Source organism: Macaca nemestrina, chromosome 5, assembly GCF_043159975.1.
Source record: "Macaca nemestrina isolate mMacNem1 chromosome 5, mMacNem.hap1, whole genome shotgun sequence".
NCBI classification, from domain to species: domain Eukaryota; kingdom Metazoa; phylum Chordata; class Mammalia; order Primates; family Cercopithecidae; genus Macaca; species Macaca nemestrina.
Genome location: NC_092129.1, coordinates 100,468,578 through 100,540,666, shown reverse-complemented (window position 1 = coordinate 100,540,666; position 72,089 = coordinate 100,468,578). Strand labels below are relative to the sequence as shown.

Here is a 72,089-nt window from a genome sequence, read left to right as displayed (position 1 = left end):
CCTTTTTGAAACAGAGTCTCACTCTGTTGCCTAGGCTGGAGTGTACTGAGTGGTGCCATCACACCCACTGCAACGTTGATCTCCTGGGCTCAAGTGATCCTACCACCTCAGCCTCTTGAGTATCTGGGACTACAGGCACATACCACCATGCTTAGCTAATTTTTGTATTTTCTGTAGAGACAAGATTTCGCCATGTTGCCCAGGCTGATCTTGAACGCCTGAGCTCAAGTCATCTGCCCGCCTCAGCCCTGCAAAGTACTGGGATTAGAGGCCTGAGCCACCACACCCAGCCTAGTGGAGAATGTTAGAACATGCATGTTGAAATATTTAGAGGTGATGTTGGCCAGGTGCCATGGCTCACGCCTGTAATCCCAGCACTATGGGAGGCCGAGGTGGGTGGATCACAAGATCAAGAGATCGGGACCATCCTGGCCTACATGGTGAAATCCCATCTCTGCTAAAAATACAAAAATTAACTGGGTGTGGTGGCGCGTGCCTGTAGTTCCAGCTACTTAGGAGGCTGAGGCAAGAGAATCACTTGAACCAGGGAGGTGGAGGTTGCAGTGAACCGGGATCGTGCCACTGCACTCCAGCCTGGCAACAGAGCAAGACTCCATCTTAAAAAAGAAAAAGAAATATTTAGAGGTGATGTCTAAACCTCACTTCATGATGTCTGTACCTCACTTTCAAATGGTTCAGACAAATATATATACATATCATATATTTGTTTTATTTCTGTGTATAATATATGGCAAATGGTTCAGCAATCTACATGTGTGTATCTGTGCAGGCACACTGGCATATATGTATGTATTTTACCATGTTCTCTCTTCCCTCCTACACACAAACACCCACACACACACACTTTTGTTGGTTCTGTTCTCTGAAGAGCCTTAATCAACACATATGATATATTTTATCGCTATTTACTATTCTTTCTTCAATTACTTGCCCTTACTGGGAAATTTAGCCTTTGTCTATTATTCTTAACTCTTTCAAAACTCTGGAAATCAAGTGTTGTATTCTTATTTAGTTCTTTTAAATTCTTTTGTCTAATGTCTGTGATGGTTAGGAATTTTAGTAAAAAATGTTGGCATACAAAGAGTATTGAATTGCTCCATTTCTTTCAGAATCAAATCTGCTTTAAGCCTCCCCCTGTAACACGGCACTCAACTCTGGGATCTCCTTACCCATTCTATTTGTTTATATAAGAAAGTCTTATCAGAACACTTGGGAAGAGATTAGGTTGTTAATCCAAGGTGATTGCTGGCATTACTGAAACTTCTGCTACCTGATGCAGCCTTTCTGAAGCTGGTCCTCTACCTTAAGTCATGTGTTCTTTGAGATGAGTCAGGTGCGTTTCACAATGACCATAAGTTTTCTTGAATAGAACTTTTCTGTTGCTGTCAACTTTATCCTAAAGGTTGACCCAAAGGTGGGTGGGGAAGATGGGCTGAATCAGCTTTTCCTGGACAGCTGGAAACTCTCAGTTCAAGAAGTAATTGGGGAAGGGGAAGTCCAGAAGTCAGTAGCGTTGGACAAATATCAAACTTCAGGTCTGATATGGTTTGGATCTGTGTCCCTATCCAAATTTCGTGTTCAGTTGTAATCCCCAGTGTTGGAGATGGGGCCTGGTGGGAGGTTATTGGATCACGGAGGCAGTTTCTCATGGTTTAACACTGTCTCCCTTGGGCCTGTCACCATGATAGTGAGTTCTTGGGAAATCTGGTTATTTAAAAGTGTGTAGCCCCTCCTTCTTTTCTCTCTTCCTGCTCCATCCGTGTAAGACATGACATTTCCCCTTCACCTTGCACCCTGAGGCCTCCCCAGGAGTAGAAGCTGCTTTGCTTCCTGTACAGACTGAAGAACTAATAACCAATTAAACTTATTTTTCAGGCTGGGCGTTGTGGCTCATGCTTGTAATGCCAGCACTTTGGGAGGCTGAGGTGGGTGGATCCCTTGAGGTCAGGAGTTTGAAAACAGCCTGCCAACATGGTGAAACCCCATCTCTACTAAAAAATACACACACACACACAAATTAGCCAGGCATAGTAGTGGATACTCGTAATCCCAGCTACTCGAGAGGCTGAGGCAGGAGAATCACTTGAACCTGTGAGGTAGAGGTTGGGGTGAGCCGAGATTGCACCACTGCACTCCAGCCTGGGCCACAGAGTGAGGCCCTGTCTGAGAAAAACAAAACCAAACAAAAAAAACTTATTTTAAAGAATAAATTACCCAGTCTCAGGTATTTTTTAATAGCAGTGTGAGAATGGACTAATGCAAGGTCCAAGGGACAAGTTCATTATAAACAGTGAATAATATAAGGAATCATCACTTTACTCTCTGGCTCATGGGTCACCTCTTTTTCTTGGTTCAGATGGTTTCTTAGCTTCCTTCTCTTTATCTATCTCTTCCTTAAATGTAGGCGTTTCCTATGGTCTGTTCTTGGTTCTCTTCTCTTCTTATACTACACTCTCTCTCAGTGATTTAATTCACTGAGTACCTTTTGTGTGTCAGGCACTGTTCTAGGAGCAGAGGTTACAACAGTGAATAGGTCAGACAAGTCCTTGCTCTCGTAACACTTTTGTTTTAGTGGAAGACAGAAAAAGTAAATAATTAAGGAAGGTAATTTCAGATAATGATAAGTAATGTGATAAATATAAAATAGGAAGATATAATAGATAATGGATTCGAGGGAGCACAGAAGCCCTCTGCATATAAGATGTGGGGTAAAATTGCTCTAAACAAAAGGCACAAAGTGAAGTCCCCAGACAGAGGGAAGATATAATGTAAAATAAAGTTAGCATACTCAAGAAACAGAAAGAAAGCTAATGTGACTGCAGTACCTTTAAAAAGGCAAAGAATGGCCAGGTATAGTCCCCATGCCTGTAATCCCAGCACTTTGGGAGGCTGGGGCAGGAGGATTGCTTGAGACCAGTGTCATGGAATCCTTGGGGTGTCACTTTGCCAACTGGAAACCTCTGTGGCTGGCAGTGCCTTCTGCCTGAGTATAGCTTGTGCCTGCTGGGCTCTTTTGGCCCACTTGGCCTGGCAGTGTGTGCTTGGCTTGTGCTATTGGCCCAGATCCCACACCTGCCAAGGGTGAGCCAGGCACGGAGCAGCCAGGGGTGTGTGGGCCAGTGAGCATGGGGTCCAACCACTGCACGCAGCCAGGCATGCTGGCTGCTGCTGTGGTGGGGCAGGCAGTTCCAGGCACTAACACGGTGCCGCCTCCATGTGAGGCTGCAGCTGGACCAGATGTACTGCATGCAGCTTCCACTGCAGGCACCATGTCTGGATGAGGGGAACATGGTGGTGCTCAGAAGCTTGGAGATGCCAGGAACTGCAGAGCCCCAAAGAGGATGTCACAGTCCCAGCTTGGGCAGCCCCTAGGTCTGCACTCCCTGAGGGGCTGCAGCTTTTCTCTCCTTCTTATCACCTGCAATGTGGCAAATGAGGGTACATGTTTCAACCCTGTTTGTGTTACAGCTCTTTCAGTCCCACCATTTGGCTGGTCCTGAGTTCTTGTCCCACTTTCAGGAAGAATGAGGTATGTGGGCAACTGGAGGGTGAGCAAGGTGGAGAGAAGCTTCACTGCGTGACATAACAGCTCTCAGGAGACCCAAGATGGGTAGCCTTTCCACAGGCAAGTTGTCCTGATGAGTGTCCAGCTCTGAGTGGAGAGGAGGCCCACAGTGGGTAGCTCTTTTGTACAGGCAAGTTGTGCTGACAAGTGTCCAGCTCTCAGCAGAGAGGAGACTCACAGTGGGTAGCTCCTTTTGGCAGGTAGGTTGTCCCGACGGGTTGAGGAGACCTGCACCTCCTTCCTGCTGCTGGTAGTCCCAATGTCTACTTAAATCTGGAAGAGTCTGGGGTTTTTATGGGCTCAGAAGGGAAGGGCGTGCTGATTGCTCCATGGGCAGTCATGGGCAGGCCCAGAAAAAGCACCACGAGTTCTCACTCTGGGCCACGGACTCCATCCAGAACTGGCAGCCTAGCCTCCAGGCATCAGGCTGTTCCTGGCTTGAAGGTGGGGTTTCACTGGGGATCTGCCCCTTTCTGCTTAGGAGCCTGTCTGCCTCCTGCTGCCATCAACATGCCATCCACTGTGCCCAGGCCGCTCATGCCAAGGGGCACTTGCAGGCCCACTGAGCTGCCCTCAGCCCCCACTCAGCCTCCCTCCTGTGCACATCAGCGCCCAAAGTCAAGAAGGGACCTAGGTGGCAGGGAGCTGGTGTGTCAGCACTGCCCTGAGTGTGTGCACACCCAGCCAGGTTGTGACAGCACCTGGGCTCAGTCACACTTTGCTCTGCTCTGGAGCAGGCGCAGGGAGTGGGGAAAGACCAGAGAGCAGGAGCAGGTACTAACGAGTCTGTGGGGGCAGGGAGGTTTCCTGAGCCCTTGAGTGCAGGGATGCTCAGGTCTGGAGCCATCACTGGGCAACCACAGCTGCACCCAGGAGCGAGGGGCCCCCATCCTGCCAACTTGTTAGGGGGCAGAGCTTTTGTCTTCCTGGCACCTGCCGGTTCTGTGAAGTGTGTAGCCCTGGTCATGCCTCCCCTGTTGCAGAGGCGTCTTCACAGCAGCCACTCCAGATGGGTTGCTGCCGCCACCACCAGTAGTTCAAGACCAGCCTGGGCAACACAGTGAGACCCTGTTTCTATTTAAAACAAAAAACAAACAACAGCAACAACAAAAAATGGAGAATGGAAGAATATGAGATTAGAAGGAAGGATTTTTTTTTTTTTTTGAGATGGAACCTTGCTCTGTTGCCCAGGCTGGAGTGCAGTGGTGTGATCTTGGCTCACTGCAACCTCCATCTCCCAGGTTCAAGCAATTCTCCTGCCTCGGCCTCCCGTGTAGCTGGGACTACAGGCTTGTATTTTTAGTAGAGACGGGAATTCTCCATGTTGGTCAGGCTGGTCTCGAACTCTTGACCTCAGACAATCTGCCTGCCTCAGCCTCCCAAAGTGCTGGGATTACAGGCGTGAGCCACTGCGCCCAGTTGGAAGGAAGAAATTTTGATTTTGTTCAGATTGTGATAGAAAGTTACTGGAAAGTTTCAGGCACAGGAACAGCCTAATGTGATTTACATTTAAACTTTATTTTTATTTTAAATATTTTTTATTGCCTAACATACTACAGACAATGTATACATTAATGAATTATTAAAAGTTGAGCATTCTTGTGACTCCTACCTAGGCCAAGATAAATAATTTAGCAGTCAGCTGAGGTGCTCTCTGTGTACCTCAGTGCAATCACAAACTCCTTCCTGCCTGCTCTGGTCTGACTGTTGGTGTCCCCCTGTATTAGTGTGTTTTCATGCTGCTGATAAAGACACACCCAAGACTAGGACAAAAAAGAGGTTTAATTGGACTTACAGTTCCACATGGCAGGGGAGCCTCAGAATCATGGTGGAAGGTGAAAGGCACTTCTTACATGGCAGCAGCAAGAGAAAATGAGGAAGAAGAAAAAGCAAAACCCCCTGATAAACCCATCAGATCTCATGAAGCTTATTCACTACCACGGGAATAGCACGGGAAAGACTGGCCCCCATGATTCAGTTACCTCCCCCTGGGTTCTTTGGTCCCTCCCAAAACGTGGGAATTCTGGGAGATACAATTCAAGTTGAGATTTGGGTGGGGACACAGCCAAACAATATCACTCCCCAAAATTCATGTGCTGAAACTTAATCCCTAATGTGATATGTTAAGAGATGGAGACTTGGGGGAAGTGACTAAGCCATGAAGGCTCTGCCTTCTTCATCTTTTTTTGTTTCCCCTCACATTTTATTTGTTGAAGAAATTGAGTCATTTGATTTATTGTTTCTTACAGTTTTGTTTACAGATTTTATGTTCATAATATTTATTTATTTATGTATGTATTTATTTTTGAGATGGAGTCTTGCTTTGTCACCCAGGCTGGAGTGTAGTGGCACAGTCTCGGCTCCCTGCAACCTTTGCCTCCCAGGTTCAAGCGATTCTTGTGCCTCAGCCTACCAAGTAGCTGGGATTACAGGTGTTTGCCACCATGCCCAGCTAGTTTTTGTAGTTTTAGTAGAGATGGAGTTTCACCATGTTGGCCAGGCTAGTCTCGACCTCCTGACCTCAAGTGATCCGCCTGCCTTGGCCTCCCAAATTGCTGGGATTACAGGCGTGCACCACCACACCCAGCTTATTTATTTTTTTGGAGACAGAATCGCTCTGTCAACCACACTGGAGTGCAGTGGTGCAATCTTGGTTTACTGCAACCTGTGCCTCCTGGGTTCAAGTTATTCTGGTGCCTCAGCCTCCCAAGTAACTGCAATTACAGGTTTGCACCACCACACCTGACTAATTTTTGTATTTTAGTAGGGACAGGGTTTTGCCATGTTAGCCAAGCTGGTCTCGAACTTCTGGACTCAAATGATCTGCCCACCTCTGCCTCCTGAAGTGCTTGGATTAGAGGTGTGAGCCACCATGCCCAGCCTCATAATATTTTAACACATTCTTTAGTCTTCTGTACTTTCAGTACATTGAATCTATAATCTTACTGTGATTCAGGAGACACATAATGTCTGGCTGTCTTTTGATGCTAGCTGACTTGAAACTCAATGCCTATGAATTTAATTCTGAGCCACCATACCCAGCCTTATAATACTGTAACACATTCTTCAATCTTCTATACTTTCAGTACATTGATTATATAATCTTATTATTGAATCTGTAATCTTTTTTTTTTTTGAGACGGAGTCTCACTCTGTCGCCGGGCTGGAGTACAGTGGCCGGATCTCAGCTCACTGCAAGCTCCACCTCCCGGGTTCCCGCCATTCTCCTGCCTCAGCCTCCCGAGTAGCTGGGACTACAGGCGCCGCCACCTCGCCCGGCTAGTTTTTTGTATTTTTTTAGTAGAGATGGGGTTTCACTGTGTTAGCCAGGATGGTCTCGATCTCCTGGCCTTGTGATCCGCCCGTCTCGGCCTCCCAAAGTGCTGGGATTACAGGCTTGAGCCACCGCGCCCGGCTGAATCTGTAATCTTATTATGATTCAGGAGATACATAATGTCTGGCTGTCTTTGTTTTTTATTTTACTTTAAGTTCTGGGTACATGTGCAGAATGTGCAGTTTTGTTACATAGGTATGCATGGGCCATGGTGGTTTGCTGCACCCATCAACCCATCATCTACATTACGTATTTCTCCTAATGCTATCCTTCCCCTAGCCCTCCACCCCGCAACTGGCCCCAGTGTGTGATGTTCCCCTCCCTGTGTCCATGTGTTCTCACTGTTTAACTCCCACTTGTGAGTAAGAACAGGTGGTGTTTGGTTTTCTGTTCTTGTGTTAGTTTGCTGAGAACGATGGTTTCCAGCTTCATCCATGTGCCTGCAAAGGACATGAACTCATCCTTTTTTAAGTTTGCATAGTATTCCATTGTGTATATGTGCCACGTTTTCTTAATCCAGTCTATCATTGATGGACATTTGGGTTGGTTCCAAGTCTTTGCTATTGTGAATAGTGCCACAATAAACATACATGTACATGTGTCTTTATAGTATAATGATTTATAATCCTTTGGGTATGTAACAAGTAATGGGATTGCTGGGTCAAATGGTATTTTTAGTTTTAGATTTTTGAGGAATCACCGCACTGTCTTCCACAATGGTTGAAGTAATTTACACTCCCACCAACAGTGTAAGAGTGTTCCTATTTCTCCACATCCTCTCCAGCATCTGTTATTTCCTGACTTTTTAATGATCTTCATTCTAACTGGCATGAGATTGTATCTCATTGTGGTTTTGATTTGCATTTCTCTAATGACCAGTGATGATGAGCTTTTATTCATATGTTTGTTGGCTGCATCAATGTCTTCTTTTGAGAAGTGTCTGTTCATAATCTTTGCCCACTTTTTGATGGGGTTGTTTTTTTCTTGTAAAATTGTTTATTTGTAGATTCTGGATATTAGTCCTTTGTCAGATGGATAGATTGCAAAAATATTCTCCCATTCTGGAGGTGGTCTGTTCACTCTGATGATAGTTTCTTTTGCTGTGAAGAAGCTCTTTAGTTTAATTAGATCCCATTTGTCAATTTTGGCTTTTGTTGCCATTGCTTTTGGTGTTTTAGACATGAAGTCTTTGCCCATGCCTATATCCTAAATGGCATTGTCTAGGTTTTTTTTTCTAGTTTTTTTATTTTTTATTTTATTTTTTTTTTATGGTTTTAGTCTTACATTTAGGTTTCTAATCCATCTTGAGTTAATTTTTGTATAAGGTGTGAGGAAGGGGTCCAGTTTCAGTTTTCTGCATATGGCTAGCCAGTTTTCCCAACACCATTTATTAAATAGGGAATCCTTTCCCCATTGCTTGTTTGTATCAGGTTTGTCAAAGATTAGATGGTTATAGATGTGTGGTGTTATTTCTGAGGCTTCTGTTCTGTTCCAATTGTCTGTCTGTTTTGGTACTGGTACCATGCTGTTTTGGTTACTGTAGACTTGTAATATAGTTTGAAGTCAGGTAGCATGATGCCTCTTGGCTATGTGGGCTCTTTTTTGGTTCCATATAACTTTTTAAGTGGTTTTTTCCAATCCTGTGAGGAAAGTCAACAGTAGTTGACTTTCAAATACTAGGTCTTATTTATTCTTTCTATTTTTTTGTACCCATTAACCATCCCCACCCCCCTGCAACCCCCCACTAACCTTCCCAGCCTCTGGTAACCAACCTTCTATTCTCCAAATCCATGAGTTCAATTGTTTTGATTTTTTAGATCCCACAAATAAGTGAGAACATGCAATGTTTGTCTTATTTAATGTAACATAATGATCTCTAGTTCCATCCATGTTGTTGTGACACAGGATTCTTTCGGTGCTGTTTCTCCAGCTGGAAATCTCTGTGGCTGGTGACACCTCTGCCAGAACTTTACTGGGGCCTGCTGGGCTCGCTGTTCCCACTCAGCCTGGCAGGCTGCGCTCAGCTTGCACTACCAGCCTGGATCTTGCACCTGCCACAGTTTGCACTGGTTTGTTATGCCATGACTGGCTTCCACCTTGCTTGTCAGTGTCCGGACGAGGGGGATATGGCATTACCCAAAAACTCAGAGATGCCAGCAACTGTGGAGCTCCAAGTGGTATCACAGGTTTTGCTCAGGGAGTCCCAAGGTCTAAGCCCCCAGAGAGCTTTATAGTTCAGACCCCCAGGAAGTGGTACAACTGTTGTTTGTTCCTACCACCCACAGCTTCCCATCACCCGCAGCTTCGGTGAACGGGGGCATGTCACAGCTTGTTTGGTTCCACCACTGGCAGCTTGGCAGGCATAGCATGTGATTTCCAGTGGTTTTTTTTCTCTGCCATTGCTCAGTGAGCAGGAGGGAGGGTTACAGTGTTATAGCTCTTTTTGCACCCACTGTTCAGTGGGTTCTGGGTTTTTGTCCTGCAACCAAAAGGAATGAGGTACACAGACACTGGAGAGTGAACAAGGAAAAGAAGAATTGTACTGAGTGACAGAAAAGCTCTTGTCAATGAGAGGGGACCTGAACTTGGTACCCATGTGTGTAAGAGGGGGCCTGAAAGCTGGTAGCCCTCTGTGAGGCTGAGTCTGGGGTTTTTATGGGCTCAGAATGGGGGAGTACATGCTGATTGATCCATGGGTGGGCCTGGAAAAAGGACCATTTAATTGACGAAAGGGCATTGAGGAAGTTCTTACTCTGGTCATGGACTCCACCTGTAACTAGCAGCTTGGTTTTCAGGCTTCAGGCTGTCTTTGGCTTGAAGATCAGGTTTCACCAGACCCATTCTTGTCTGCCTAAGACTCTGTCTCCTGTCACTATCAGTTGCAAATGACAGGATCTCATTCTTTTTTTATGGCTGAATAGTACTCCATTGTATATATGTACCACATTTCTTTATCTATTCATCTGTTGATGGACACTTAGGTTGCTTCCAAATCTTAGGTATTGTAAACAGTGCTGCAACAACATAGGAGTAGAGATATCTCTTTAATATATTGACTTCCTTTCTTTGGGGTATATACCCAGCAGTGGGATTGCTGAATTATATGGTAGCTCAATTTTTAGTCTTTTGGGGAACCACTGAACTGTTCTCCTTAGTTGTTGTACTAATTTACATTCTCACTAACAGTGTACAAGAGTACCCTTTTCTCCTCATCCTTGCCAGCATTTGCTATTGCCTGTCTTTTGGATATAAGCCATTTTAACTGGGGTAAGATGACATCTCATTGTAGTTTTGATTTGCATTTCTCTGATGATCAGGGATGTTGAGCACCTTTTCATATACCTGTTTTCTATTTGTGTGTCTTCTTTGGAGAAGTGTCTATTTAAATATTTTGCCCATTTTAATAATCTGATTATTTTTGCCTATCAAGTTGTTTGAGCTCCTTATATATTCTGGTTATTAATCCTTTGTCAGATGGGTAGTTTGCAAATATTTTCTCCCATTCTGTGTTTTTTTCCTTCACTTTATTGACTGTGTCCTTTGCTGGGCAGATGCTTTTTAACTTAATGTGATTCCATTTGTATATTTTCGTTTTGGTTGCCTGTGCTTGCGGAGTATTGCTGAAGAAATTTTTGCCCAGACCAATGTCCTGGAGATTTTCCCCAATGTTTTCTTGTAACAGTTTCATAGTTTGAAGTCTTAGATTTAAGTCTTTAATCAATTTGATTTTTGTGTATGGCAAGAGATAGGAATCTAGTTTCATTCTTTTGTATATGGACATTCAGTTTTCTCAACCCCAATTATTGAAGACTGCCCTTTCCCCAGTGTATGTTCTTTTTTTTTTTTTTTTTTGTGAGACAGTCTTGCTGTCTCCCACGCTGGAGTGCAGTGGTGCCATCTTGGCTCACTGCAAGCTCCGCCTCCCGGGTTCACGCCATTCTCCTGCCTCAGCCTCCCAAGTAGCTGAAACTACAGGCGCCCCCACCATGCCCAGCTAATTTATTTATTTATTTATTTATTTATTTGAGACAGCATCTCGCTGTGTCGCCCAGGCTGGAGTGCAGTGGCGCGATCTCGGCTCACTGCAAGCTCTGCCTCCCGGGTTCACGCCATTCTACCGCCTCAGCCTCCGAGGAGCTGGGACTACAGGCGCCCACCACCACGCCCGGCTAGTTTTTTTTGTATTTTTAGTAGAGACGGGGTTTCACCGTGTTAGCCAGGATGGTCTCGATCTCCTGACCTCGTGATCCACCAGCCTCGGCCTCCCAAAGTGCTGGGATTACAGGCTTGAGCCACCGCGCCCGGCCAATTTTTTTTTTTTTTTTAGTAGAGACGGGGTTTCACCGTGTTAGCCAGGATGGTCTCGATCTCCTGACCTCGTGATCCACCAGCCTCGGCCTCCCAAAGTGCTGGGATTACAGGCTTGAGCCACCGCGCCTGGCCAATTTTTTTTTTTTTTTTTTTAGTAGAGACAGGGTTTCACCGTGTTAGCCAGGATGGTCTCGATCTCCTGACCTCATGATCCACCCGCCTTGGCCTCCCAAAGTGCTGGAATTACAGGTGTGAGCCACCGGGCCCAGCCCCAGTGTATGTTCTTGACACGTTTATTGCAAATGAGTTCACTGTAGGTGTGTGGATATTATCCTGGGTTCTCTATTCTGTTCCATTGGTCCATATGTCTGTTTTTATGCCAGTACCATGCTGTTTTGCTTACAGTAGCTCTATAGTATAATTTTTAAGTCAGGGAATGTGCTTCCTTCAGTTTTGTTCTTTTTGTTTAGGGTAGCTTTGGCTATTCTGGATCTTTTGTGGTTCCATATAAATTTTAGGATTCTTTTTCTATTTCTGTGAAGAATGTCATTGGTATTTTGATAGGGATTGCATTGAATCTATAGATGTTTTGGGTAGTATGAACATTTTAACAATATTCTTCCAATCTAGGAACATGTGGTCCCACAACACTTCAACTATAACATATTCAAAATTGTACTAGTTTTCTTTTCTTTAAATATATTATTCTCCTTGCATTCATTATCTTGGTCAGTGGCACCAATATAGTCACTTACTTTCCCAAGTCAGAAATCTGGGAGGGTTTATAAACTCTTCTCTCTTACATGCCACATTTAATGAGTCATGAAATTCTTTTGTTTCTTTCCTTAACATTCTTCTTGTTTTCTTTCTTGCCTCCCCCCGGCCTGCCTGTTTTTTTCAGAGACAGTGTCTCACCCTCGTCCAGGTTGGAGTGCGGTGTCAAGATCATAGCTCACTGCAGCCGTGAACTCCTGGGGTCAAGTGATCTTCCTGCTTTAGGCTCCCAAAATGTTGGGATTACAGTCAGAAGCCACTGTGCCCAGCGTTAACATTTTTCTTATCTATCACTTTTTCTGCTCCAGTGATTTTGATTTTGATTTTCATCGAGCCTGTCTTTCTCTCTTAACTAGGACTTTTCCTACTTAAAATTACATTTTATTAATGTATTTAGGAATAGGTAGTACACTCATGTAGTTCCAAATTAAAAAGCTCTAGTAAAATGTCTGTTCCAACTCCTGCCCCTCATCCACCTAGCTCACCTCCCTGTAGGCAATTAATGTTGTCAGTTTCTAGTATTTTCTTCCAGAGATGTATTATGCATATGTTGTTCTTTCGTGTACTGCATGATATTAAAAGCATTACATGCTTTTGTTTCTCCTTTTTACTTAAATGGTAACACATACTATGTTTTGTTCTGCAATTTATTTCTTTTTGAAAATTTCACAATAGCTTTTGGAGATCATTTTATATCAATACATAAAATGGTTCCTTAGAGCTTTAAAATATTCCATTTTATGGACCTATTGATGTACATTTGTGTGCTATGAATAACCTTTTATGTAACCTTTTATACATGTGCAAGTGTACCTGTAGGATCATTTTTTCCAAGTGAAATTGATGAGTCAAAGAGTATGTAGATTTTTAGTGCTGACAGATGTTGCCAAATTGTCCTTCAACATATCTTTTTTGGTAGTCTTTTGAATGATCTCTGTGCTTTGAATTCACCTCCATAATGCTGCCAGAGGCCATTTCTAAAATGAAACTCAAATCATGTTATGCTGTTTCTTAAAACTCATCTGTGACTCCCAATTACTTAACAGATAAAATCCAAACTCCTTGGTATGGAATGCATAACCTTCCTTTTTGAATGTTTGCTTGTCTGGCCAGACTCATTTCTCACTATTTCCCTTGGTACATTTTACACTCCAGTTAAATTAATTCCTGTTTCTCATGCAAACTTCATGCCTCTGTACCTTTACACATGCTATTTCCTCTGTTTGGAATACCTGCTCAGCCTTCAATCCTCAGTTTAGTTACTTATTACTCAAATGGAGCAAGATACATCTTGGTTTCTGCTACCACAGTGCCAGGTACATACCTATAAGATTGCCCAGTCTCACTGATTAGCAATTACTTATTCATATCTGCCAATTAAATAGCTATAGAATAGATGCTACACACAAAAATATAAAAAGAATGCAGAACCCAGTCAGGGAATGAGATTGGTTAAATCAAATCAACCAGTGAAGGAAATTAGCTGTAGCCCCAGGAGAGGTAAAGCATGCCATCTGTCTGAATGAGAAAGAAGTTATGATGAAAATTGGGTAAACCTAAAATGTGAAAGACACCTAGGGAAGCATAATGCCAGTATGTCTTTTTCCCCATCTCCTGACTCTCATTTTGTCTCCATCATTATCAGACTACAGTATTTAATTGATCCTCAGATCAACCACACTGATTGTACATATCATGCTCTCTGCTTGGAACCCCCTTCTCAGCTCTTGCCTCAGAACCCAGATCAGCAGATAATGGATTCCCTTGGAAACTGTACCCATGACAGAGAAATAATTTCCTCCATTATTGTACTTCTAAAACTTGAACTTGTTTTTTTCATTATTCTTTTGCCCCTGTATTGTAGTTTGTTTATTAGTATGGCTATTGGCCTCCTGGCAGGACCAAAAGCTCTTTAAAGGCAGGATTATGTTCTATTTATCTGTGTATCATCAGTATCTCCTTGGCAATGTTTGGCACAGGGTAGTTGCTCAATAAATGTTTATTTAGCTGAATTGATTATGCACTGTATTTGTCGTCTGCAGTATAATGTAGCAGCCAAGAGCATGGGCTCTGAAGTCAGATTGCTGGTTTTCAAAGCAGCATCTATCATGTACTAGTTGTGTAACCTTAGAAAAACTGCTGAACTTCTTTAGTGTCTCAATTCCTTCATCTCTACGATGGAGATATTAGTACATACATCATAGTATTGTGATGAGAATTAAATAAAATAACCTTGTGCTTAGCAGTGTGCTTGGCATATCCTGAATGCTCATTTAAGCATATAACTTGGTCAGTTTTGCTAAAAGCAGTGTCTAGGTTCCAAGTCACTCCTCAAGTCCTTAGTACTAATGCCAACTTCACATTTGTTGCTTCAGCCTCTTAGATGTTTTCTACCTTCCCAACCTGATGTTGATCTCTGGCAACTTTCTCGTTAGTCTTTTGGCATACCACCACGTAGAAAAGGAAACAGTATTGATCACAACGCAGCAGGATTCATTAAAAGCTAGTAATGGCAAATTCATATGAATCCCTCCCTGTTTTAGAAAGGATTATCAGACACACCTTAGACAATTCATGGATTCCAAAAAGGATTTAAGGTGGCTACATAAACACACACAGAAAAGGAAAATTAAAAAATAAAATATTAGTGGGAAGGGAAAATAAGGATAGAATACTCAAAGCAAGTCAGGGGAGACGTTAGTTAATACATAGTGTAATAGTTTGTTAGGGCTGCCATAATAAAGTATCATAGACTGTTTTAAACAATAGAAATGTATTTTCTCACAGTTTTGGAGGCTAGATACCTGATATCTAGGTGTCAGCAGGGTTGGTTTCTTCTGCGGCCTCTCTCCTTGGCTTGTAGATAGCTGCCTCCTCGGCTTGTAGATAGCTACCTTCTCACTGTGTCTTCTGTACTGTCCGCCTGCCTCCCTCCTCTTCTCTTCTCTTCTCTTCTTTCTCTTTCCTTCCTTCCTTCCTTCCTTCCTTCCTTCCTTCCTTCCTTCCTTCCTTCCTTCCTTCCTTCCTTCCTTTCTTTCTTTCTTTCTTTCTTTCTCTTTCTTTCTTTCTTTCTTTCTTTCTTTCTTTCTTTCTTTCTTTCTTTCTTTTTCTTTCTCTCTCTCTCTTTCTCTCTTTCTTTCTCTTTCTTTCTTTCTTTTCTTTCTTTCTTTCTCTTTCTTTCTTTCTTTCTTTCTTTCTTTCTTTCTTTCTTTCTTTCTTTCTTTCTTTCTTTCTTCTTTCTTTCTTTCTTTCTATCTTTCTCTTTCTCTCTCCCTCCCTTCCTTCCTTCCTCCCTCCCTCCCTCCTGTCTTTCATTCATTCCTTCCTTCCCTTCCCTCCCTCCCTCCCTCCCTCCCTCCCTCCCTCCCTCCCTCCCTTCCTTCCTTCCTCCCTCCCTCCCTCCCTCCCTCCCTCCTTTCCTTCCTTCTCTCTTCTCTTCTCTTCTCTTCTCTTCTCTTCTCTTCTCTTCTCTTCTCTTCTCTTCTCTTCTCTTCTTTTCTTTTTTCTTTCTTGATGGAGTCTCACCTTGTTGCCCAGGCTGGAGTGCAGTGGCACAATCTTGACTCACTGCAACCTCTGCCTCCCAGGTTCAAGCAATTCTCCTGCCTCTGTCTCCCAAATAGCTGGGATTATAGCCACCCGCCACTACACCTGGATAATTTTTGTATTTTTAGCAGAGATGGGGTTTCACCATGTTGGCCAGGCTGGCCTTGAACTCCTGACCTCAGGTGATCCACCATCCTCTGCCTCCCAAAGTGTTGGGATTACAGGCATGAACCACCGTGCCCGGCCTGTACTGTCCGTTTCCTAATCTCCTATTCTTTTAAGGATACCAGTCATTGGATTGGGGTCCACCCTAATGACCTCATTCGAACTTAATCACCTTTTGAGAGATTTTTATCTCCAAATATATTCACATATTGATATACTAGGGTAGGACTTCAACATATAAATTTTGAGGGGACACAGTTAGCTCACAACACACAGTAATCTGTAGCATAAGATTCTGTCTAGTGGCAAGAAGCAAGCCACATATTTGGTTCTATATTTCCTAAAAGCAAAAAGAAATCAAGAGTTGGGAGGATAAAATGACTTACAACATTCACAGTATCACCATTCATTTGAGCTAAAATCTAAATGTTGACACTCTACCAGCCACAGGAAGATATAGGGGCTGAGAATTCCTGGCAGAGGGTCCAAAGTCCCAAAAGCAGGAAATAACTTGGCATGTTTGCAACATAGAAAGGACCAGTGTGCTGTGGACCATCAGGGTGGTGAGGGAGGGGGGCGTGGGTTGCCACATGATTATCTCAATAGGTGCAGAAAAGGCCTTCAATAAAATTCAACAGCACTTCATGCTAAAAACTCAATAAACGAGGTATTGATGGGACGTATCTCAAAATAATAAGAGCTATTTATGACAAACCCACATCCAATAACATACTGAATGGGCAAAAACTGGAAGCATTCCCTTTGAAAACTGACTCAAGATAGGGATGGCCTCTCTCACCACTCCTATTCGACATAGTGTTGGAAGTTCTGGCCACGGCAATCAGGAAGGAGAAAGAAAGAAAGGGTATTCATTTAGGAAAAGCGGAAGTCAAATTGTCACTGTTTGCAGATGACATGATTGTATATTTAGAAAACCCCATCATCCCAAAATCTCCTCAAGCTGATAAGCAATGTCAGCAAAGTCTCAGGATACAAAATCAATGTGCAAAAATCACAAGCATTCTTATACACCAGTAACAGACAAACAGAGAGCCAAATCACGAGTGAACTCCCATTGACAGTTGCTTCAAAGAGAATAAAATACCTAGGAATCCAACTTACAAGGGATGTGAAGGACCTCTTCAAGGAAAACTACAAACCACTGCTCAATGAAATAAAAGAGGACACAAACAAATGGAAGAGCATACCATGCTCATGGATAGGAAGAATCAACATCGTGAAATGGCCATACTGCCCAAGGTAATTTGTAGATTCAATGCCATCCCCATGAAGCTACCAATGACTTTCTTCATAGAATTGGAAAAAACTACTTTAAAGTTCATATGGAACTAAAAAAGAGCCCACATTTCCAAGACATCCTAAGCCAGAAGAACAAAGCTGGAGGCATCATGCTACCTGATTTCAAACTATACCACAAGGCTACGGTAACCAAAACAGCATGGTACTGGTACCAAAACAGAGAGAGAGAGACCAATGGAACAGAACAGAGCCCTCAGAAGTAATACCACACATCTACAACCATCTGATCTTTGACAAACCTGACAAAAGCAAGAAATGGTGAAAGGATTTCCTATTTAATAAATGGTGCTGGGAAAACTGGCTAGCCAGATGTAGAAAGCTGAAACTGGATCCCCTCCTTACATCTTATACAAAAATTAATTCCAGATGGATTAAAGACTTAAATGTTAGACCTAAAACCATAAAAAACCCTAGAAGAAAACCTAGGCAGTACCCTTGAGGACATAGCCATGGGCAAGGACTTCATGACTCAAACACCAAAAGCAATGGCAACAAAAGCCAAAATTGACAAATGGGATCTAATTAAACTAAAGAGCTTCTGCACAGCAAAAGAAATTATCATCAGAGTGAACAGGCAACCTACAGAATGGGAGAAAACTTTTGCAATCTATCCATCTGACAAAAGACTAATATCCAGAATCTACAAAGAACTCAAACAAATTCACAAGAAAAAAAATCAAACAACCCCATCAAAAAGTGGGCGAAGGATTTGAACAGACATTTCTCAAAAAGAGACATTGATGCAGCCAACAGACGAAAAAAAGCTCATCATCACTGGTCATCAGAGAAATGCCAATCAAAACCACAATAAGATACCATCTCATAACAGTTAGAATGGCGATCATTAAAAAGTCAGGAAACAACAGGTGCTGGAGAGGATGTGGAGAAACAGGAACACTTTTACACTGTTGGTGGGACTGTAAACTAGTTCAACCATTGTGAAAGACAGTGTGGCGATTCCTCAAGGATCTAGAACTAGAAATACCATTTGACCCAGCCATCCCATTACTGGGGATATACCTAAAGGATTATAAAACATGCTGCTATAAGGACACATGCACACGTATGTTTACTGCAACACTATTCACAATCGCAAAGACTTGGATCCAACCCAAATGTCCATCAATGATAGACTGGATTAAGAAAATGTGGCACATATACACCATGGAATACTATGCAGCCATAAAAAAGGACGAGTTCGTGTCCTTTGCAGGGACATGGATGAAGCTGGAAACCATCATTCTGAGCAAACTATCTTGAAAACCAAACACCACATGTTCTCATTCATAGGTGGGAACTGAACAATGAGAACACTTGGACACAGCGTGGGGAACATCACACACTGGGGCCTGTCATGGTGTGGGGGAGAGGGGGATAACATTAGGAGATATTCCTAATATAAATGATGAGTTAATGGGTGCAGCACACCAACATGGCACATGTATACATATGTAACAAATTTGCACATTGTGCACATGTACCCAAGAACTTAAAGTATAATTAAAAAAAAAAAAAACTTGCCTATTTGGTACTATGCTGACTAGGTGCATTATACCCATGTAACAAACCTGCACATGTACCCTTGTGTCTAAAATAAAAGTTGAAATTAAAAAATAGAAATGATCAGTGCGGTTGGAGTGTAATGAAGGAGAGATGCATCTGGTTAGGTAAATTCATGTAGCTCTTGATAAGGGGCTAAGATTTTACCTTAGTTGTGATGGAAGACTTTAGAGGGTTTTCATCTGGGGCCAACATGATGTGACTAATTTTAAACATACTTTTTGGCTATCTTATAAAGAATGGGTATATGTATAAATCAGTGAGAATGGAAACAGTGAGACTGGTAATGGTGCTACTCAAAGTGCTATTCTGCAAAGAAATAAAGAGCTTTCTCAGAATACAAAACGATTCATTCCTTCTTTCATCAAGAAGGCTTGCTATGAAAAAAATATGTTAACTGGGCTAGGTGCAGTGGCTCATTCTTGTAATCCAAGCACTTTTGGAGACCAAAATGGGAAGAGATTGCTTGAGGCCAGGAGTTCATAACTAACCTGGGCAACATAGCAAGAGCCCATCTCTACAAAAAATTAGAAAAAGAGCCTGGTGTCATGGCACTTGCCTATAGTTCTAGTTACTTGGGAGGCTGAGGAGGATAATTGCTTGAATCTAGGAGTTCAAGGTTGCAGTGAGCTATGATCATGCCACTGCATTCCAGCCTGGGTGACAGAATGACATCCTGTTAAAAAAAAAGAAAGAAAAGGCTGGACACGGTGGCTCACTCTTGTAATCCTGGCACTTTGGGAGGCCGATGTGGGAGGATCACCTGAAGTCAGAAGCTCAAGACCAGCCTGGCCAACCTGGTGAAACCACGTCTCTACTAAAAATACAAAAATTAGCCCTGTGTGGTGGTGCGTGCCTGTAATCCCAACTACCCAGGAGGATGAGGCAGGAGAATTGCTGGAACCCAGGATGCAGAGGCTGTAATGAGCCAAGATCATGCCACTGCACTCTAGCCTGGGCTACAGAGTGAGACTCTGTCTTAAAAAGAAAAAAAAAAAAAAAAAAAAAAAAAAAAGAAAAAGAAGAAAAGGAAAATAAATTTTAGTTGACCTAAATATTGTGCTTAGCAAAGTAGTTGTTTTTCAAGTTTCTTATGTTATCATGGACTAGAAACAAACAGTTCTTGTCTGTGGGTCTCACTTTAAGTAACACTTCTTAGATTATTGCATTAGTTAAGAGATGACAGTGACTGGGACTGAAGCGATAATAGAGATGGTAAGAAGTGGACATGTTAGGGCTCTATCATGATGGTAGAAACAGGATTTGCTTAAAAATTCTTGGAGGTAGGAGAAAGAGGAATTAAGAATAATTCTCAGATTTTGAACTCAAGCAACAAAGTAGATGGTAGTGGTGTTTGCTGTGTTAGAGAAGACCAGGAGAGGAGCAGGTTTGAGGGGGAATCTCAAATGTTCTGTTTTGAACATGTCGTGTTTGGAAAGCCTATTAGAAATCTCAGTGGAGATGTTGGGCAGGTAGTCTTGAATTCCACAGAGAGGTTAGGGCTTTACATTTTTTAGAAAAAGGTAATTTGTTCACATGTTTCAAATATCAAAAAGTAAAATATAAAGTGCAAAGTGTTTTTCCATGTTTGTCTCTCGTCTGTCTAGTTCCTACTTTACTCCCTTCTTAGTTTCTTATGTATCCTCAAAAGTTTCTTTATTTAGATTTATATTTAATAAAGTTACTTTATTTAGATCTATGTTTTCACTACCTGTGAAAAGATTTTTAAGTTTGTTTATGCCTGTACAAGCATATACAAATACACATGCTTGTTTTCGCTCCATTTTACACAAAAGTAATATTTATATATATATTATAAGCTAAATGTTTGACTTCTCCCAAATCCATTTGTTGAAATCCTAACCTCCATATAATAGTATTAGTAGGTGAGGCCATTGGGAGGTATCTTGGTCAGTTTGGGTTGTTATAACAGAATACCGTAGACTGGGTGTTTTAAACAACAAACATTTATTTCTTACAGGTCCTCTGCTTGACTAGGTCCAACCTTGATCTTCCCTCTTGGTCCTTGTTGGATCCAGTTTGGACAAAGTCAGTTTAGGGAAAATCTCATCCTTGGTATCTTCTCATTGTATCTTCACATGGTGGGGAGAAAGATGAGAGAGAGGGAGGCGGGTGGAGAGAGGGAGAGAGAGAGAGAGAGAGAGAGAGACAGAGAGAGAGAGAGAGAGATAGAGTGCCATCTGCAAACAGATGAGTGCTCTCACTAGACACTGCATCTGCTGGAGCCTGCCTCTTGTATTTCTCCACCTGCAGAACTGTGAGAAATAAATGTTTATTGTTGAAGCCACCGAATCTCTGGTATTCTGTTATAGCAGCCCAAACTGACTAAGATAATATATATTTTTCTGCACTTTGTTGTTTTCTCTTCATAGCATATCTCTGAGTTTTTTTTTGTTTTTGTAATAGCGTATAGCTTCCTCATTTTTAAATTCAGTAGCTACATAGTATTTGGTTATAAGGATATACTATAATTTATTTAAAGTTTCCTATTGATATAATTAGGATAGTTGGCATAATTTCCAACTGGTTGATTTCCAAATTCTCTTTTAAATTCAAAGATTCATAATACCCTCCATCAAATGAATATTTTCAGAACTATCCCTTCCTTTCACTTCCCCCCAAAAGGAGTACTAAAAAATTATTTATGATACTTGTTAAAGATTGTTAAGGCGGGCTGGGTGCAGTGGCTCACACCTATAATCTCAACACTTTGGGAAGCTGAGACGGGTGGATCACTTGAGGTTAGAAGTTCAAGACTGGCCTGGCCAACATGGTGAAACCCTGTCTTTACTGAAAAATACAAAAATTAGCCAGGCATGGTGGCACACACGCCTGTAGTCCCAGATACTTGGTAGGGTGAGGCATGAGAATTGCTTGAACCTGAGAGGCGGAGGTTGCAATGAGCTGAGATCATGCCGCTGTACTCCAGCCTGGGTGACAGAGTGAGACTCTGTTAAAAAACAACAAACAAACAACAACAACAACGAAAAACAAAGATGGCAAGGTGGACTTTATTCAAGGGGGCCATGGAGATAAGTATAGGGAACATGCCAGTGGGGTCTTGCACTGAGAGGAAAAGATTTGACTCAACTCTGACTTCAACAAGAACAAGTGGAGTTTTATAACTAAGAAGCAGGGTTGGGGGGTCAGTGATTGGAAAATTACTCAGAGGAAACATCAAGGATAAGAGGTTTTTGGCTAAACTGACTTGATGGGATTATGGCTGGAGGCAGTCCTGTGTTATAAGATATTGAGGGTGGTCAGATACCAAAACTGACTTAATAGGATTCCTGCTCAAACTGAATTCAACAAGGACAGAGAGGGTAGCCCAAGATCAGGCGTGGTCAGAGGACTCAAAAGAGACTGACTAAAGTTTTGGTCAAAAGGGAGAGTTTTTGTCAAAATGCATAAATTGTGTTCTGGTAATTCTAATAATTTTCAAGAAGTTATTTCCATGATTAGCTTACAAAAGTCTTCAGCATTTATTTAACAAATATTTATTAAGTATCAACTAACAATATGTGTCTAACACTGTTCTAGGTGTTGGAAACACAGCAACGAACAGACAAAAATCTCTGTCATAGAATTTACATTTTAATGGGCAAAACTAAAGGATAAGGGGAAATATAACGTATGTTAGATACTGATGAGAACTAAGAAGAAAAGGAAGTTAGGAAAGAGAATAGGGAGTGTTTGTGTGTTTGTGTGAAAGTGTTTACATTTTAGATAGGATGACCAGGGAAGTCTTTGCTGTGAAGAACGCATTTAGTCAAGGTCTGAAGGAAGTGGGAGGGTAAGTCCTATGGATTTGTGGGGGTAAAAACATTCTGGGCAGATGGCAGATACCACTGTTTCAGACATTTTTCAGTGATTCCAATGCTTGGGTTATTGGAGAGCTCTTTGGCATCTGTTGCTTGAATCTGTTTTCTCTACCGTGGTCCCACTGACTTTCCATTTTCACCTAGCTCCCTGGCGTCCCCCTCTGGATGCTAGGATGACTGTGATGAAGAGGACTAGATATTGTTTTCCCTGCTTTTTAGGCCTTTGGTTCAATCTCTTTTTCTAGGCTGCTTCACATCTGTTTCCCTGGTTATGTTTCTCAGCTGGGCTGCCATCTTGGTCTCTAATTTCTGCTGTTCTGTGCCTTACTCCACTTCTGTAACAACTTTAATCCAAGACTGAGCCCATTAGATCAAAGCCTATTCAAAATGAAACTGGGCCTGGTAAAATGACCAAATTAATCCTTCTTAATTAAGTGAGAATAAAGGAATGCAGACATTTCAACTACAGAAATAAATGAAAGGAGAAGCAGGAAAATCAAAGCCAATCCAGACCAATTACTGGTATTTATAAACACCCTCAAGCTTTGCACTATTTTGTCAGGCCCAGAACTGCTCCCTAGGGTGAAGCACCTTTAAATTTAACAAGGTGGCTTCGGGCCACAGATATTCCATTGATCCAATTAACTCTACTCGTTCAACTCTAATCTTGTATTCTCACTTTTGGGAACTCCACTTTGTTCTTTATAACGGCTTGGCTCAATTCCCTGATGTGTGCTTGGTATCCTTTTAGAAAGATCCTCCTACATTTTTTTTCTCTCTCTCTGGTTTATATTGGTTTCTAGTGTCTGGATTACTGGAATAGTCAAACAAGACTATTGTTTTGCTTTAAGGTCTCTCTAAGCCATAGCCCTGGTCTTGAATTCTCACGCCTTAGAGGGTAATGCAGTGCTCCTCAAATTCTCTGCTCTCTTCTAATGACAGCCTATGCAATTCTGTCTTTCCAACTGGGTTAACTGTTGGGAGACTATTTTATGGCAGTATCAGAATATATAGAATATGCTAATGTAAAAATATCAGTGCTAGGAAGTTAACAAAGCCCAGGGGTTGGAAAAATTTAGAGAGTCAAAGGGTTATGATAAAGAAACTTACAAAAAATTGTTAAGAGCAACATTAAAGTTTTTTTAAATTTTATTTTTCCATAAGTTATTGGGGTACAGGTGGTATTTGGTTACATGAGTAAGTTCTTTAGTGGAGATTTGTGAGATCCTGGTGTACCCATCACCTGAGCAGTATACACTACACCACATCTGTTGTCTTTTATCCCTTTCCCTCACTCCCTCTCTTTCCCCCAAGTCCTCAAAGTCTACTATATCATTCTTATGCCTTTGCATCCTCATAGCTTAGCTCCCTCATTATCAGAGAGAACATATGATGTTTGGTTTTCCATTCCTGAGTTACTTCACTTAGAATAATAGTCTCTAATCTGATCCGGGTCATTGCAAATGCTGTTAGTTCATTCCTTTTTATGGCTGAGTAGTATTCCATTGTGTGTGTGTGTGTGTGTGTGTGTGTGTGTGTGTGTATTTCACATTTCTTCATCCACTTGTTGATTGATGGGCATTTAGGTTGGTTCCACGATTTTGCTATTGTGAATGGTGCTGCTATAAACATGCGTGTGCAAGTATGTTTTTCGAATAATGATTTCTTTTCCTCTGGGTAGATACCCAATAGTGGGATTAGTGGATCAAATGGTAGTTCTACTTTTAGTTATTTAAGGAATCTCCACACTGTTTTCCATACCAGCTGTACTAGTTTACATTTCCACTACCAGTGTAGAAATGTTCCCTGATCGCATCCATGCCGACAGCTACTGTTTTTTAATTCTTTGATTATGGCCATTCTTACAGGAGTAAGGAGTAAGGTGGTACTGCATTGTGGTCTTGATTTGCATTTGCTTGATCATTAGTGATGTTGAGCATTTTTTCATGTGTTTGTTGGCCATTTGTTTATCTTCTTTTGAGAATTGTCTTTTCATGTCCTTAGCTCACTTTTTGATGGGATTGATTGATTGTTTTTTTTTTTTTTTTTTTCTTACTGATTTGTTTGAGTTCATTTTAGATTCTGGATATTAGTCCGTTGCCAGATGTATAGATTGTGAAGTGTTTCTCCCACTCTGTGGGTTGTCTGTTTACTCTGCTGTTTTTTTCTGCCATGCAAAAGCTCTTTAGTTTAATTAGGTCCCAGCTATTTATCTTTGTTTTTATTGCGATTGGTTTTGGGTTTTTGGTCAGGAAATCCTTGCCTAAGCCAATGTCTAGAAGGGTTTTTCCAGTGTTTGCTTCTATAATCTTTATAGTTTCAGATCTTAGGTTTAAGTCCTTAATCCATCTTGAAGTGATTTTTGCATAAAGTAAGAGATGAGAATGCAGTTTAATTCTCCCACATGTGGCTAGCCAATTATCCCAGCACTGTTTGTTGAAATAGGTGTCTTTTACCACTTTGTTTTTGTTTGCTTTGTCAAAGATCAATTGGCTTTAAGTATTTGGGTTTACTTCTGGGTTCTCTATTCTGTTCCATTGGCCTATGTGCCTATTTTTATCCCAGTACCATGCCGTTTTGGTGATGATGGCCTTATAGTATAGTTTTAAATCAGGTAGTGTGATGTCTCTAGATTTGTTCTTTTTGCTTAGTCTTGCTTTGGCTATGCAAGCTCCTTTTTGGTTCCATATGAATTTTAGAATTGTTTTTTCTAACTGTGAAAAATGATGGTGGTATTTTGATGGGGATTGTGTTGAATTTATAGATTGTTGAATTTGTAGACCCAAGTCACTTCTTGGGTTCAAGTGATTCTCATGCCTCAGACTCTCAGGTAGCTTGGACTACAGTTGTGGAACACCATGCCCAGCTACTTTTTGTATTTTTAGTAGAGATGGCGTTTCACCATGTTGGCCAGGCTGGTCTTAAACTCCTGACCTCAAGTGATCTACTCACCTCAGCCTCCCGAAGTGCTGGGATTACAGGCATGAGCTATTGCACCCAGCTGCAACATTAAAGTTTTATATCAATCTTGTTGCCAGGGCAAAAGGCTCCTCAGAGGCCCAGATAAGGTTTGGATTTGTGTCCCTGCCCAAATCTCATGTTGAATTGGAGGAGCAGCCTGATAGGAGGTGATTGGATCATGGGGGAGGATTTCCCTCTTGCTGTTCTCTTAATAGTGAGTAAATTCTTATGAGATTTGATGGTTTAAAAGTGTTTGGCACTTCCCCTTCACTCTTCTGCTCTGCCATGGTAAGACATGCTTGCTTCCCCTTCACCTGCCATGATTGTACATTTCCCAAGGCCTTGCAGTCATGCTTCCTGTTAAACCTCTGGAAGTGTGAGTCAGTTAAACCTATTTTCTTCATAAATCACCCAGTTTCAGGCAGTTCTTTATAACAGTGTGAAAACTAACTAATATGGAAAATTGGTACCAGGAAAGTGGGACATTGCTATAGAGATACCTGAAAATATGAAAGCAACTTTGGGATTGAGTAACGAGCAGAGGTTGGAACAGTATGGACAACTCAGAAGAAAGCAGGAAGATGAGGAAAAGTTTGGAACTTCTTAGGGACTTGTTGCATGGTTTTGACCAAAATCCTGACAGTGATTCATACATTCCTGTATGTACAATCCTGACAGTGTCCATACAACAAAGTTCAGACTGAGGTAGTCTCAGATGGAGATGAGGAACTTACTCAGAACTGGAGTTTACTCTTGCTATGCTTTAGCAAAGAGGCTGGTGGCATTTTGCCCCTGCCCTAGAGACTGTGGAACTTTATACTTAAGACAGATGATTCAGGGTATCTGGCAGAAGAAATTTCTGAACATCACAGCTTTCAAGATGAGACCTGGCTGTTTCTAAAAGTGTATGCCCATATGCATAATCAAAGAGAATTTCTGAAACTGGAACTTATATTTAAAGGGAAGCAGAGCATAAAAATTTGGAAAATTTGCAGCCTGACCATGTGGTAGAAAAGAAAAATCCATTTTCTGGGGAGAAATTTAAGCTGGCTGCAGAAATTTGCATAAGTTAAAAGAAGCCAATGTTAATAATGAAGACAATGAGGGAAATGTCTCCAGGGCATGCTGGAGAACTTTAGTGGCAGCCTCTCCTATCATAAACCCTAAGGCTAGTAGGAAAAAATGGTTTTGTGGGCCAGGCCCATGGTCCAGTAGCTCTATGCAGCCTCAGGAAATGGCATCCTGCATGTCAGCTGCTTCTGCTCCAGCTGTGGTGAAAAGGGGTCAATGTACATCTCAGGCCATTGCTTCAGAAGGTGCTAGCCTCAAGCTTTGGTGGCTTCTACATGGTGTTGGGCCTGTGGTTGTGCAGAAGGCAACAGTTGAGGTTTGGAAGCCACCACCTAGATTTTAGAGGTTTTATGGAAACACCTGGATGTCGAGGCAGAAGTCTGCTGCAGGGGTGGGGCCCTCAGGGAGGACCTCTACTAGGGCAGTGTGGAGGGGAAATATGGGGTTAGAGCCTCCACACAGAGTCACCACTGGGGCACTGCCTAGTGGAGCTGTGAGAAGAGGGCACTGTCCTTCAGACCCCAGGATGTTAGATCCATTGACAGCTTGCACCATGTGCCTGGAAAAGCTGCAAGCACTCAACCCCAGCCTGTGAAAGCAGCTGGGAGTACTGTACCCTGTAGAGCCACAGGATCAGAGCTACCCAAGGCTGTGGGAGCCCACCCCTTGCATCAGCATGCCCTGGAGGTGAGACATGGAGTCAGAGGAGATCATTTTGGAACTTAAAGATTAAATGATTGGCCTGCAGGATTTTGGACTTTAATGGGGCCTGTAACTCCTTTGTTTTGGCCAATTTCTCCCATTTGGAACAGGAACATTTACCCAGTTCCTGTACCCCCAAGTAGTTAACTTGTTTTGATTTTACAGCTTTATAGGCAGAAGGGACTTACTTTGTCTCAGATGAGACTTTGGACTGTGAACTTGTGAGTTAATGCTGACATGAGTTAAGACTAGGGGCCTATTGAGAAAGGATAATTGTATTTTGCAATGTGAGAAAGACATGAGATTCAGGAAGGTCTGGGGTAAAATGATATGGTTTGAATTTGGGTCCCTGCCCAAATCTCATGTCAAATTGTAGGAGTGGCTTGGTGAAGGGTGATAGAATCATGGGGGTGGATTTCTCCCTTGTTGTTCTCATAACAGTGAGTGAATTCTCATGAGGTCTGCTGGTTTAAAAGTGTGTGGTGCTTCTCCTTTTGCTCTATTTCCTGCTCTACGATGATAAGATGTACTTGCCTCCCCTTCCCCTTCTGCCATGATTGCAAGTTTCCTGAGGACTCCCAGTCATGCTTCTTAAGCTTGTAGAACTGTGAGCCTTTTATCCTGAAGAAACTCCCTTTCATAAATACATGTATCCTATTAGTTCTGGACCTCTGGAGAACCCTAACTAATACATCATCCAAGAGTGAGCAGTGTTTCTCTCTCAGTATGGTGATTCTGTATTGAGTTTTTGTCTGTGTTTTACTATGTTTTCTCAGATTTTTCTTCTGAGAAGTGTTGATGTTCAGAAAACAAATGGATGCTCTAAAAATCTAGAGGCTCACTTTATAACAATGTGACAATTGACTAATACAGACCCATTCAAATATTCACTCCCATTAGGACCATTTGATAGGAACAGAGAATGATTATGAAATTATTAGGCTAGCTATATTAAAAAAGTCTGATTTGAGGGCACTAGACTTTTCACTGGGAGTCAATTGGATGTGGATAGTAGAGTTTTCTAGAACAAGTCTTCTTTTTTTAAAAAAACACACTAAATATAATTTGAGCATTTGTATGTATAGACACTGCCAAAAGACAAAATTATAACAAATTTAAAGATCTTAATTTGTTTTATTTGTGATTCTAGAATTGGAAAACACCTTATTTTATAAATTAGCATGAGTATTCTGATAGCCTAGCAGAAGAGATTGGTCTTATAGACAGAAAAGAATGGAGAAAAGCAGGAACAGAAAACAAAAAGTGGACTGGTCATTTCAAAGTTACTTCTCCTGTAAAGGTTAAAGCAAAGGAGACTTCCTTAATATGCTGGCTAAAATGGGCCTGTTTGGAGATTTGACTGTTATCTCTCACTCTTCTGATTTCTTCAAAGGTCAGATAAAGATCTAAGTGGCTTTGTGGCATGGAACTTAAGCATAAGTAACCCCATTTTGGTTTGGTCTACTGGGCATAGTGTAGGAGCTCAGTCCAATCCAATGGCCTCCTGTAACTTTTATTTAATAGTTCCCCCTTTTAGTCACTGAGGTGAGAGTGTGACAAAAACTTAAGGTAGTAGTGATACTCTTAGTCACAATCATTTTGGGTTTTCAGTCCTAGCACATCATTCATAGGTTATGGTGCCCTTATTATTGTGCATTTTTTTGGAGTTTTCATTATTCCAGCTGGAAAGAGACCATTTAGTATTAATAAACAGATGGTTGCATGTAGATGTGTAAGACTTTTAGAGAGGATATAATGTATCAGGGATAGTACTATATGACTAAAAGGAGGATAATACAAAGAGTTTAGAGTATGCCCCTTAGTCAGGGTCCACATGAATCAAGCTAACTGAAATCAAATAGATCAAAGAATGAACCAGATAGAAAATCTACCTATTTTAGCCAAGTAGCCTGTTTCTTCTATTTATTCATATGCAGCAAGAAACGTTAGCAATTGCACAGATTCCTCTCTGTTCAGCTAGTAGGTTGCAATTCTGTTACCTAATATTCCCTAAGTTCATTTGGCATGACAAATCCAACATTTTTGTCGAGTTACCCACAGAGGCTACTGATTGTAAAATTTCAACTATAGCATTATTCTGCCAAGAGAAAAAGCTAGGCCCAGCAAGGAAAACTTAATAGTTGTAGCCAAATATTAAAGGAAACTAGAAAAGTTTAGGATCCAGTTTAGTGTACAGGTAGATGATAAAAACTCAGAAACAATGAACAGGTCTACAGTCTAATAAAAGGTACAGTATTGTTTTTCTTTTTCCTTTTTTTTTTTTTTGAGACACAGTTTCGCTTTTGTTTCCCAGGCTGGAGTGAAATAGCACATCTTGGCTCACTGCATCCTCTGCCTTCTGGGTTCAAGCAATTCTCCTGCCTCAGCCTCCTGAGTAGCTGGGACTACAGGCATGCACCACCACACCTGGCTAATTTTTTATTTTTAGTAGAGACGAGGTTTCTCCAATTTGGTCAGGCTAGTTTTTTTTTCTGAAACATAAATTTTGTCTTAGCAGTTACCTCCATTTCTACCAAAGATAATCAAAGTAAAACAAATTTGTTTGAGCTTCATCAGACTTGGCCTGATAATTTACTTAAGTACAGCAGGAATAGTGATTGACCACATAGGCTTTTTTAAAGTTTGCTTTGCTGGAGCTTTGGATAAGAAATTTCAGATAGAACTTGCAAAAGCCTCTCAAGGATAGGAAGCCAAACCCATATTTCCAGTCGTATCCTGTTGTAAAGATAACGAGTTCTTTTTGAACTTATGCAAATAACTATATTGCCATAAAAATAAGAACATTCATGAGTAGTTTCCGAATTCTGGAGGGATCATGTCGAGAGAAAAAGTAAATATTTCAATTTTATTCACAAGAGTATACTTATACTTTACCATATAGCTGTGATCTATAGATAGCTTAAAAGGAAAAATGTTTCCTGGAAAACTAAAGAACCAGCAAAATTTCAAATAAAAACTCAGAAAAATTCATAATTATTCTTTTTATTTTATTTTTTATTATACTTTAAGTTTTAGGGTACATGCATACAACGTACAGGTTTGATATATAGGTATACATGTGCCATGTTGGTTTGCTGCACCCATCAACTTATCATTTACATTACATTAGGCATTTCTCCTAGTGCTATCCCTCCCCAAGTCCCCCCAGCACACAACAGGTCCTGGTGTGTGATGCTCCCCTTCCTGTGTCCAAGTTATCTCATTGTTCAGTTTCCACCTATGAGTGAGAACAAGCGGTGTTTGGTTTTCTGTCCTTGTGATAGTTTGCTGAGAATGATGGTTTCCAGCTTCATTCATGTCCCTGCAAAGGACATGAACTCATCCTTCTTTATGGCTGCACAGTATTCCATGGTGTGTATGTGCCACATTTTCTTAATCCAGTCTATCATTGATGGACATTTGGTTGGTTCCAAGTCTTTGCTATTGTGAATAGCTCACGGCAGCTTTGAACTTCTGGGCTCAAGTGATCCTTCTGCCTCAGACTTCTGAGTATCTAGAACTAGAGGTGCATCACTTTTTTTTTTTTTGACAATACTTCTCATATAACATATCAAACAAGACTGATTAACATTCTCTTTTAAAATTGTAAATGTTCAGTGTTTTCCAGGGGCTGAACTGGAAAGTCCTAAAGTTAATTTCAGGTGAAAAAAGACTTAATTTAGGATATAATTTTGGGAAGTTTGTCCAAAATGTTAAGAGTTTAAAAACACTTATTATAGTTGTGTATTTAATCAGAGTGACACTATCAGATTTTTATGGCAAATATAGAAGTTTATGTTACAGGTAGTTAGGCAGACATGTGTGGGGCAGAAGAGGGCTTTCCCACTCACTAGGAATTTTGGGTAATGGTTTGACAATTATCACGTTGTCTGTCTAAAAGTGATAAATTGGCAGCTGGCGCCAGGGAGAGGCCATTTTCTGATGGTTTACACCTGTGGCACTGAAGTGTTAATTGCATGCAGGTGCCACAGAGAAGCAACTTCCTGGGCATGCACATTAAAAGACAAATGGTGAATTATGACCTTTCAGGGGTAAGCCACCAGAAAAGGGAAGAAAGCCTAAGATGGGCATGCGTAAAACTTAATAAGCACACTGCATGTGCTCACTTTCCAAGGCTAAAGGGGGCACTGTGTATGAGGGCAGCCCACCCTAAGGGAAGAATCATGGGAAAGGAGACAGCCTGTAAAGTCCTAGGATCACAGTTAAACAGGGCACTTGTCCTTCAGGTTGCCCTCTTGGGTCTCTTCCAAGTGTACTTTCCTTTCTTTCCTGTTCTAAAGCTTTTTAAAATGAAACATCCACACCTTGCTCTCTCTTTTTGCCTTATGTCCTTCAGTCGAATTCTTTCTTCTAAGGAGGCAAGAATTGAGGTTGCTGCAGACTCATATGGATTTACCAGCAGTAACTCAGGTACCTTCTACCAGTAATAGTTACAGAGTTGTGAGCAAAACCTTCATTCTTTTAATATCGAGAAGACTCACTTTTTAAACAAATATCAAAGAACTGATAAAAGCACAAAGCACAACAAATTATCTTGATAAAACACAGTATCTTTTTTTCCTAGCCAGTTACCTAAAAGGTAAAGAAAAACCTTTCACTATTTTCTATTAAGACAAGATCAATATACCAAGAAAACCTTCTTTTAACATTCAGAACCAAATTCTAGTTTTGCATCAGTGTACTTTTGATATTAATTCTCATATTTTAGAAAAAACTTAGAACTTTTTTTCTAATCCTAGCCAGGTTGATCGCACATAAAACTTCTTTCACAAGATTCGTTTTTCACAGTTGTTTTACAACTTTCTCATCCATTCACATTTTCCCCATATTTTCTTATTTTTCATCTTGAAACAACTACTCTACTTTATGACAAAAATTACTCTCTTTTGCTGGGTGTGGTGGCTCACTCCTGTAATCCCAGCACTTTGGAAGGCTGAGGGGGGTGGATCACTTGAGGTCAAAAGTTTGAGACCAGCCTGGCCAACATGGTGAAACTCCATCTCTACTTAAAAAAAAAAAAAAACAAAAAAAACCAAAAATCAGGCAGGCATGGTGGCACACTCCCATAGTCTCAGCTACTCAGGAGGCTGAGGCAGGAGAATCACTTGAACCCAGGAGGTGGAGGCTTCAGTGAGCCGAGATCATGCCACTGCACTCCAGCTGGGTGATAGAGTGAAACTCCATCTCAAAAAACAAAAAAAAAGAAAAGAAAAAAATTAAATCTGCCAACTTTTTCTCCTGGTTACTCTCCCACCATGAAGTCAAAAAGAAAACTGGATAAAGTATTTATAAAGGATAAATCAAGTGAATTTGCTTCTTTTTCAGAGTTATCCATGCTAACTCCAGGCATAGGGAATGCATCCTTGGCCCTGGAGTCAGTTATCTAGTTAAGAAACAAAGCTAAGTTTAAAGACCACCTATCAAACTAAACCAGTCTCCAAAATACACCTTTATGGGAATTTAGCTAGCTACTTGGAAATTCTTTGTAAGAAACTTTCAACTATAAAAGAAATCTGCCTTTGTAGGAGTGTGTCCCTCTGTGCACCAGGAAGAGAAAGAATGTCTCTAGACACTCTTACAATGGAAAAGGCATTGGCTTAAATTTATATAACAAGCCTCACCTTTGACAATTTTGTCTTGACAAGGTTTCCTACTTAGATCTTTGTGCCAGCATATAATGGTGTTTAAGTTCCATGCCTTTAAGATGTAAATTTCCTACCTTGTTTCACCTAAGAGTCATCCCTTTGGAAGTAAAAATTTTGGGTTGTTGGGCTAGCAATTGCTTAGGGCAATGGAACAGATAATTAAAAGACTTATAGTCTGCAAGGGGAAGATAAACCATTTGGAAACTGGGAAAATGAAAATTTTAATGAAGGCTATATGATCTGCTTCTGCCTGTATTTTTATGTATGTCTGTATGTGTATGTATGTTGTATTTGTGTGATATTTTTCTACCTCAGATTATATTGCCAAAATTTACAGAGTTCTGTTTGGCTTAAAGTGAAAAAAGTGCTAATATAAAATATTCCCTCACAAAAATAAAAGTTAATTCAAATGGCTTTTAGTTCTTGTGATCTGAGATAACCTTCAGTAAGTAAAGCTACTTTTTAAAAATGTTGATAAAATAATAACATAAATGTCTTCAAAATTGTCAACATTTATATTATAAGCATGCATTTGAAAACCTAGATTTAATATCAAATGAGCTTGTTATCTCCTAGATATATGAGATCATAAAGCTATAAATCCTGTCCTTGGCTAGTTTTAAGGAGCAAATCAAGCATCGTTATTATGAATGAGTCATTAGCTTTGCACTGTAACTAGTGAGGTTTATCTGAGGTGCAGTTAATTGCTAATTAAAAACTTTTGGTCACCATTCCAAGATGGCCAAATAGGAATAGCTGTGGTCTACAGCTCACAGCAAGATCGACGAAGAAGATGGGTGATTTCAGCATTTCCAACTGAGGTACCTGGTTATCTCATTGGGACTGGTTGGATAGTGGATATAACCCACGGAGGGTGAGCCAAAGCAGGGTGGGGCATCGCCTACCTGGGAAGTGCAAGGGGTTGGGGGATTTCCATTTCCTAGCCAAGGGAAGCCATGACAGACTGTACCTGGAAAAATGGGACACTCCTGCACAAATACTGCACTTTTCCCATGGTCTTAGCAACTAGTAGACCAGGAGATTCTTTCCTGTGCCTGGTTCAGTGGGTCCCATGCCCATGGAGCCTTGCTCACTGCTAGTGCAACAGTCTGAGATCAACCTGCGAGGCTGCAGCCTGACAGAGGGAGGTGTGTCTGCCATTGCTGAGGCTTGAGTAGGTAAACAAAGCGGCCGGGAAGCTTGAACTAGATGGAGCCCACCGCAGCTCAGCAAGGCCTACTGCCTCTATAGACTCCACCTCTGTGGGCAGGGCATAACTGAACAAAAGGTAGCAGACACTTCTGCAGACTTAAACGTACCTGTCTGACAGCTCTGAAGAGAGCAGTGGTTCTCCCAGCATGGTGTTTGAGCTTTGAGAACAGACAGACTGCCTCCTCAAGTGAGTCCCTGACCCCAGTGTAGCCTAACTGGTAAACAATTCCCAGTAAGGGCCGACAGACACCTCATACAGGTGGTGACCCTCTGAGACGAAGCTTCCAGAGGAAGGATCAGGCAGCAATATTTGCTGTTCTTCAATATTTGCTGTTCAGCAGCCTCTGCTGGTGATACCCAGACAACAGGGTCTGGAGTGGACCTCCAGCAAACTCCAACAGACTTGCAGCTGAGGCACCTGACTGTTAGAAGAAAAACTAACAAACAGAAAGGAATAGCATCAACATCAACAAAAAGGACATCTACACCAAAACCCCATCTGTAGGTCACCAACATCAAAGACCAAAGGTAGATAAAACCACAAAGATGGGGAGAAACCAGAGCAGAAAAGCTGAACATTCTAAAAACCAGAATGCCTCTTCTCCTCCAAAGGATCACAGCTCTCGCCAACAATGGAACAAAGCTGGATGGAGAATGACTTTGATGAGTTGACCGAGGCTTCAGAAGGTTGGTAATAACAAACTTCTCCAAGCTAAAGGAGCATGTTCTAACCATCGCAAGGAAACTAGAAACCTTGAAAGAAGGTTAGACGAATGGCTAACTAGAATAAACAGTGTAGTGACGACCTTAAATTACCTGATGGTGCTGAAAACCATGGCACGAGAACTTTGTGACGTATGCACAAGCTTCAATAGCCAGTTCAATCAAGTGGAAAAAAGGTTATCTGTGATTGAAGGTCAAATTAATGAATAAAAGAAGACAAGTTTAGAGAAAAAAGAGTAAAAAGAAATGAACAAAGCCTCCAAGAAATATGGGACTATGTGAAAAAACCAAATCTATGTTTCACTGGTGTATCTAAAAGTGATGGGGAGGATGGAACCAAGTTGGAAAACACTCTTCAGGATATTATCCAGAACTTCCCCAACCTAGCAAGGCAGGCCAACATTCAAAATCAGGAAATACGCAGAAGACCACAAAGATACCCCTCGAAAAGAGCAACTACAAGACACATAATTGTCAGATTCACCAAGGTTGAAACAAAGGAAAAAATGTTAAGGGCAGCCAGAGAGAAAGGGCGAGTTACCCACAAACAGAAGCCCATCAGACTAACAACAGATCTCTCGGCAGAAACCCTACAAGCCAGAAGAGAGTGGGGGCCAGTATTCAACATTTTTAAAGAAAAGAATTTTCAACCCAGAATTTCATATGCAGTCAAACTAAGCTTCATAAGGGAAGGAGAAATAAAATTATTTACAGACAAGCAAATGCTGAGAGATTTTTGTCACCAACAGGCCGGCCTTACATGAGCTCCTGAAGGAAGCACTAAACATACAAAGGAACAACTGGTACCAGCCACTGCAAAAACATGCCAAATGGTAAAGACCATAGATGCTATGAAGAAACCGCATCAATTAATAGGCAAAATAAACAGCTAACATCATAATGACATGCTCAAATTCACATATAACAATATTAACCTTAAATGTAAATGGGGTAAATGCCCCAATTAAAAGGCACAGACTGGCAAATTGGATAAAGAGTCAAGACCCATCAGTGTGCTGTATTCAGGAGACCCATCTTATGTGCAGAGACAAACATGGGTTCAAAATAAAGGGATGAGGAAAATCTACCAAGCAAATGGAAAGCACAAAAAAGCAAGGGTTGCCATCCTAGTCTCTGATGAAACAGACTTTACACCAACAAAATCAAAAGAGATAAAGAGGGCATTACATAATGATAAAGGGAACAATTCAACAAGAAGAGCTAACTATCCAAAAAAAATATGTGCACCCAATACAGGAGAACCCAGATTCATAAAGCAAGTCGTTAGAGACATACAAAGAGACTTAGACTCCCACACAGTAATAATGGGAGATTTTAACACCCCGATGTCAAGATTAGACAGATCAACGAGACAGAAGGTTAGCAAGGATATCCAGGACTTGAACTTAGCTCTGTGCCAAGCAGACCTAATAGACATCTACAGAACTCTCCACCCCAAATCAACAGAATACACATTCTTCTCAGCACCACACTGCACTTATTCTAAAATTGACCACATAAGTGGAAGTAAAGGACTCCTCAGCAAATGTAAAAGAACAGAATTCAGAACTGTCTCTCATACCACAATGCAATCAAATTGAGCTCAGAATTAAGAAACTCACTCAAAATCGCACAGCTACATGCAAACTGAACAACCTGCTTCTGAATGACTGCTGGGTAAATAAGAAAATTAAGGCAGAAATAAAGATATTCTTTGAAACCAATGAGAACAAAGGCACAACCTACTGGACTCTCTGGGACACATTTAAAGCAATGTGTAGAGGGAAATTTATAGCACTAAATGTCCACAAGAGAAAGCAGGAAAGATCTAAAATTGACACCCTAATATCACAATTAAAAGAACTAGAGAAGCAAGAGCAAACAAATTCAAAAGATAGCAGAAGGAAAGAAATAACTAAGGTCAGAGTAGAACTGAAGGAGATACAGACACAAAAAACCCTTCAAAAAATCAATGAATCCAGGAGCTGGTTTTTTGAAAAGATCAACAGAATTGATAGACCACTAGCAAGACTAATAAAGAAGAGAAGAGAAGAATCAAATAGTTGCAATAAAAAATGATAAAGGGGATATCACTATTGATCCCACAGAAATACAAACTACCATCAGAGAATACTATAAACACCTCTATTCAAATAAACTAGAAAATCTAGAAGAAATGGATACATTCCTGGACACATAAACACCCTTTCAAGACTAAACGAGGACGAAGTTGAATCTCTGAATAGACAAATAACATGCTCTGAAATTGAGGCAGTAATTAATAGCCTACCAACCAAAAAAAGTCCAGGGCCAGATTCACAGCCGAATTCTACCAGAGGTACAAAGAGGAGATGGTACCATTCCTTGTGAAACTAACCCATCAATAGAAAAAGGGGGAATCCTCCGTAACTCATTTTGTGAGACCACCATCATACCAAGGCCTGGCAGAGACACAGCAAAAAAAGGACAAATATCCCTGATGAACATTGATGTGAAAATCCTCAATAAAATACCAACAAGCCCTATCCAGCAGCACATCAGAAAGCTTATCCACTGCAATCAATTCGGCTTCATCCCTGGGATGCAAGGCTGGTTCAACATATACAAATCAATAAACGTAATCCATCAGGTAAACAGAACCAACGAGAAAAACCACATGATTATCTCAATAGATGCAGAAAAGGCCTTTGACAAAATTCAACAGCCCTTCATGCTAAAAACTGTCAATAAACTAGGTATTGATGGAACGTAACTCAAAATAATAAGGGCTATTTATGACAAACCCACAGCCAATATCATATTGAATGGGCAAAAATTGGAAGCATTGCCTTTGAAAACTGGCACAAGATAGGGATGGCCTCTCTCACCACTACTATTCGACATAGTGTTGGAACTTCTGGCCAGGGCAATCAAGCAAGAAAGAAATAAAGGATATTCAATCAGGAAAAGAGGAAGTCAAATTGTCCCTGTTTGCAGATGACATGATTGTATGTTTAGAAAACCCCATCATCTCATCCCAAAATCTCCTTAAGCTGATAAGCAACGTCAGCAAAGTCTCAGGATACAAAATCAGTGTGCAAAAATCACAAGCATTCCTATACACCAATAACAGACAAACAGAGAGCCAAATCATGAGTGAACTCCCATTCACAATTGCTACAAATAGAAGAAAATATCTAGGAATCTAACTTACAAGGGATGTGAAGGACCTCTTCAAGGAGAACTACAAACCACTGCTCAACTAAATAAAAGAGAACACAAACAAATGGAAGAACATTCCATGCTCATGGACAGGAAGAATCAATATCGTGAAAATGGCCGTACTGCCCAAGGTAATTTATAGATTCAATGCTATCCCCATGAAGCTACTCATGACTTTCTTCACAGAATTGGAAAAAACTACTTTAAAGTTCATATGGAACCAAAAAAGAGCCCACATTGCCAAGACAATCCTAAGTCAAAAGAACAAAGCTGGAGTCATCATGCTACCTGACTTCAAACTATACTACAAGACTACAGTAACCAAAACACCATGGTACTGGTACCAAAACAGATACATAGACCAATGGAACAGAACAGAAGCCTCAGAAATAACACCACACATCTACAACCATCTGGTCTTTGACAAACCTGACAAAAACAAGAAATGGGGAAAGGATTCCCTATTTAATAAGTAGTGCTGGGAAAACTGGCTAACAAGATGTAGAAAGCTGAAACTGGATCCCTTCCTTACACCTTATACAAAAATTAATTCCAGATGGATTAAAGACTTAAATGTTAGACCTAAAACCATAAAAACCCTAGAAGAAAACCTAGGCAATACCATTGAGGACGTAGGCATGGGCAATCACTTCATGACTAAAACACCAAAAGCAATGGCCACAAAAGCCAAAATTGACAAATGGGATCTAATTAAACTAAAGAGCTTCTGCACAGCAAAAGAAATTATCATGAGAGTGAGCAGGCAACCTACAGAATAGGAGAAAACTTTTCCAATCTATCCATCTGACAAAGGGCTAATATCCAGAATCTACAAAGAACTCAAATAAATTTACAAGAAAAAACAAACAACCCCCTCAAAAAGTGGGCAAAGAATATGAACAGACACTTCTAAAAAGAAGACATTTATGCAGCCAGCAGACACATAAAAAAATGCTCATCATCACTCATCATTAGAAAAATGCAAATCAAAACCACAATGAAATACCATCTCATGCCAGTTAGAATGATGATCATTAAAAAGTCAGGAAACAACAGGTGCTGGAGAGGATGTGAAGAAATAGAAACACTTTTACACTGTTGGTGGGAGTGTAAATTAGTTCAACCATTGTGGAAGACAGTGTGGCAATTCCTCAAGGATCTAGAACTAGAAATACCATTTGACCCAGTGTTCCCATTGCTGGGTATATACCCAAAGGATTGTAAATCATGCTACTATAAAGACACATGCACACATATGTTTATTGCAGCACTATTCACAATTGCAAAGACTTGGATCCAACCCAAATGTCCATCAATGATAGACTGGATCAGAAAATGTGGCACCTATACACTATGAAATAGTATGCAGCCATATAAAAGGATGAGTTCATGTCCTTTGCAGGGACATGGATGAAGCTGGAAACCATCATTCTGAGCAGACTATCACAAGGACAGAAAACCAAACACTGCATGTTCTCACTCATAGGTTGGAATTGAACAATGAGAACACTTGGACACAGGATAGGGAACATCACACACTGGGGCCTGTCAGGGAGTGGTGGGCTGGGGGAGGGATGGCATTGGAGAAATACCTAATGTAAGTGATGAGTTGAGGGGTGCAGTAAACCAGCATGACACATGTATACCTATGTAACAAACCACCTTGTGCCCATGTACTCTAGAACTTAAAGTGTAATAAAAAAATAAAAAATAAAAAATAAAAACTTTCCCCAATACCCCTCCATGAAGACTTGCAATATAAGTGGCATTGGTAAGTTTTGACAGTCTCTACAGAGAGTTTAAAGAAGAAAAAAATGAATAAATTAGGTGGATGTAAATGGGATAAAAGTGCGGTGGCACACTCTCGGCTCACTGTGACCTCCGCCTCCCAGGTTTAAGTGATTCTCCTTCCTCAGCCTCCCGAGTAGTTGGGATTGCAGGCATGTGCCACCATACCTGGCTAATTATTTTTGTATTTTTGGTAGAGATGGGCTTCCACCATGTTTGCCAGGCTGGTCTCGAACATCTGACCTCAAGTATCCACCCGCCTTGGCCTTTCAAAACGCTGGGATTACAGGCGGTTGAGCCAATGCTCTCAGCCTATTTTTTTTTTTTTTTTTCTTCTGAGACAGGGTCTCACTCTGTCTCCCAGGCTGGAGTGGAGTGTGGTGACTTATCTTGGCTCACTGCAGCCTCCTCCTGGGCTCAAGCAATCCTCCCACCAGTCTCCTGAGTAGTTGGGACTACAGGCGCACACCACCATGCCTGGCTATATTTTGTATTTTTGTTGTTGTTTTTGTTAGAGATGGGGTTTTGCCATGTTGCCCAGGCTGGTCTAAAACTCCTGGACTCAAGTAATCCACCCATCTCAACCTCTCAATATTCTGGGATTACAGGCATGAGCCACTATGACTGGCCTCAGTTTTTCTTACCAATTAGTCACTTAAACTTTTCATTTGTGTTTTGTAGAATTTTGAAAGAGACAATAAGAACATTTTTGAAATATTTTAGAAGCTTCTGCACATTAATGGGCATCTCTGGGTGGGCCTAATCCAGGAGCCCTCATTTTATTTTATTTTCTTGTATTTTTTTGAGATAGGGTCTTATTCTGTCACCCAGGCTGGAGGGCAGTGGCATCACAGCTCACTGTAACCTTGAACTCCTGGGCTCAACTGAACTTCTGCCTCAGCCTCCCAAGTAGAGATAATTTTTTGTAGAGAAGGGGTCTTGCTATGTTGCCCAGTCTGGTCTTAAACTCCTGGCCTCAAGTGATCCTCTTGCTTTGGCCTCCAAAATCATTGAAATTAGAGGTGTGAACTACCATGCCCAGTCAGGAGCCTCCATTTTTAAATGTACATCTTACTGTGTAGTGTTGTTTAATGGCCATAATAATTCTAAATTATATCTAGTAAGATTTCGCCATTTTTGTAAGTATATGTGGCTTATGGGAGCTAATATTTGTGCATGTAAAAGGCAGGCATAGACAGAGTACTTAGTTTAGAAATTAATGATTCATTTTTTTGCATTGAATCTTTGATCTTTCAGAGCTGAAATAAAAGCCTAAGAGGGACATGCCATAGGGTTGGGTTGTATAATGCTTTCACAGTGTACCTTGTTACACAACATTTTCTTGAGATTAAGGGGTTAATATCAACTAGCCCATTCTGTGAACAGCTTATCCTTTCACAGAAACATTATTATTATTATTTTTTTCAGTGGCAACACTCTGGAAGCTCTTTACTGCCTTACCAGTGCCCACTAGACAAGCCTTGGCTTTGGCTCTAACATCCCCTTGACCAACTTAGCCAATGGCTTTACAGTTTCTGTCTGACTCGGTCAGACATCTGAGGCCTTTCTTACCTAAATGCCCAAGAAGTAGAAATGAAGAGGATAGAACCCAAATACCTGTGATTCTGAAAGCTCACAGTTCATCCCCTGCAGTAATAACCACATACTGCCACTGCTATCATTTTAAAAACTGTAGCTCTTGACTGGGTGAGGTGGCTCAAGCCTGTAATCACAGCACTTTCAGAGGCTGAGGCAGGCAGATGACTTGAGCCCAGGAGTTTGAGACCAATTTAGGCAACATAACGAAACCCTGTTTCTACAAAAAATACAAAAATTGGCCGAGTGTGGTTTCTCACCCTTGTAGTACCAGCTACTCGGGAGGCTGAGGCTGGAGAATCCCTTGAGTCTGGGAAGCAGAGGTTGCAATGAGCCCAGAGTGCACCTCTGCACTCCAACCTGAGTGACAGAGTAAGACCCTTTCTCAAACAACAACAACAACAACAACAACAACAACAGCAGCAGCAGCAACAACAACAGCAACAACAAACCAAAAAACACTGTAGCTATTGCCAGTATCTCATTGGCCACCCCAAGCCCAAAAGTCAAGTTCCCTCTTAGAGCACAAACTAATACTTGTTACCCCAAGGTCAAATGCTCTCTTACAGGACAAACTAACCCTGGATTCAAAAGCCAATAATATCAGGGAGCTGAATCCAAAACGAGCAGAGTCCAACCTGACAGGAACTTACAGCCTTAAGGACTCCGTGAGGAAGACAGGGGACCTCAAAAGGGGTCAACAGTGTCTTTCCTGCATCTCTCAAGGGGTCTTGTGAGTTGCCAACTATCTTCTTAAGGTCCCTTTTTATGGCTACCAGGACTATCAAAAGACAAAACTGCAACAAACTCAAATATCTTTATTGGTTTTTATCTGTAATTCTACAATTGGGCAATATTTTATTCTGTAAAATAGGATGAGAGTTCCGACGAGCTGAGGAGAAGAGGCTGGTTTTATAGGTAGAAATAAACTGAAGAAAGCAGAAACAGAAAACAAAAAGTGATTGGTCATTTCAAAATTACTTTTCTTGTAAAGGTTAAAGCAAAGGGGAGTTCCTTATCATGCTGGCTAAAACAGCTCTGCTTGGGTATTTGGCTATTATCTCTCTCTTGATGTCTTGGAATGTCATGTAAAACTCTTAGTAGCTTGGTGGCATGATACTTCAGCATAAGTAACTCCATTTTGGTTTGGTTTGTTGGGTGTTGTGTAGGAACTTAGTCCAAACCAATGGCCTCCTATAAAATTTATTTAACAACACTTTATTTGTATTATATCATCTTGTTCATTCAACAGCCACTGAGGAGATAGAATAATTTATACAAGGTCATATAGTGATGGAGAAGACTTGCAACCAAGATTTTTCTGATTACAGAGCCTGTGCTTTTCATCACTGCAACATTTTTTTCCAACTTTGTTTGCTCATAAAGTACATGTTATGCAGATTTCTAGGCCTCTTTCTTAGACATTCTGGGTTAGTGGGTCTGGCACAAAATCCTGAAATCTTAATTTTTATCAAGATCCATAGTTTACTGGATAAATGAATATAGGAGATCTTGCTCTATACTATACTCTCTAATATTAGGTAATGAAAATAAGCTTTTCTCCATTCTTAAATTTATATTTCTTACCTAAAGAAGTGAAACCAAATCAGAACATGCCATCTTACATGTAATGAGAGGCAAAAGCTTTTATCTAACAGATAGTTACAACTCTCCATTCCTTCTACATATAAACATTATCAAATGTTCATCATCCTTATAAAATGGCTATCACCTTCCCTTTCTCCTGCCTTTCCCAACCAAGATTCTTGAAACAGACACCTGCCTTCATGGTCTGCAATTCCTTACTATTTTGAATTTCTCAACCCACTGTATTTTGGCTTCTGCTTTATGTCATCATAGAACTGCTCTTCACCAATAACTTCCTGTTTGTATTAATATCCACTCTTACCTAACCTGACTTTCCTAGAATAAGTCTTAATTTCATTAAACTTTATCTGAATATTGCTTAATTATTTTATCAGGAATTGTCATGTCTTCCCAGAAACAAGTTGTCAATTACATCAAGTAAAAAGTTCTGTCTCAGGCCAGGTTTGGAGCAATTCTTTTCAGTGGCAGCTGATTTTGAAAAGCAAGGAATAACATGTGCAGTATAAAATAAGTGATGAGATGAAAGCTAAAATGAACATCTGGAAGAAAAGGAAGAGCATAGCCAGATGGGGTAAAGTCCAGAAAGAAGAGTGAACAGAGCTGGAGGTACAATGGTAAACTATGTCTCACTAAAATCTTCCAGCTCCATGAAAAGGGCTGTGGCTTGATTTTTATAAATGTGTGGAAGGAAAGAGAAGACTGTAATAATCTACCTGTTGACACAATATACATTGGGAAGTTACAACTAAACAATTGATTTTAATATCACTTCATTTTACCCAGGTATTTCAGGAAAATTTTTAAAAAGATTAACACTTTTACAATGTAACCCAAAAAGTATCTGAGAAAGGTCTCAATCAATTCAGACATTTATTTTGCCAAGGATAAGGACAATGACTGGGAGAAAAAACATGAAATGAGAGAAACAGTCTGTGGCCTATGCCTTTCTCCAAAGATGATTTTGAGGGCTTTGGTATTTAAAGGGGTAAAGCAGGTTTTTGGGTAAAAATGGAAGGTATGATCACATTACTGAATCTACCTGTTGCAAGAGAAAAGGAACAGGTAGGGGAATAGTCAAGTTTTCATCTCATGTTCAGGCACTTTACCTAAGATAAAGTGAACATAGAATAGCTACCTGTGGAAAATTTTTAAACCTTTTGTCTGTAGATATCTGCTTAAGAATGAAAGGAAAGGCAACTTCTTCAATGACTCAGCTTTCAGATCATTTTTTTTTCCTTTTGGCATAGAAAATTGGAATTCCAAATTTTTATTTTCCTTTTACATTTTTTCTTCCTCTTCTTTTTAGAAATCTTTCAGAGGCAGTATTTTAGAAGAAAATGAGTCTCTGGTCTTGGGTTTTGTCTGATCTCTTGTGGCTAGGACAGTTTATTCCCAGACAAATAGGTCCCACATTGTTAGGAAAGCTCATTTTTAGCAGGTTAGGAAGCCTCATGTCTTATGAAGAAAAAATAGGGACAGGAATAGAGAAAGACAACTATAAACAAACAACAAAAAAAGGAAGAACAATCTTGGAAAACTGATACAGACCATATTATTCAGAAGTTCATACATCAATAGGCAGGCATAAAAGTGGTTTATGTATAAAAATAGGTTGCTGTTATTTTCTTCTGAAGTTTAAATTGTCCAGCTTCAGTTCACAAGGCTTTAAGAAAAGCGTAGCTTAATTTTTAGTAATTTGAGATCAGGGAAAACATAGGAAAAAAATAAAAGAAAATAGAAAAAAAATAAAAAACATTATTTTGGAGCCTCAGAGCCAGGAAAAACTTTAGAATTTGGTCTGAATTCTAGATAATAATAAAAATCAAAAAAATTACTCAAGGCTAGAATCTAATAAGTCATACTATAGTTTGAATCATGATTTTTCTCTCTCCAATCCCTATTTTGAGACAAAATTACAGTAGAACCGATTTGTTGCAGTATAAGTTTTAGTCTTATTATACTTGGCCTGATTATTTGCATAAAGCGTAGCAAGAACAATTATTTGTCACATAGGCTCTTTTTAAATTGGCTTTGATGGAACTTTACAGAAATCTCAAATTAGATTTTTTAAAGCTTTGAGCCGAGCCACAGATTTATTTGTGCCCGAAAATACCTGTATGAGTTGGGTAAATTCCTCTTCTCTCAAGGTCCCAAGATATCTTGGGGTGCTTGGGCCTGTCAGATAGTGACATTCTTTACTTACTACAGGCCAGGAACCCTATATAGGGACTGTGTAGACAAAGTATGAGGCCAGTTTTCCCAAGGGTCTTTTATTGCCTCTATAAATCAACTTTGATTCCTTAAAGCCATCTGTTTATATTTGAAAACATGCCATTGCAGTCAAAACCTTGGTAAAATAATTAGTCTCCAATTGTGATCTGTTGCGGAAAACACAGATTCTTATTGCACTTATGCAAGTAACTATATTGCCATAAGTTAAGAATAATCACAAATGGCTTCTGAATTCTAAAGAAATCAGGTAGAGAGAAAGAAATATGATCCATATTCTTCTCACAAGAGTATACTTTACCCAATTGCTAAAAGCTATAAATATCTCAAAAGTAAAAAGTTTTCTTGACTTTAGAAAACAAAAAAGAAAGGATCAGCAACATTTTAAGAAAAAAATTATAAAAATAGTCTCTTGGTCTTTTGTTAATTTAGTCCATGCTGTTCTTGTTTTCCCCAATATTGGGCCAGCACTTGTTATGAATATATTAACTTTCTATGAGAGTCCTGGAAATTGTTTTTGTTTTTTCCTTTTCTATTTTAGTGACACAATTTTCAAAGTACCAGAGATCTGCATTTAAGAGTACCCATCAGAATCCCATGGCTGATTATAAACTGCTTTTTGAAATGGATTGAAATAAGACAACAATTGTCTGTGAATGACGAAAGTTTTAGGACAGCCACAGTTAAAGACACAATTGACAAGGAAATCTGGTCATCTCTGTGGCATACAACAATTTAACATAACAATTATAATTATTACTGATAATATATACTGAGACATATCAGAATTATACAAATTTTATATAATTTTGTAACACATACTAATAAAGTATTTAAATGAATATAACTCAAAGAAAGCTAAACGTTATTTTATATTTGGCAATGCTTCTTACATGATTTTAATATATTGCACAGTCAAATATGTCTCTTTTGGACGTTGGAGGACCTAATATATAAAAGGGTTAATCAGGTAAAAAAAAAAACCTTATTTTGAATTTGATTTTGCAAAGTTTGTCAAATGTCAAAGGTTTAAAACTCTTAATATTAAAAAATAGAATCCACATCACTATAACGATATTTCAAGTTATCATTTAGTTAGCCAAAATGAAACCTCAAAGATTTAACAATGGCAAAAACCTTTATTCTTCAGAGAGGAGACTTAATTTCCCCAATAATAAGCCCTAATTAAGACAGCATGAGGCCAATTAAATCTGCCTCTCAAATCTGATAAACAAATCTATAAAATTGTGAGCATCTTGATCATAGGATTTAATTTTTTTTTTTTGAGATGAAGTCTCGCTCTTGTCCCCCAGGCTGTAGTGCAGTGGTGTAATCTCGGCTCACTGCAACCTCCGCCTCCCGGGTTCAAGCAATTCTTCTCCCTCAGCCTCCCGAGTAGTTGGGATTACAGGTGCCTGCCACCACGCCCAGCTAATTTTTTTATTTTTAGTAGAGACGGGGTTTCACCATGTTGGCCAGGCTGGTCTCGAACTCCTGACCTCAGGTGATGCACCTGCCTCGGCCTCCCAAAGTGCTGGGATTACAGGGGTGAGCCACTGTGCCCGGCCCCAGAATTTAATTTTAATAAACCTTTCATTTTTTAATTTTTAATTTTAGGTTTTTTTTTTTTTTTTAAATTTTATTTTGAGATAGAGTCTCTGTTGCCCAGGTTGGAGTACAGTGGCATGATCATGGCTCACTGTAGCCTTGTCCTCCCAGGCTAAAGTGATCCTCCTGCCTCAGCCTCCTGAGTAGCTGGGACTACAGGCATGTGCCACCACACCCAGATAAATTTTTTGGTATTCTTTTTGTACAGATGGGGTTTTGTCATATTGCCCAGGCTGGTCTTGAACTCCTGGGCTCAAGTGATCCTCCCACCTTGGCTGCCTTCCCAAAGTGCTGGGATTACAGATGTGAGCCACTGTGCCCAGCTATAAACCTTTTTATAACCTTTTATAATTTTAAAAATGGGTTAATATTCCAAGAAACCCTTTTTAACCTGACACAGGAGCCCACATACTGGTCTTGCATCAGTGTGCCTTTGAAATTAATACTTAATTTATAGATAGACTCTGAACTAATTTATCTCTCAAATTTGGCCCTTACAATCTCCTGTGTCCATCTCTTCCCTGATAGTCCCTGGGCCTAGAGGGGCTGAACAGTTTTAATTTCTGTCCCCGTGTCTCATGAACACAGTTTATTTTGACTGTCAACTTCTCCTTGGTCAGAAGATGAGGCTTTAACTACTGTCAATGTTTAAGATTCAGCAGAACTTGTCTTTCTTAGATCCAAGAATCAAAGCCCTGTAACTTATCACCGCAAGGACTTTAAAAGTTACATATATGTAATTAACCTTACTTTAAAAATTTTTAATTTCAATTTTCATAAACAAAGCAAAACATAATCACAATTACACAGGAATTATTTTGATAAAACATAAAATCTGTTTGTTAGGTCGGTTACCAAAAGGCAAAAAAGTCCTTCTGAAATACGATTGATTTTCCCTATGAGGAGTCCATTTAGATAACTTGGAAGTCAAAACTAATGAAAATAGTACTTGAATTAGTTAGACATAGGAAGAATGTATTCTGGGTCATAAGTGAAATTTTTTAGCTTTATAGAAAAGTTGAAAACTAAAGCACAGAATGTTATATTGGAAGAAAACATTTTCTTTAGACTTTTAATATAAAACATTTTTAGCATCAGGCAACAACAGCAGTTAGAACCTGAGGAAAAAAGTTACAACAGCTGATGAAGTTGAAAGAAAGAGGTATTACTTCAGGCCTTCTCAAAGGGGACAGAAAGCTGAAAACAGTGAGACACAATAAAAGTTGAACTTTTGGGTTAAAAACAAAATTAAGGCCAGGCACAGTTCTTATTACTCATGCCTGTAATCCCAGCACTTTGGGAGGCTAAGTTGGCTGGATCACTTGAGTCCAGGAGTTCAAGACTAGCCTGGGCAACATGGCAAATGCCCTCTCTACTAAAAATACAAAAAATTAGCTGAGTGTGGTGGCACATACCTGTAGTCCCAGCTACTCAGGAGGCTGAGGTGAGAGAATCACATAAGCCCGGGGGGTCAAGGCTGTTGTGAGCTGAGATCGTGCCACTGAACTACAGCCTGGGTGACTGAGTGAAACCCTGCCTCAAAAAAGAAAAACAAGTACAAAATTAAAATCTCTTCTAATTTTATTAAGAGTAAATTAATACCTTAAGAAAATTTTATTGTTCTAACCAATTCTTAGTGTATTTTAAATATCCAAGTTCAATCTCTAGTACTATTGCAAATAATTCATATAAATTTATTTATATAAATTTATATAAACATTATAAATAATTTCCTTTTAATTATAGGCAACTTGATCCAGTTTTTAAAATCACAAGTTCTCTTTTTAAAACTTTATTACAACTTACACAAACCATTTACAACGTGCTTGGACTTGCCTGTTTTATCCTAAACACTCCTTTTTTCTAAATAACCAGTCATTTTATTTTAGGGCAAAAATTTACAATATTCTTTTTCATATAAAATTATTTTCGTTTTATCTTTTCTTACGAAAAAGTCTCTTTATATTTATAACTTCCTTTACATCACTCTTATTTACTAGTTTCTTTTGCCCATTTTCATAAATAAGCTTTAAATAACTTTTGAATTAGACAAAAAGAATTTTCCTTTAAATAAGGATACTTTTTTTGAAAGAACATGTTTTCCTATAATGTAATTTAAAAAATTTAAAATAATGCAGATATTTAATGAATGTCAGTTATTTAATTCAATATGACTTTAGATTCCAATTTATATGGCAAGTTTATTTACAAGAATTTATTCCATTACATTTATCTAATTAATTAAAAAATAGTTTACCTAGATTACTTATGAAAATTGTGATAGTCATCATTTGAAGTTATTTCCCTATTAACCATTTTAATAGCTGGTGAATATCAGGTTTTTTCTTAAATAAGAACTTTAAGATTAAGTGAATTTTTTTTTTGTCAGTAACTCAGGATTTAGCTGTTTCTATTAAATCAACAATATTAAATTTCTTATTTATAAAAAATACACAAAGATAATTTTCTCTTGAGCTGCAAGCTTTATAACCCTTATGCTAAATTCTGACACCTATAATGTCTAGCAGAGATAAATATTAGACTTGTTGACCAATAAATCTGAACAATAACATATGTGGACTATTCTGAAGCCATTTCTAATTTTATTTTACCAATAATTTCAAACCAGCTTATTTATTTATTTATTGAGACAGAGTCTCCCTCTCCCACCCAGTCTGGAGTGCAGTGGCACGATCTTGGTTCACTGCAACTTCTACCTCCTGGGTTCAAGTGATTCTCCTGCCTCAGCCTCCTGAGTAGCTGGAACTACAGGCACATGCCACCAGGCCTGGCTAGTTTTTGTATTTTTAGTAGAGACAAGGTTTCACCATGTTGGCCAGGCTGGTCTCAAACTCCTGATCTGAGGTGACCTGCCCACTTCAACCTCCCAAAGTGCTGGTATTGCAGGCATTAGCCACCACTCCTGGCCCAAACCAGCTTATTTATTAAGAATTTACTTAAGTCACATGAACTTGAAAAAGGATTTGGGCTCAAAGTTTCTATTTTTCTGATACAGAGTTTATTTAAGTTTTTTCTATGCCAATTAATCAGAACTCTTTTATATATTTTTGGTAGTGAAACATTATATATATATGTGACACATAAATCCATATACACCTTAGACATGCAGATAGAAGTAATCTTACAGACTTATAAGACTTCCTTTTTTCCTATTTTAGATATCCAATTTCTTGATAACCTCTTTCATTACCCTAGGCAATTGTCATCTAGATAGCCCTAAGTTTGTATACTAAATGAATAAGTCCTTGGTGAACATCACAGCAAAATTTACATCTCAAGATACAGAGACAGAGAGAAAGAGATAGAGAGAAAGATTCTGCTGTGCCAGTGGAGATTAAAAATGGATGCCAAGTCAATCATAAAATTATAGAACTCTACTATAGGATTGCGTAAGGAGACCAAGTGTATTTAGATGGGTAGTTTTAAATTTTGCCTTTAGCCTCTATCATTTAGATGCATCTCTGAGCTCTCGGCAGAGCTAACACTGAGTCCTGATTATCCAAAAGGATAGCGATAACATGGAATTAGGTCACATAATGATTTTATAGTGAACTTTGTTACAAAGACTTTTTTAACTGTCTAAACCCCACCCTTAAACACTCAACAGTAGCTCCTGTTGTAATAATTATTTCATTCAAAAAAGAAATCAGGGCCTGGTGTGGTGGCTCACATCTGTAATCCCAGTACTTTGGGAGGCCAAGGCAGGTGGATCACCTGAGTTCAGGAGTCTCGAGATCAACCTGAGTAACATGGTGAAACCCCATCTCTACTAAAAATACAAAAATTAGCCAGGTGTGGTGGTGCACGCCTGTAATTCCAGCTACTTGGGAGTCTGAAGCAGGAGAATCACTTGAACCTGGGAGGCAGAAGTTGCAGTGAGCTGAGATCAGTCCATTGCACTCCAGCCTGGGTGATAAAGCGAAGCTCCGTTGCAAAAAAATAATAATAATAATAAAATAAAATAATAAAATAAAAATAAAAAAGAAATCAGGTAACAATACAAAAGCAAGAAGTTTAAGATCTGAGAGCAACTTGTCTGTTTATACTCTTGGAGTTCTATAAGGAAAAACAGAGGTTTCTTTTCAAAAAGGAATCTGTTACCATCTCTTGTTTTTTTAAGGAATCCTAGGCTGTTAGAAACTTTAGGTCCCTCATGTAGCAGAGAATGGCAAAAGGAAAGAGACAGGCATAAGTAAATGGAGAAAACAATTCAATTGACTTAAGAAGAAAAAAACACTTTCGGCCGGGCGCGGTGGCTCAAGCCTGTAATCCCAGCACTTTGGGAGGCCGAGATGGGCGGATCACAAGGTCAGGAGATCGAGACCATCCTGGCTAACACGGCGAAACCCCGTCTCTACTAAAAACACAAAAAATTAGCCGGGCGAGGTGGCGGCGCCTGTGGTCCCAGCTACTCGGGAGGCTGAGGCAGGAGAATGGCGGGAACCCGGGAGGCGGAGCTTGCAGTGAGCTGAGATCTGGCCACTGCACTCCAGCCTGGGCGACAGAGCGAGACTCCGTCTCAAAAAAAAAAAAAGAAAACACTTTCTCAGGAAAAAAAAGATTCTATTTATAAATATATGCATTTATAAATATATAACTATATATTTATACATTTATATATGTATATGCATATAAGTATATGTATACATTTATAAATATATGTATACATATGTAAATGTATATGTGTATATAGATATAAATATATGTATATGTACACACATATGCATTTATAAATTTATAATTATAAATATATATTATATAAATTATATAAATTATATATTATAATTATAAATTTATAAATGCATATGTGTATATATACATATACATATGTATTTGTATCTTACACATATGCATTTATAAATTTATAATTATAAATATATAATTATATAAATTATATACATATAATTAATTTATATAATACATAAATTATATGTATATAATTTATATAATTATACATGTATACATGTATATATACATATACAATTATATACAATTTATATATACATATACAATTTATATATAAATTATATAATTATATAAATTATATATAAAATACAATATATAAAATATAAATATATAAATTATATAATTATAATTATAAATATGTATTTATAAATGCATATGTGTATATATACATATATTTGTAAATACATGTATACATGTATATATGTGTCACATATGTGTATATATATGTGTATACATCTTGGATATCAACTTTTAATTAAGCTTTTAACCATTAAGCTTTTTCTCTTTTTCTTTTTTTAAAATTTCAATAGTTTTGGGGATATGGGTGGTTTTTGGTTACATGGATAAGTTCTTTAGTGGCGATTTCTGAGATTTTGGTGCACCCATCACCTGAGCAGTGTACACTGTACTTAATGTATAGTCTTTTATTCCTCACCCCCCTTGCACCGTTTCTCTTGAGTCTCCAAAGTCCACTGTGTCATTCTTATGCCTTTGAATCCTCATAGTTTAGCTTCCACTTGTGAGAACATATGATGTTTGATTTCCTTTCCTGAATGACTTCATTTAGAATAATGGCCTCCAACTCCATCCAGGTTGCTGTGAATGCCATTATTTCATTCTTTTTTTATGGCTGAGTAGTATTCCATGGTGTATGGGGGTGTGCGTGTGTGTGTGTGTGTATATATATATATATATTTACACATTCTTTACAGACTCATTGCTTGATCGGCATTTGAATTGGTTTCATATTTTTGCCATTGTGAATTGTGCTGCTATAAACACGCGTGTGCAAGTGTCTTTTTTATATAGTGACTTCTTTTCCTCTGGGTAGATACTCAATAGTGGAATTGCTGGAACAAATAATAGATCTACTTTTAGTTCTTTAAGGAATCTCCATACTGTTTTCCATAGTGGTTGTACTAGTTTCCATTCTGACCAGCAGTGTGAAAATGTTCCCTTTTCACCACATCCATGACAACATCTATTATTTTTTTGATTATGGGCATTCTTGCAGGAGTAAGATGGTATTGCATTGTGGTTTTGATTTGCATTTCCCTGATAGTGATGTTGAGCATTTTTCCACATGCTTGTTGGCTATTTGTATATCTTCTTTGGGAATTGTCTAGAATCCCAGCACTTTGAGAGGCTGAAGTGTGTGGATTGCTTGAGCCTAGGAGTTTGAGTCAGACTAGGCAGCATAGTGAAACCATATCTCTACAATTGAGGCCTTGTTCCCCATAATTTGGAACTTTCCTTCAGATTTGACCAAGTCAGGTATAGTTAATCCAACCCAATGGGAAAAAGATCAAAACAACAAAAACAAGAACAAAAACAGGAACAAAAAAATAAAATAGTTAAGCAAAACAATTGCACAATTTATACAATTGTTGAGCTTTCTAATGGTAAGAAGAAATTAAGACAAGCTGTTTGTTAATCGTAAATTTTAGTCATTAAGGTGCATTCCCAAGACAAACTCCAATTAAGCTACTTACCTAGGAATGGGGCTCAGGCTGAAGACTACTCTCTACCATCCTGGAAGCAAGAAAAAACTAAAACTTGTCTTCCCTGTTAGAAGTGAGCTGAAACTCCAAAGAAGAGTTGCCTGCTTTCACTCTTCATGGAAGCAAGAGAACTCACTTGCCTTGTTGGAAGTGAGTAAAACTCCAGAAAAGGAATTGTATGGCAAAATGAACCTTAGGCCTCAACCAAATTTTGGGAGATCAGGGATTCTCTGGAGGAGATGCTCCTGACTTCAGCAAATTGTCCTATTGATTTGAACAGTAAAGATAGCTCAGGCTGGTACCAAGTACTGATATGAGATTTGTCCAAAGTCAGGGTAACTCTACTCATAGTCCCTTTGTGGTCACGAGTTTGTAAACCAAGAAGTATCTAAGCCAAGTCTCAGTGAATTTTAGAAGTTTATTTTGCCAAGATTAATTAAGAACAATGCCCAGGAAAAAGAACATGGAATGACAGGACGGTCTGTGTTCCGTGCCTTTCTCCAAAGATGATTGTGAAGGCTTAAGCGTTTAAAGGGGAAAAGCAGACTGACGGGGACAATTCATATTGTACCGTGAAAAATGCATAGTTTTTTTTTTTTTCCCATTAAAAATGGGAAAAGAGGCATGGAAAAAGCAAATGACTTACTTAAGTTTATCCAAAAAATCTGTGGTGGTGCTGAGTCTTCCCATACCTACGGAATTGTTTCTCAAAGAACCTACTGGTCTCTGCTATCTTGACAAGACCTCACTGTAGTTTTGTGAAATTTATAATGTGTTTCATTTATTTAGAACTGTGGCCTTAATAGCTGTACATTGGTAAAGTTATGGTACTCCTATGCAGAAAAACAAAAAACTTCCCAGAGCAGAATACCATCTATTTCTGTAAGAAGATTTTCCTTTGAAAGTTGATCTCTAATGTTTCTGATGCCTTAGACAATATTTTCTGAGAGTATGACAGAATTCTTCAAGTTGGACAGTGGTAAACAGCTGAACCCCCAACCCTCATGAAAACAGCCTGACTTTGAACAAGAGAAGGAAATCACCAATGATGAGGCATTGGCATGACCAAGGCTTATCTCACAAATAATTTGGGAACTATTGTCAAGTTCTGTCTAAAGCATTTATGGAGGTTATTCAGGCTAGTGCAGACATCTTCATGATTAGGCAAATAGTTTGGTGTTTACTTTTATTCTGCCTATCTGGTGACTGATAAAGTAGTTGTGATCATAAAGCATAATGATGATGAACAGTATGCCTGGGATCTTCTGCCGGGGATTCCTTTAATGTATATGCTGACCATGTTGAGCTCATTGGTAGTGGTACCAAAGTAATCCTCTGCCTTAAAGAAGACCAGACAGAGTACTTTTAAGAGAGGTGGGTCAAATAAATAGTAAAGAAGCACTTGAAGTTCATAGGCTATTCTATTACCTTTTATTTGGAAAAGGAGTAGGAGAAGTAAATCACTGATAATGAGGCTGAGGAAGAGAAAGGTGAGAAAGAAAAAGAAAAAGATGATGAAGAAAATCCCAAGATTGAAGATGTGGCTTCAGACGAAAAGGATGATAGTGGTATGGATAAGAAGAAGAAAACCAAGGCTGGATGCAGTGGCTCATGTCTGTAACCCCGGCACTTTGGGAGGTCGAGGTAGGTGGATCACTTGAGGTCAGGAGTTCAGGACCAGCCTGACCAACATGGTGAAACCCCATCTCTACTAAAAATATGAAAATTAGCTGGACATGGTGGCCAACACCTGTCATCCCAGCTACTCGGGTGGCTGAGGCAGGAGAATCACTTGAACCTGGGAGGTGGAGGTTGTAGTGAGCCAAGATCATGCCACTGTACTCCCGCCTGGGCAACAGAGTGAGATTAAAAAAAAAAAAAAAAAAAGCTGCAAAAAGTTAGCTAGGTTGAAAAATTTCTAATTAACATATGACAATTAAAATAATTCCTTAGGTGATGAAAGTAAGATGTGTTTTTGGTAAAGGGAAAAAAAGGTAATTTTTGTCCCAAAGTGGAATGACTGGCTGTTCCAAAACTAGAAAGAAAGAAGACTGTAGAAGGCTTGTGGAAGATTAATCTTATAAAACAAATTTTCTGTGTGATCACATTGGCTAAAGTTAGAAGAGAAGTTTTCTAAGTTTTTCTAAAATTGAACATTAATTTCAAAGGTATACATTGATAGAAAACTAGAATTTGGTTCTCTCTGTTAAAACAAGATTTTTCTTGGAATGTTGAGCTGCTGTTAATGGCAAATAATGAAAGGTTTTTCTTTACCTTTCAGATAATTGGTCTAGGGAAAAAGAATGTGTTTTATCATTGTAGTTTCCTGTGTTTTATGTTGCCTTTATTAAGCCTTTGATTACTAAGACAATTGAGTCCTCTCTATTAAAGAACTCACGTTTTTCTACAAGTAGGCATTTTTAAAAAGAAATGTGTAACTCTGTGTTTGCCTTTTTCTTTTCTTTTTGAGACAAAGTCTTGCTCTGTCACCCAGGCTGGATTGCAGTAGCATGATCATGGCTCACTAGCAGCCTCAACCTCCTGGTCTCAGGTGATCTTCTCACCTCAGCCTCCCAACTAGCTAAGACTACAGGTGTGTGCCACCATGCCTGGCAAATTTTTAATTTTTTTGTAGAGATGAGGTTTTGCCATGTTGCCCTGGGATTTTTTGTTGTTGTGGTGGTGGTTTGTTTTTAGTGGTAAGGTCTTGCTCTATTGCCCAGGCTAGAACACAGTGGTATGATCATAGTTAAGTGTAGCCTTGAACTCCTAGGCACAAGCAATTCTTCTGCCTCCCAAGTATTTAGGACTATAGGGGTATGCCACTATGCATGGCTAATTTTTCTTTTTTTTTTTTCTTTTTTTTTTTTTTAGAGACAGCATGTTGCCATATTGCTTAGGCTGGTCTTGAACTCCTGGCCTCAAAGGATTCTCCCACCTCAGCCTGCCAAGGCGCTGGGATTATAGAGTGTTATAGAGTGTTTGCCTTTTGAAGTCTTTTCATTATCACTCTGGTTAAATGAGTGCCTATTATCTCACAGTGACCTGTAATTCTATTTTTTTTTGAGATGGAGTTTTGCTCTTGTCACCCAGGCTGGAGTATTATAGCACAATCTCGGCTCACTGCAACCTCTGACTCCTGGGTTCAAGCGATTCTCCTGCCTCAGTCTCTCGAGTAGCTGGGATTACAGATGCGCACCACTCCACCCGGCTAATTTTTCTATTTTTAGTAGAGACGGGGTTTCACCATGTTGGCCAGGCTGGTCTCAAACTCCCGACCTCAAGCGATCTGCCCTCCTCAGCCTCCCAAAGTGTTGGGATTACAGGCGTGAGCCACCATGCCCGGCCAATACTGGTTCTTTTAAAAGCACATATAAATTCACAGTATTTTAAGTGAAAGGTCTAGATTGGGAGTTTATCCTCTGACACATTATTCAATAATTAAGTTTGTCTTCTCTTTCTTCTCAGCCGGAGTCTTCTCAAGCTGACATTTACATTGCGGAATATTCAGTTATCTTTTTTCTCTGATTACTTCTTCCTTTCAGCTTCCAGTTTTTGTTGTTTTGCTTCCAACCTTTTTCTTTGTTATATTTTCACTCCAGCAAGTGCTAGGCAGATAATTAATGTTTTCGCTGCCAAGATGTACAGCAGCAGGTGCACGTGCTTGAGAACCTTCCAGTTCATGGTAGACCAACTGTAAATTCACTCCTGATCAACACAAACCCCCACCAGACAAGTACATGAGAGGCGGCTGGAAGGTCAAGTCCAAGGAGCTGGAAGGTCTGATTGCTCCTGACAGCGGAGCCTCCTGTGCCTGGCTGCACACAAACCATCCAAAATTGACATTTAAGAGGATATAAATCCAATGGTAAATGTGGACAGATAGTTTTCCTTCCTGAGTCATTAAAACTCCCATTGTTAAAAGCTTTGCACTCCATGACTTATAATGAAAGAGGTAAAATGATCCAAATTGTGAAAAAATACTGGTGTTGTGACTGTTCTAAAACTGTTAACATGGTTTATGACCAGTATTTGGCTTGTTAAACCTATAATTCCGAGAAGACACTTGATACAGATTGGCTCTGTGTCCCCACCCAAATCTCATGTTGAATTGTAATTTCCAATGTTGGGGGAGGGACTGGTGGGAGGTGATTGGATCATGGGGGTGGATTTCTACTTTACTGTTTTTGTGTTAGTGAGTGAGTTCTCACAAGATCTGGTGGTTTAAAAGTATGTAGCACTTCCTCCTTCACTCTCTCTCTCCTGCCACCATGTGAAGATGTGTTTGCTTCTCCTTCAGCCTTCCACCATGACTGTAAGTTTCCTGAGGCCTCCCCAGCCATGCTCCTGTACAGCTTGTGGAATTGTGACTCCATTAAACCTATTTTCTTCATAAATTACCCAGTCTCACGTAGTTCTTTATAGCAGTGTGAGAATGAACTAATACAACAGCCAATACATCAGGTACATTTCTGCTACCTGATGAGCCATTTGAACATTTCATAGAGGGATTTCATTCAATTGCCATTTTCAGTGCATGTTTTCTGGTTGTGTAGAAGCTTTCCCATGAAGGAAAGCTGATGCCATTATAGTAACTGAAAGGTTATTAGAATGTGTATTTCTCTCATGGGGCATTCCTGGAAAAATCTCCAATGATAGAGGTACTTACTTTACTGGACAAGTTGTAAAACAGTTAAATAAGATACTAGAAATACAATGGCATTAGACAAAGCCAACTAAGTTAATTAGATTGCCTTGGTTAAAGGTATTGAATATTGATGGAATTCACGTTCACTTCCACTGGAAAAATATAAGTTGAACATAAGTTCCCTAAGTTTTGCTTTTTGCTCACACTCTTACCTAGGTGAGAACCTAACCAAAAGGGGGAAATTATCAAGCAAAAGTATGAGAGGTGACTGCTTGTGCTGAGGTCTTGCACTTTGCTCCAACAGATCAGACCAAACCAAAATGAAGTCACTCATGCTAAATGCCACATAACAAAATGGAAACTTTAAAGAAGCAGATAAATCCCAAAACAGATCAGTGTTTTCATCTCCCTGAAAACAAGAGATTTTAATCTGCCTGAGTCAACAGAGCAAGGAAGTACTACCTGCTTTAACCCTTCCAGAAGAGACTGAGGAGGCCTGATGTTGACGAATCAGGTTTTCCCCCTTATTGTTCTGTTTATTTGTCCCCACTTTACAAAATTCATTGTTTTGCTATTTCCCAATGGGATTTGAGACCAAATAAATCCATTATAATGGTGACAGAGCGTGAGTGACATCAGTGCCTAAACTTTTGGTCAACATCTCAAAATTGAGAAGTTGACCCAAAGGGCAGAATTATTAAATTAAGTTCAGCCTAAAACTGCCCCTGTGTATATTTTAAGTTTGTCCTAAAGGTTTCTCCATATAGAGTAAACTGCAATCTAACTTGTGTCAACAGACTGTAATCCACTCTTGTAAAAAGTAGCTGAGTCTCAGCCAATCATAGCAGTTGAGTTTCAGTCAATTATAGGCAGCCAACTGTAAAAATCAAGTTGAATTAAGGTGAACACTGAATTCTAACCAATCTAGATGTCACTGTACCTCATTTTCATTTTCTGTATATCACTTACTTTTCTATGGCTGAAAATATAAACTGCACATGTGATGGGGCAGAACATTTTGAACCATTTTGGTCCAGACTGCTGCCTGATTCTAGAATCACAAATAAAAACCCTAAGATCTATAAAACCAGATTTGTTGTAATTTTATCTTTTAACAATTCTTATGAAGTCCATAGTAGGACAATTGTGTACTAAAATCTGATAATAGATGTGACTGTTACTGAGGCTCCTGTGTAAATTCAAGGGAAGAACAGAAGGAGCACATTGTAGGTGCTCAAAAATTTTAAAATAAATGTAATTCAGAGAAATATTGGCCATTTACAGCAATTTGGGCTTATTATATTCATAGTTTTCTGGATAATTAAAAATAATGTAGAAAGCAAAGTAGAAGCCTTCTTATCTGATTCTATATTTGGTCTTGTCACCATGAAAAACTATGCTTAGACTTGCAGATAAGTAATTTGGGTTTATTTAAAGATTAATAAACCCAAATTTTCTGCCCTCCTTTGGTGAGAATTCCAGGCAGTTGTCAGCATAAAACTTTTATACCATATATTGAGGTCAGTAATGTAAAAACAGTGTACTTTTAAGGGTCAAAAGTTTACACAAATATTCCCAGGTGTCAATGCCAGAGACCACAGGCAGACTTTTTGTATTTCAGGTCATGTGGACCGAAGTTCATTTTAGAATCAGGCCATATATACATTCCACAGAAGTTTTTATCTAAATACACATGTATATAAAAAATGAGCATCTAAAGAAAAAAAACCCTTTAGTGTTAGTGAATCAAAAAATTCATTAAGTGGAGAATCATTCAAAAGGTAATAAGTACTTAAAATATTTTACTTTAGAATAAAATATACAAATGAATATTTTACCAATCTTTTGATAGAGAGTGAAGGCTTTTTTTTTTTTTTTTTTTTTTGTTTTTTGAGATGGAGTTTTGCTCTTGTTGCCCAGGCTGGAGTGAAATGACGTGATCTTGGCTTACTGCTACTTTCACCTCCAGGGTTCAAGCAATTCTCCTGCCTCAGCCTTCCAAGTAGCTGTGATTACAGGCATGTGACACCATGCCCGGCTAATTTTGTATTTTTAATAGAGATGGGGTTTCACTATGTTGGTCAGGCTGGTCTCAAACTCCTGACCCCATGTGATGCACCTGCCTCGGCCTCCCAAAGTGCTGAGATTACAGGAGTGAGCCACCTTGCCCGGCCGGTTAAGGCTTTTATTAAAAAGTATTTTTAAGTAGTTTGCTGATGTGAGACTTTTAGGTTTAGAATTTTTTGAAGTTTTTATTACTTCTATTTTCTGTATTTTATAGTTTTCTTGTCTGTGTAGTTTCAAAAGAAAGTCTTTTTCCCCAATTACCTTTCCTGAAGTCATCCCAAAGAATCCAACTTGGTTTTCTTTAACTACATTTTCTTTCTTTTCCAATGAATAATTCCTTTGCATGTTATTTAATTAGATAAATTTAAAACAAGTACAATTGACATAAATAGTTCAGGATCAAACGACTGATGCTTAGAAAACGGGCACTTCATTCAGTGGCAGCTAGGGAGTGGAAGCACATCAGAGCCTACCTGCTTGGTCCCAAGACTTCCTCTTGTTTTGTGAGTCTATGTTTCAAAGCAGGAATGAAGAGCACTTGCTAGATAATTAATTGATGGTCAGTTGAAAGAGACTCTATTTTACAAAGTTTTTGTTTGAGTTACCAGCACCATAAAAGGAACAGCATTTTATTGTGAATTATTCATATTGTCTATTAATACCAACCAAGTTTTCAGGTACTTGTCTTTCCCTTACTAAAATGTACAGATATAAATTTGCCTAGCAATAGAGTGCAATTTGTGTTTGCTAAATGATTTGGTTCAAATTATTTCATATGCAACTTAAAATTATTTATGAATTAATTTAAATGCCTATTCCATCACAAGAGGGCACTCATGCCCCATTTTTAAAGTAAGTTCTATTTCAGGCATCAATTCTGGAGGAATTAAAACTGAAATAAAATTTAGATCTATATATACATTGAATTTCAACTTCAGTAAACTGTTTTTTGTCTGATGTAACTGGGAATTGGTGATTCAGTTTATGCAAATACAGAAATTTTTAATGCATGTAATATTAAAAAATAATTTTTGCAGACAGAATACAAAAATATGCAAAATTTGCCATGCTAAACAACATTTCATTTTTTGATGAGTCATCCCAAGGTCTTCATTACTTTAAAATGAAATTACTTCATTGATTGTGGAATTATTGAAATGAGATTTCTAATAATTTATCACACAGTCAATCAACATCATTGAACATTTACTCTTTGGTGTTTCTGTTCTTTAGACAAGAGATTTTGCTGTATTTTGCCATGCATTTAAAATTGTGGTTTATAATTGTAGTTTGTATTAGTTATCTGTTGTTGGCTAACAAATTACTCCAAAATATAGTGGTTTAAAGGAATAATCATTCATTATCTTATAATTTCCGAGGGTCAGGAATCTGGGAGCAGTTTAGTAGGGTGCCTCTGGCTCAAAGTCCCTCACAGGTAGCAGTCAAGCTCTTGGCTCGGGCTGCAGTCATCTTAAGGTTTAACTGGGGCTGAAGGATTTTCTTCCAAATTTACTCACATGGCCCCCTACACAGGGCAGCCTGGCAAAACAGAAATTGGATTCCTTCAGGCCAAATAATCTAAGGAGGAGCAAGAGAGAGTATCCAAGAGGAAGGCTACAGTCTCTTTATAGGCTAATATTCAAAGTGACATCCCATTATTCTGTCATATTTTGTTAGAATGAGTCATTAAGTCTACCCATACTTAAAAGGCTGAGGGTTACACAGAGGCGTGAATGTTAGGAGATGGGAATTACTGGGAACCAACAGAGTAGCTGTTATTACGTAACTGGATAAAGAAAGCATCATGTAAAGACAGAAAAATCCCCAGGTAGATAGGATTGAGTATTAATATTTTGTCAGTAAATAAATTTGAACATGATAGTATTCAAGATTTTAACCAGAATAGGATTAACACAAATATTTGAATTTGAACTCAAGTTATTCTTTATTTTCTTCTTAAATCATATTTGCCTGGCAAAAATAAATAAGCAAAGAAACAAATAGGTAGAATTAGTAGCAAAAATTGTTAAGATGCAAAAGAATATGGAATTCAAAATGTTAAATTTGGGATTGACAATATGGAGAGGACTAGGTGGTGCTAGAACTGCTTTTTGAGTCCATGTTCTGTAGCCAGGGCCAGCCCTAGGTTATGGTATGATATATAATGTGCAAAAATTGGTGACCAGTGCAAAGGTTTCCTTGTGTTCCTGAAAGGAAACCCATATACCAAGAACTTCCTTGGTTTCTTAAAGAATGGGTAAGGCAGTTGGTTGTTTTATTACTTTACTAGGACCTTTATTCTTCTTCTCAGGTTCTCCTTCCAGGGAATCCAGTTGTCACTTGTTCACCTTTACTGTAAAAAGAATGGATGGATTTTGCTAGTTTTGTAGTGCCCTGATACCTGGTCATTTGAGTATTAATTTCATGTTAACTTTGCAACTTTCCCAAGTATAGACTAAAATATGTTGCTTAGCTATTCTATTTTACTATTTAAGTGTTTATTTAAAAATGTTCATTTTATTTATTTTTAAAATAGATTATACATTGCCATAAGACAAAATTCAAGAGTTTTCAAAAGGTGGATTTTAAAAGTTTCCCTCTCCTACCTCTCATCCCCTCAGCTTCCTCCCTATTTACCCATGTGTAGGATATCCTTTCTTAATTATTAGTTACTTTCTTTTTCTCATGCAAACAATGGTTTTTTTTTTTTTTTTTTTTTTTTTTTGAGACGGAGTCTCGCTGTGTCGCCCAGGCTGGAGTGCAGTGGCCGGATCTCAGCTTACTGCAAGCTCCGCCTCCCGGGTTTACGCCATTCTCCTGCCTCAGCCTCCTGAGTAGCTGGGACTACAGGTGCCGGCCACCTCACCCGGCTAGATTTTTGTATTTTTTAGTAGAGACGGGGTTTAGCCAGGATGGTCTCGATCTCCTGACCTTGTGGCAAACAATGGTATTTTATATACAATCTTCTGCTCTTGTTAGTTAATGTATCGTGGCATTCTTGCCTTATCAGCACATGAAGTGCTTCTTCATTCTTATTTAATGGATACATACTATTTCATTGTAAAGATGTACCATACTTTTGTTCTGCTCTTTGTCAATAGACTTTAGGTTTCCAATGATTTGCTTTTCATTACTACAATAAACTTGTTCATGAATTGTATTTTTATTTTTAAAATTTTAATTGTTATTAATCTTTGATAATTCAAGTGGCACTTTTAAGGATTTTATAGTGTCTAAGGGTCATTATAGTATCAATTATCAGTGTATAATATCAATATATAGAAGCCATAATGATTAAGGCTGAATTTTCAGTGACCTTAATATACACCTTAAATTTTACCCCTTTCCTTGCTGTTTATTAGAAACATTTTCAGTCATATAAAAAAGTTGAAATAATAGTGTAATACATACCCATATACCTATCACTAGATTCAAAATTTATTAATAATTTGCCATATTTTCCTTTAATTTCTAATTCACAGAAAATCTCCACATATCAGTTTGTTTACATGTATTTTATCACACTTTTCCACAAAAAATAGAGAGTAAAATACATAGGGAGATAAAATTTTGGCTATTTGAAGTTTCTATTCTGAAAAAAAAAGAAGAGCTTTATTATACTTATTCTCAGCAAAAAGATTTACTAAAGTATCCAAGCCTTATAATGTTCTCAGCTAACTAGTATTTGGCACTATACAATGTTTAAATGATAAGGGCTCCAGAAACTTAATGTAATGGCCTTAGGGACAAAGCAACTCCTAGATGTCCCAAAGAGTCTGTATTTTTTCAACTTTTCTTTTCTTTCTTTCATATTAATTTCATGTAACATTTATTATGCACTTAGCCCATACGAGATATTTTTCTAATTAACAGGTACACATTAACTCATTTAATCCTTACAACAAATCTAAGAGATATTATTATTATTATTTATCCCCCTTTTACAGATGAAGAAGTGGAAGCTCACATACAGGACACAAAATGATAGGAAACTAGTGTCTTGGCAAGGGAATCCACTTCTTTATCTACTCCTAAATCCTTAACAATAATCTAGATTCAGAATGGGCACCCTTGTTACTGACACTTGTTGAAGTGGGTTAGAAATCAAAAGAAATGTAACACGATGTGTTATCTGAGGTGCAAACAGATTCTGGTGGATGGAGTTAGGGGATCCTCCTCTGTAGCCCTAAACCATTTACATAAACTGATTCACATAGGGGCTGAGTTACCATTTAATAATGATTTTTTGGGGAACTCCACCATTTAATAATGGTTCATACATAAATTTGGGTAAATCAAGGGAGAGGATCACAGTGGAAATCAGATTGTAGAGACCATGACCAAGAAGCCAAGACAGAATTCATTAGAAGAGAGGATGATGTCTGCCAGGTTGGGCAATGCTTAGTGATAGTGCCCACATCTTGAAGAGGTTCCAGTAGCATTGTAGACAGAGGTCAAACCTTGATTTGTATATCCCAGGAGAAGGTGGCCATGTTACTAATTGCTGACACATTGGGATTCAAGCAAGCTTATTGTGGTATACTTTGAGTATAATATAGAATGAGTGGTCTCTACATGTTGCAAAAACATCAATGCCATCTCTTGTGAGCAGTGTTTTTCTGGTTACACTCGCAATAAAATGATTACCCAGTATGGGAGGAGAGTTCTGTGTTAGAGTGAGCCTCTGATGGAGTGTTGAGGCTTGAGGCTGTGAGCTCTAGGTCTGGATATTTGTAGTGGCTAGTAATAAATTAGGACTGACCCATGGGCCAGTGAAAGCATGACAGACCAGGTCTCACTAACACAGACCTCCATTACAGATGTCCCAGCACTGAGTAACTAGGTTAAACATTGAAAGCTGATCGAGCCAGTGCCCTCATACAAAGGCTGGAATGTAACAAAAAGCCACCAGGAGTTTTGCCTAGGCCTTTCCTGGGCCTTAAAGTGTGACAAAATTACAAAGGATTTCTTAACAAGACCCATTTAGGATTAAACAAGTTTCATTGGGGGTCTGAAGAAACTCCCCAGGCCTCCACAAACAAGTTTATTGGAAGTCTGAAGGAACTCCCCAAACCTCTGTGATTTGGCAGGAGACAAGATAAGGGTAATCAACGCAGCACCTGGACCCATTTAGATTAAGTAAATTTACTGAGGATCCAGAGGAAGGTCTTTGGGACTCAGACCCTAGTTATAGATTAAAATAAGTTAATCACTTATGTCTTTAGATGAATGCATGCTTACATGTACACATATAGCTTAGAAGGTATATCAGCTCTGGAAAACTTTGTAATTTTGAGTTGGTCTGATGATAACTTCCAGGCCTTCTCCTCGTAATCAGTTACAGAAATAAGAACTCTCTTCCTCCTCAGTTCATCTGCATCTTGTTACTGGGCTGCGAAAAATAGCAACCCGACCCTCAGTTTGGTCCGGGAACAAAAGCACTCGTGATTCCTCTTAGAAATTCTTGAAGAGAATGGACTTCCTGCATTTAAGGATATGAGGACATGCAGATTTGTAATTCTTTCTACACTTTCATGTAGAAGTTTACATTCTCACTGGGAGATAGATAAATGATATAATCTATTTGATTAAGAGGGTATCTGTAACATTATGAAATATGTTGCTTATCTCAGAACACATCCTTCTGGTGGCCAAGACCCTTTAAGGCTCTGGAGTAATAGGGAAGCAGGAATGTTTGGCTCTTAGAATTTAGAGGAGATATCATTTACCTCATGGGTGTGCATACAATGGTAGTCAGTCAGTGCCCCAGTCCAAGCCTGATTCAGATAGTGACATCTTCACAAAGATTCTACTGAACACAATATGGTAATGTCTTTTGAGTTGTTTCCCAAATAAAACCTCTCCCATTATCTTAGACATGTAACAGAGGATCAGAAGAAGTGTTCTGTTATTTGCAGGGGTTTTGTCTTATCTTTTAATATTCTAAATAGGGCACTGTGAAACTGTCATGCTCCATGCCATACTTAAAACATCCTAAATTACCTAGATTTTATATATTAGAGTGAGGACATACTACATCTTTCCTAATCTACGTGATCACTCACAAGGAAAGGTCTGTAACCAGCCCCAGCAAGGACACCTTCACACTCTGGCAGATGGATTCTAAACTGATTAGTTGGGAGTGAAAAAATCAATAGGGAATGCATTATGCGAATACAGGCTATTCAAGGTTACCCTGCCTGGAAGAGATAAAGTTAGATAGAGAAAGGGAGAGGGGTGGGAGCAGATAAGAGGTTCACTTGGATTATATTTTGATATTATTCCTCCTTATCATTAACATCAGGCCTTTGCAACTAGAAATTGCTAATATGCCATATATGTTACATCTGAGTGTTAAATTGATTTTTGATTTTAAAAGACTGATTTATATATGACCACAGTGCATGCAACGTGAGGCAGAATTTGATTATAAACTGAATAGATTTAATATTCTGTAGGAAATGTTTTGTTGAAGATCCTTGCAGATTCATGAGAGCATTTCTATATATTTTTTGAAGATCATTTGAAAATAAAAAGTAAGATTTATGATGAGCTTACTCAATCCGTTTTGAACATGTTAATTTCATGGCATTAATGTAAGACTTTGTGATGGCTTTGTAATGTGTTGATTAGTCTCATGACATTTTCCGGAATTTCTTTTTCTGTGTCTTTCTGGTTAGGGTAAGTCACAAGAGAGGTTTTTGTGCAAGATTAGTAGGATGGAAGTGAAGCAGTAGCCATTTTATAGCTCATACACATTGCTGCTTATTTGCTGGTTTACATTGATGATGTGAGGCAGCAACTGAGTTGCCACTGCTCTGCCTTTCCCAGATTTTTCAGTTTCTCTGACTTTTGGGCCAAGTATGTTTAGCTTTTTGATCAAGAGCCCTAGCTTCTGTAGGACACCTATGCTACCAGTGCTGGAGGCAACAAGAAGAGACATGGGGTTCAGCCCGTCCTTGCAGGGGACCCACTCATTCTTGAGTTCCAGTTTGTTCTTGCACACTCCACTCTGCGTTCATCCTCCCTTCCTGACTGCTTACCCTGTAGACCTCAAGCTTCAGCAACAGATTTGGAGACACCAACCTTATGAAGACTGCTTAACCAGCTTGCACAATACCCTCATTAAATCCCTTCACATAAGTGGTTCTCAAATGAGGGTGATTTTGATACCCAGGGGGCATTTGGCAATTCTGGAGACATTTTTCATAATCATGATGGAGTGGGGAGATTAGGGGGAGCAGATGTAAGGGTTGCTACTGGCATCTGGTGGGCAAAGTCTAGGTATATGGCTAAATATCCTGCAGTGCACAGGATAGGAGCTCTTCCTGCCACATGAAATAATCTGGTCCAAAATAGTAATTTTGGAGGTTGAGAAACCCACAGGGTTTTAGACTGTATAATTTTTTTTATGGAGCTCTGGTTCTGCTTTCCTGATTAAACCCTAACTGATACTAATATTTTAAAATATAAACTTCAAAATATTTTACCATTTTTCTCCTTGTCAGCAAAATTACATTTTTGTCAAAGACCAAAAAGATGAAAACTTTTAATGAACATATACAACTATCAATTTATAATGACATATTTGCAGCTATAGAGTATGGTCAGATTGTAATCTTATTGAAACACACACTATATTATAAGAGTCACAAAAGTTCTCTGCCAAAGTATTTTTTAAAATTAATAGACTTATTTAAAAATAGCAATTTCAGGTTTACAGAAAAACTGAGGGGAAAGTACAGAGTTCTGTATATCACTCCTTCCCAACTCTGCCCCTTCACACATTTTCTGCTATTATTAACATCTTTCATTAGTGTGGTACATTTGTTACAATTGAAAAATCAATATTGATATATTGATGCATTGTTATGAATTAAAGCCCATAGTTTACATTAGGGTTCATTCCTTGTGCTTGTATTAGTTTGCTCAGGTTTCCATAACAAAATACCACAGATTGGATGGTTTAGATAACAGAACTTTATTTGCTCACAGTTCTGGAGGCAAGAAGTGCTAGATTAAGGTCCAGCAGGGTCATTTTCTGGTGGAGAAAATGTCTGTCTTTCTAGTTTGTAGATAACTACCTTCTCTGTGTGTGCTCACACTGCCTTTCCTCTGTGCCTCAGCGGAGAGTGAGAGAGAGAGACAGAGAGAGAGAGAGAGAGAGAGAGAGAGGGAGACAGACAGAGAGAGAGAGCTCTGATGTACCTTCTTGTAATGACACCAATCACTAGTCCTATCATATCAAGTTCTACTCTTATGATCTATTACCTCCTTAAAGACCCTATCTCCAAATACAGTCACAATGGGCGAGTTAGGGCTTCAACTTAAGAATTTTGGGAGGGACACAATTCAGTCCATAGCAGTATTGTACAGTTCTACCAGTTTTGAGAAATGATATGTATTTATCATTACAGTGTCACAGAGGACAGTTTCAGTTCCCTTAAAATTCCCTATGCTTCACTTATTCATCTCTCCTCTCAAACCCCTAGCAATGACTGATCTTTTTACTGTATCTACAGTTTTGCCTTTTCCAGAACACCATCTAGTTGAAATCACACAGTATGTAGCCTTTTCAGATTGACTTGTTTCACTTAGCAATATGCATTTCAGGTTCCTTCATGTCTTTTATTTTTTCTAAATTTCATTTTCTTTTCTTTCTTTCTTTCTTTCTTTCTTTCTTTCTTTCTTTCTTTCTTTCTTTCTTTCTTTCTTTCTTTCTTTCTTTCTCTCTCTCTTTCTTCTTTCTCTCTCTCCCTCCTTCCTTCCTTCCTTCCTTCCTTCCTTCCTTCCTTCCTTCCTTCCTTCCTTCCTTCCTTCCTTCCTTCCTTCCTTCCTTCCTTCCTTTTCTCTTTTTTTTCTCTTCCTTCTCAAGTTCTTTAAGTTCTGGGGTACATGCGCAGAATGTGGAGGTTTGATACATAGGTACACATGTGCTATGGTGGTTTGCTGCACCCATCAACCTGTCATCTACATTAGGTATTTCTCCTAATGCTATCCCTCCCGTAGCCCCTGACTCCCCAATAGGCCCTGGTGTATGATGTTCCCCTCACTGTGTCCATGTGTTCTCATTGTTCAACTCCCATTTGTGGGTGAGAACATGTGGTGTTTGGTTTTCTGCTCTTGTGTTAGTTTGCTGAGAATGATAGTTTCCAGCTTCATCCATGCCCCTACAAAGGACATGAACTCATCCTTTTTTATGGCTGCATAGTATTCCATGGTGTATATGTGCCACATTTTCATTATCCAGTCTATCAGCAATGGATATTTGGGTTGGTTCCAAGTCTTTGCTATTGTGAATAGCATCTGTGGTGTATATGTGCCACATTTTTGTTATCCAGTCTATGGACATTTGATGAACATTTGAGTTGGTTCCAAGTTTTTGCTATTGTGAATAGTGCCACAATAAATATACGGGTGCACGTGCCTTTATAGTAGAATGATTTGCAATCCTTTGGGTATATACTCAGTAATGGGATTGCTGGGTCAAATGGTATTTCTAGTTCTAGATCCTTGAGGAATCGCCACACTGTCTTCCACAATGGTTGAACTAGTTTACACTCCCACCAACAGTGTAAAAGCGTTTCTATTTCTTCATATCCTCTCCAGCATCTGTTGTTTCTGACTTTTTAATGATATGTCAGGTAGCGTGTTGCCTCCAGTTTTGTTCTCTTTGCTTAGAATTGTCTTGGCTATGCGGGCTCTTTTTTGGTTCCATGTGAACTTTAAAGTAGTTTTTTCTAATTCTGTGAAGAAAGTCAATAGTAGCTTGATGGGGATAGCATTGAATCTATAAATTACTTTGGGCAGTAAGGCCATTTTCATGGTGCTGATTCTTCCTATCCATGAGCATGGAATGTTCTTCCATTTGTTTGTGTCCTCTCTTATTTCCTGGAGCAGAGGTTTGTATTTCTCCTTGAAGAAGTCCTTCATATCCCTTGTAAGTTGGATTCCTAGGTATTTTATTCTTTTTGTAGCAATAGTGAATGGGAGTTCACCCAGTGAATGGGAGTGTATAGGCATGCTTGTGATTTTTGCACAAGATTTTGTATCCTGAGACTTTGCTGAAGTTGCTTATCAGCTTAAGGAGATTTTGGGCTGAGATGATGGAGTTTTCTAAATATACAATCATGTCATCTACAAACAGAGACAGTTTGACTTCCTCTTTTCCTAGTTGAAAACACTTTATTTCTTTCTCTTGCCTGATTGCCCTGGCCAGAACTTCCAATACTATGTTGAATAGGAGTGGTGAGAGAGGGCATCCTTTTGTTGTATCGGTTTTCAAAGGGAATGCTTCCAGTTTTTGCCCATTCAGTATGATAATGGCTGTGGGTTTGTCATAAATAGCTCTTACTATTTTGAGATACATTTCATCGATACCTAGTTTATTGAGAGTCTTTAGCATGAAGGGCTGTTGAATTTTATCAAATGCCTTTTCTGCATCTATTGAGATAATCATGTGGTTTTTGTCATTGGCTCTGTTTATTTGATGGATTGTGTTTATTGATTTGCATATGTTGAACCAGCCTTGCATCCCAGGGATGAAGCTGACTTGATTGTGGTGGATAAGCTTTTTGATGTGTTGCTGGATTGGGTTTGCCAGTATTATATTGAGGTCTTTTGCATCGATGTTCATCAGGGATTTTGGTCTGAAATTTTCTTTTTTTGTTGTGTCTCTGCCAGGCTTTGGTATCAGGATGATGCTGGCCTCATAAAATGAGTTAGAGATGAGTCCCTCTTTTTCTATTGCTTAGAATAGTTTCAGAATGAATGGTACCAGCTCCTTTTGGTACCTCTGGTAGAACTTAACTGGGAATCTGTCTGGTCCTGGGCTTGTTTTGGTTGGTAGGCTATTAATTACTGCCTCAATTTCAGAACTTGTTATTGGTCTATTCAGGGATTGTACTTCTTCCTGGTTTAGTCTTGGGAGGGTGTATGTGTCCAGGAATCTATCCATTTCTTCTAGATTTTCTAGTATATTTGTGTAGAGGTTTTTATAGTATTCTCTGATGGTAGTTTGTATTTCTGTGGGATTGGTGGCAACATCCCCTTTACCATTTTCTGTTGAATCTATTGGAGTCTTCTGTCTTTTCTTCTTTATTAGTCTGGCTAGCGGTCTATTTTGTTGATCATTTCAAAAAAAACAACTCCTGGATTTACTGATTTTTTTGAAGAGTTTTTTGTGTTTCTATCTTCTCCAGTTCTGCTGTGATCTTAGTTATTTCTTGTCTGCTGCTAGCTTTTGAATTTGTTTGCGCTTGCTTCTCTAGTTGTTTTAATTGTGATGTTAGGGTGTCAATTTTAGATCTTTCCTGCTTTCTCTTGTGGGCATTTAGTGCTATAAATTTCCCTCTAGACACTGCTTTAAATGTCCCAGAGATTCTGGTACGTTGTGTCTTTGTTCTCATTGGTTTCAAAGAACATCTTTATTTCTGCCTTAATTTCGTTATTTATGCAGTAGTAATTCAGGAGCAGCTTGTTCAGTTTCCATGTAGTTTTGTGATTTTGAGTGAGTTTCTTAATCCTGAGTTCTAATTTGATTTCACCGTGGTCTGAGAGACTGTTTGTTGTAATTTCCGTTCTTTTGTATTTGCTGATGATTGTTTTACTTCCAATTATGTAGTCAATTTTAGAATAAGTGTGATGTGGTGCTGAGAAGAATGTATATTCTGTTGATTTGGGTGGAGAGTTCTGTAGATGTCTATTAGGTTTGCTTGGTCCACAGCTGAGTTCAAGTCCTGCATATCCTTGCTAATTTTCTGTCTCGTTGATCTAATATTGACAGTGGGGTGTTAAAGTCTCCCACTATTATTGTGTGGGAGTCTAAGTCTCTTTGTAGGTCTCTAAGAACTTACTTTATGAATCTGGGTTCTCCTGTACTGGGTGCATATATATGTTTAGGATAGTTAGCTCTTCATATTGCATTGATCACTTTACCATTATGTAATGCCCTTCTTTGTCTCTTTTGTTCTTTGTTGGTTTAAAGTCTGTTTTATCAGAGACTAGGATTGCAACCCTTGCAATCTTTTCTTTGCTTTCCATTTACTTGGTGAATATTCCTCCATTCCTTTATTTTGAGCCTA

General features: G+C 39.1%; 2 pseudogenes; one reads left to right on the top strand and one right to left on the bottom strand.

Annotated features, from left to right (window-relative positions):
* The first annotated feature begins 54,115 nt into the window (after positions 1–54,115).
* Positions 54,116–54,912, top strand: LOC105496757 (heat shock protein HSP 90-beta pseudogene; annotated as a pseudogene).
* A 1,886-nt stretch (positions 54,913–56,798) lies between these two features.
* Positions 56,799–56,975, bottom strand: LOC105496116 (small integral membrane protein 11 pseudogene; annotated as a pseudogene).
* Between the last annotated feature and the right edge of the window lie 15,114 nt (positions 56,976–72,089).